At 38.1% G+C, this 72,089-nt stretch overlaps 1 protein-coding gene across 1 annotated transcript; it reads right to left on the bottom strand.

Annotated features, from left to right (window-relative positions):
- Positions 1-43,787: 43,787 nt before the first annotated feature.
- LDOC1 (LDOC1 regulator of NFKB signaling) lies at positions 43,788-46,132 on the bottom strand. The gene has a single exon (XM_082681666.1). It carries the CDS (start codon positions 46,008-46,010, stop codon positions 45,570-45,572), a length of 441 nt encoding a protein of 146 aa, XP_082537792.1. The 5' UTR covers positions 46,011-46,132; the 3' UTR covers positions 43,788-45,569.
- Positions 46,133-72,089: the final 25,957 nt, after the last annotated feature.

Raw genomic sequence — 72,089 nt, 5'->3', positions numbered from 1 at the left:
ATCACTGATCACAGATCATCATAACAAATAGTGAAAAAGTTTGAAATGTTACAGTAATTACCAAAATGTGACACAGAGACACAAAGTGAGCAAATGCTGTTGGAAAAATGGCACCAATGGATGTGCTCAATGCAGGGTTGCCACAAACCTTCAATTTGTAAAAAGTGCAATCTCTGCAAAGAAAATAAAATGAGGTATGCCTGTTTAATTGATGAACCTCTAGCCAGACCAATCTAGAGAAAAATAGATATTTGGAGTGATGGAGATTGCATCACTAAAGGTTCTATGGATACCAAACAAATAATAATTGAATGTTATGAACAATATTTTGCCAATAAACTCAGAAACTTAAATGAAATGATAAATACCTGCAAAACAGAAGCTATGAAAGCTCACGCAAAAATAACCAACCTGAATAGCACTATATCTATAAAAAGAAATGGGAGTGTTAGATAAAACCTTCATACAAAGAAAATTCCTGCAAAAGTCTTCTCATGGGAATTCTAACAAGTAGCAAAAAAGTAAATTATACAAATTTTACACAAACTCATCCAGAAAATTTACAGGGAAAAAATGTTTCCTCATCATATAAGTCCAACATTGCCTTGATACAAAAACCAGACAACAGCATTACAATAAAAGAAAACTGCAGACCAATGTCCCTCACAAACATAAATTCAAAGTCTTAACCAATTTTCAAATAAATTATACAATATACAAAATACATAATATACCATGACCAGGTGAATTTTATGTAGTGTTGGATGAACGTTAGAAAAATAATCAATGTTATTCACCAATTAATATACTATAAAAGATATGATCATTTCCATAGATGCAGAAAAAGCACTTGAAAAAACCCAACATCCACTCCTGATATTAGAACTAGAAAAGGACTTCCCCCATCTGATAAAAGACATCTATAAAAAAACTGAAACTAACATGAAAATGAGGAAATGCTTTCCCTCTAAAACAGGGAAAAGATAAAGATACTAATGCTGACCACTTCTTTTCTACATTGTATCAGAGGTTCTAGTCAATGTAATAAGGGAAGAAAAATAAATAAAAGGCATCCATAATGAAAAGGAAGGAGCAACACTGTTTTTTAACAGGCAGCAGTATCACCTAAGTAGAAAACATTTTAAAATCTACAAAAAAACTTCTAGAATGAGTAAGTGAGCTTGGCAATGTTGTGGAATATAAGATCAATATACAATAATCAATGGTAGGGCTTCCCTGGTTGCGCAGTGGTTAAGAATCCGCCTGCCAATGCAGGGGACACGGGTTCGAGCCCTGGTCCAGGAAGATCCCACATGCCGTGGAGCAACTAAGCCCATGCACCACAACCACTGAGCCTGCGCCCTAGAGCCCGCGAGCCACAACTACTGAAGCCCGCGTACCTACAGCCTGTGCTCCGCAACAATAAAAGCCACCACAATGAGAAGCCCACACACCACAACGAAGAGTAGCCCCCGCTCACCACAACTAGAGAAAGCCCACACACAGCAATGAAGACCCAACACAGCCAAAAAAATAAATAAAATAAAATTAATTAATTTAAAAAAATCAATGGTATTTCTATGTGTTAATAGTGAAAATTAGAAACCAATAACACTAACATAAAAATATGAAATACATAGGAATAAACTTAAAAGATATACAAGAACTGTGTACAGTAGAAACAAAATATTGTGGAGAGAAATTAAAGAAAACTTAAATAAATTGAGATGCATATCATATGCATGGGTTGGAAGACTCAATATCGTTATGATTTCATTCCTCCCCAAAATTATCTACAGAGTCAGTGCAATCTCAATCAAAATCTCAGCAGTCTTTTTCAAAACAAACGAGCAAGCTAATTCTAAAAGTTATATGAAAATTCAAAAGACCTAGAATATTCATTAAAACTTTTAAAAAGAAGACCAAAATTGGACAACTAACACTATCTGATTTACAGAGTTATTGTAAAGCTATGGTAACCAAGATGGTTTGATACTGACATTAAGATATACACATACATCAGTGCGACAGAATATAGAGTCCAGAAATTGACCCACACAAAATGGTCAGTTGATTTTGACAAAGTCCCAAAGATAATCCAGTGGAGAAAGGATAGTCTTTTTAACAAATAACACTAGAAAAACTAGATATCCATATGCAAAACAATAATAATAGTATATAATAAAGAACTGTAATCTGTACCTTGCACCATATACAAACATTTACTCAAAGTGGATCACAGAGCTACATGTAAAACATCCAACATAAAATTTCTGGAAGAAAGTGTAGGGGAACATCTTTGTGAATCTATTTTTGGCAAAGATTTCTTAAATATAACACAAAAGGCCTGAAATATAAAAGAAAAAATCAATAACTTGCACTTCATGGCAAAAAAATTTTTCTTCCAACATCACTGTTAAGAGAACAAAAAGGCAAGTAGCAGACTTGAGAAACTATTTGCAAAGATCCCAGAGAGTTCCCTCACTCCTTTGCCATGTGAAGACATATCAAAAAGGCACCAGCTATGAACCAGGAAGTGGGCCCTCACCAGCCACAACACCAGATCTGCTGGTGTCATGATCTTGAACTTCTCAGACTTCAAATCAGTCAGAAAAAAATTTCTGTTGTTTATAAGCTACTCAGTCTATGGCATTTTGTGGGGTTTCTCTATCATTTTTTTGTTTTAAAGTTATTGATTTTTCAGAAAAAATGTCAGCACTTCGGCTAATACCATCATTTAATGACTACTTTTATAACTTTGCTATATAGCATATTTTCAAAATGCTTTTAAATTTTGTTATAGCAGCCTCAACAGACCACAACTCTGTAAATGTATTTTGTAGACATTATTAAACACCATAATCAGTTGGCTTCAAGTAAGGGAGATTATTTTAGATTATCTGGGTGGGAATGATTCAGCCAATTGCAAAGCCTTAATAGCAGAACTGATGCTTTCTTAAAGAAGGAAATTTGGGACTTCCCTGGTGGCACAGTGGTTGAGAGTCCGCTTGCCGATGCAGGGGACATGGGTTCGTGCCCCGGTCTGGGAAGATCCCACATGCCGCTGAGCGGCTGGGCCCGTGAGCCATGGCCGCTGAGCCTGCGCGTCCAGAGCCTGTGCTCTGCAACGGGAGAGGCCACAACACTGAAAGGCCCACGTACCATGAAAAAAAAAAAAAGAAGAAGGAAATTTGCCTAAATAGTACCATCAACTCAACCCTGAGAGCTGCAGACTGACCTCCCTGATGGCTTGCCTTATGGATTTCGGATGTGCCTAGCAAGCCCCCAAAATCAAGCAAGCCAATTTCTTCTAATAAATTTCTTAGACTGATAGATTATAGATACATAGATAGATGACAGATACATAAATACATAGATACATAGACATATAGATGAATATAGATATATCCTATCCTACTAGTTCTGATTTTCTGGTTGAAACCTGATTTGTGCATTCAAAAGTAGGGTAGAGAAATAAAGAAATAGAAACTTAAAAAGAACTAAATAAAAATTTTGAAGATGAAAAGAACAATAACTGAAAATTTTTTAAATTACCAGAGGGGCTTAAAACAGATTTGAATTATTTACACTGGTTAAATATAAAAAGAAAATGTGAATAGAGCTATAAAAAAGGAAAGAGATTGAATTAGTAATCAAAACCTTTCCACAAAGAAAAGCTCAAATACAGATGACTTCACTGATGAATTCTACCAAACTTTTAAGAAGAATTAACATCATTCTTAACAAACTTTTCCCAAAAATATGAGGATGAATTACATCCCAACTCATTCAGTAGGGCCATTATTATCCTAAATCCAAAATCAGACAAAGCTATCACAAGAAAATAAAACCACAGACCACTAACTCTCATGGATATACAAGCAAAAGTTCTTAACAAAATATTTTCAAACTAATACAGCAACATTTGAAAATGATTATACAACATGACCAACTCAGATTTAACCAAGGAATGCAAGGTTGGTTTTCACATGTGAAAATTAATCAATGTAATATGCTATATTAACAGAATAAAGTCCCCAAACCACATCTCAATAGATACAGAAAAGGCATTTTGCAATCCAGTACCCCTTCATGATAAAAATACTCAAAAACTAAGATATTTTTCCAAAGAGGAAATGCAGATGACTAACAGGCACATGAAAAGATGCTCAACACTGCTAACTGTCAGAGAAATGCAAATCAAAACCGCAATGAGATATCCCCTCACATCTGTCAGAATGGTTATCATCCAAAAGAACACAAACAACAAATGTTAGTGATCATTCGGAGAAGACGGAACACTCGTACACTGTTGTGGGAATGTAGATTGGTGCAGCCACTGTGGAAACAGTATGAAGTTTCCACAAAAAACTAAAAATAGAACTACCATATGACCCAGCAATTCCACTCCTGGGTATATATCCAAAAAAAACCAAAACACTAATTTGAAAAGATACACGCACCCCAATATTCATAGCAGCATTATTTACAATTGCCAAGATATGGAAACAACCTAAGTGTTCATCAACAGATGAATGGATAAAGAAGATGAGTTTTATATATATATATATATATATATATACACACACACATATATATGTATACACACACAATGGAATACTACTCAGCCATAAAAAAGAATAAAGTTTTGCCATTTGCAGCAACATAGATGGACCTGGAAGGCATTATGCTAAGTGAAATAAGTCAAACAGAGAAAGACAAATACTGTATGATATCACTTATATGTAGACTCTAAAAAATACAACAAACTAATTAATATAACAAAAAAGAAGCAGACTCACAGATATAGAGAACAAACTAGTGGTTACCAGTGGGGAGAAGGAAGTGCAGAGGGGCAATATAGCAGTAGGGGGTTAAGAGGTATAAACTATTATGTATAAAATAAGCTACAAGGATATACTGCACAACATGGGGAATATAGCCAATATTTTATAATAACTATAAATGGAGTATAACCTTTAAAAATTATGAATCACTATATTTTACACCTGTAACTTATATAATATTGTACATCAACTATACTTCTATTTAAAAAAATGAGTCTTTTGCATCCAGTATCTCATGGCTAGAAGGTTGTGTGAATATTTCCCTTAAGAAAGAATGGGGAGTGGGAAAGTGATGCAATAATTAAATATGTCCCATATATACAGTTATTATATATAATTATTGTTATGTTTTAATTTACTCTTTGATAAGCCTAAGATTCCACTCACTCCCCATCGGTTTACTTCTGAGTTACCAGTATACTGGATATTTGAATAGTTCTGATCTGTTTATTTAATATTAATCACTTCATTTAATGCAATATACTATATATATTCCTGCTGAATTTATGTCCAATTTTAACAATAATTTGTTCACTTCTTTATCAAGTAATCAATATTTTGAGAAAAACAGAATTAAGATATTTAAGTCAACTACTGGGACTAAGTATTCTAAGTATTTTAAGTGGATACTTTCATTCTCTCCAAAAAGAGTTTGTTCCAGAAATCACAACAACAAATAAACACAATTTTTTTTCATTTCTTCAATGTTGTACATTGCTGGCATTTATTTGATTCTCTTACAGAGAAATCATTGAGGGAAACTACCATACAGTATTAAGTTATGTATATTTTTAACAGATAAATGTACCTATAGACTACATGGAGAGAAACAAACACCAAAAATACTCTAAAACAGTAAAATCTCCCCTCAGTAAAATGCATTCTTAGCATTAAAAAAAACAAAAAAGAGCCAAAAAAAACCCCCAAACAGAATGGATTTTTAAAATCCATGTAAATAAACTGTATCCTCCCTAATATCTTCATTTATACTGTAAGACTATGACAAGTAATTTCAAAATCTACAATACCATATTGTAAAGCAACTATACTCCAATCAAATTTTTTTTAAAAATCTACATTACATTAAAGAAATCAAACAATTCAGCCTGTCTTTTTTATCATCACTGTAAATATACTTACAAATAGATTTGAAGATACTTCCCAGATGTTTTTCATGTGATGCTTTTTTCAGACACAGAAAGCAAATGAGCATTTTCACAGAAAACTTGTTTTTTAATAAGTTGGTGGCTGATTGTGCAGGTGTCTGAATGAATTTCAAGAGGCTCCCAGCATTCCTCAGGGCTTGTCCTCCTTGGGATATATTGTAGGATACAAGCACAGGACGGGGGCCTCTGACTCCCATTTCAATACCAAAAATTGAAAGAGCCTCTCTGATTTTCCTACGGCCAGACACACAAGGACTTAGGCTATAAAAAAAAATCCCAAATGATCCAACTGTGATTGCTATTTTTGTCAGAATCAGCACTCAGTAATGATCAGAATGTTTTGTCCTCCAAATTTTAATAGGCAATGTTTCTCCTAGACAAAGCCTAAGAATACTTTTTATATAAAGCTTGAGTAGAGATTTATAAATTACCCACACAAAGCTGTTTCAATATTTTGGAAGATAATGATGTATTGTAACAATTATATTGAATTCACAGTAATTTCTGAGAGATGGGGGGTCTTATCTCATTCATTCCAGTCACCACATTTTACAGATTTTACATCCCAGAAAAGAAATGACTTCAGGCAATTCATATGGCCAAATAGTGAGAGAACTAATAGTAGAAACCAGGTCTCCTGCCCACATTCCCACTAACCCCATATCCCTTGATCTTTCCACTATATCACTCCATCTACTGTTGAGTTCAAAGTAGAAAAAAATGGCTGAAACGTGCCCAAAATAGTTTCTTAATTTTTGAACTAATTATTCAATTTAAGCCTCGGAAGAGTATAAGAAGGGGCATTTTATTTTATAGCTAATAAACTAAAATATTTTTTCTTCTTAAGTAGAAAGGCAGAAAACAAGTTGACAAGTCGTGCACAGTATCATTTTCAAGCATATCCCTGACTGAAAAAAAAAAATTGAAAGGAACATAACACTGACAGTTACATGAAGCATATGACAAGTTGGTAAATGCTTTTGATCCTACCAGCAGGAAGGAAAAATGGAGTAGATGACCTCCATAAAACTGTAGAATTATTTACCCACACCCCTCCACCCCGGGAACCTGCTTTCTACATGCAAACAGAAAAGGAAATCAAAATAAAGCAAGCAGTTCATCCATGTATAACTAAGCTGAAAATATATGGTATATGGTGCTGTAGATGAGTGTCAAGTGTGAAGTCAATCACCACAACAAGAGAGCCAGCTAACTAAATCAGGGAGAAAAATGGGATGAGGGAAAGGTCTTGAATTGCACTTTGGGCTACCAATTATAATAGACTAAGTGAGGTTATATACAGGTTCACAGAGACAAATATAATCTTCTCCACAGTGGAAAGCAGTGCCTTATCATAGTCCATTCAAATAAGACCTGGGGATTTTAGTTGACAGTTAATATGAATTGATTAGCAATTTAAGAAAAACTAATGTGATCTTAGGCACATACATTGAAATATGATATCCATAATAGGAGAAAGTCTAGTTCCACTCTGTTCAGCACAGTCTTGGGTAAATTCCTTAACTTCCATGTGCCTCGGTATCCTCATTGGCCAAATGAGGAAAAAATGCTTAACTCCTAGTATTGTTGTAAGGATTAAATGAATTAATACATGTAAAATGCTTGGCATAGTACTTGATGCTCAATTAAGGATACCTTCTATTATTATGAGCATCATTATATATTATTATTCAGTACATTCTAAAGTACTGAATTCAGTGACACATTTTTTTTTAAAAAAAGGGCACAGATAAACTAGGAATTGTTCAGTAGAAAGTAGTCAAGAAGGTGGAGCGAAAAAAACCTTACAACCACATCCAATAAGGATCATACGGGAACCAGCACGTTTAACGTGGAGAAAAAATGACTTGGAGTATTGTAGAAACTGTCACCACATATCAGAAAGGCTGGCATGTGGAAGAGGAAGCAAATTTGTTCTCTGAGTCTCAAGACAGTGGGTAGAAACTACAGGGAGACAAGATCTGGTTTAATACCAGAAAGACTGTTCTAATCAACACAACTGTCCACACATGGAGTGGACCACCTCAAGAGGCAGAGTTCAAGCATTAGTTGTATGCTTGTTTGGCTAGGATTTTCAAGACAGAGTTTACACATCAGATGGTTGGGTAGGCCTAAACGACAGCTAAAATTCAGTTTTTTCCAGACAGGAGGTTCTGTTATTCCACGTCAGTTCTCCAGATATACTTTGGTGGACAAGCTAGGCCAGTGATATGCAGCCCAAAAATTCTCTGAGTGAAGAGGATTCCCATTATCATACCACTAGTAACACTCTACAATGCAACACTGAGACCACGGTTAACCAGATGCTTAGAACTGCAGAATGTGATCATCCACATGGGGAAAAAACCATAAATATATGAAAAGCTGCTCAAACTCTCCAAACTCACAAAAATGCATATTTAAAACTGTTATTTAATTGTTAGTGTTATTAAAGTTTAATGATATTAAGGGCTGGCAATGGATATAGAGAAATAGGAACCCTCATGCACTGCTGGTGGGAATATAAATTGGTATTCCTCAGTATCTGTCTTATTAGAACACTCACAAAAAGCAAATATAGACAGGGTTGTGCGTAGCACCCTTGTTTGTCATAATGAAAAACTATAAGATATCCAGATATCCATCAAAATGTTATGGATTAATAAAATATGGTACACTGATACCATGGACAAGTTTAAAAGAAGGAAGTAGATCTATACGCACTAACTTGGAAAATCTACAAGACTCACAGTTAAATGATAAAAGTAAGCTGCACAACAATGCATACAATATGAGACAATTTAAGTTCAAAATACCCAAAAAGCAAATAAAATATTTCTACAGAAACATCCATATTTATGTAAATGCATAGAAAATTTCCTAAAGGATATACATTAAACTGATGGGAAAGGAAAAGGCATTAACTCAGTGGTCAAAGGTACTTTAGTTTAATATGCAATGCTTGGAATTTTTACAATGAGAATTTTTCATGGTTTGCTTATTTAATTAAAAATAAATATTTAAGTTGGAAAATAAGAGAAAACTAGGGCTGGTAACGACATTAGAACTCATTGATCTAGCTAATTCATTTTACAAATGAAGAAAATTGAGGCTTAGAGTTGCTAATCAATTTGTTCAAAGCCTTACAGGTATTTAATGGTAGAGTCAGAACTACAGAACATTCCTGTAATAAAAACACATAGGCTTTGAGTCAAGAAGTCTGGATCTGGGTCCTAACTCTACAGATTAGGTATATGACCATGGGAAGCACACTTAATATGATTCTTAGTTTCCTCTGCTGTACACTGAGGGCTGTTTATTCAGGATTCATTCATTCAGGAACAGAAGCCCAACTTAAAACTAATGGAGACACAAGGGAAATAAGTCATCTTAAAAAGAGAAGAGTGGGGCAGACCTCAGGCATCACTGCATTCAGGCATGCAAATAATGTCCTCAAGACCATTTGTATCCTTCTCCAGTCATTGCTATTCATGCGTTCGTTTGTTCCCTCCCACTGCAGAGCCATGTCGTTCAGGTGGGATTGCCAATCGCAGTACCTTGCATCCCTCTGTGTATTAGGGAGGCGATATTTCCCCAAAGGAAAAGAGTTGCTATAATGAAAAAAATGGGGAAGAAATTTGAATGGGTATAAACAAAAAAGATCAATTGCTTAATCACCTTATGGTATTGATGAAAGGAGCAAAAAAGAAAATTTAAGAGATGGTATTGCATACACTGCATAGTGCTAATGCAAACAAGGAAAATTATTGAACCATGTGTCTACACTCCTAGCAGCCTATAATTTCCACCCTTCCATGTTGTATCTTTGTTTTAGAACTCTGGTGAAGTATCATTACTGATATGCTCACTATGGTCCTCTTTCTCCCCAGTGTTTCTGTCATATGTTCCGTACTTGGTCAACATTCCATAATAGCCATTGTATTTCTATTAAAGTAGTTAGAAAATGTTCACTATAAAAATGTTCTTACTTCCAACTTTGGAAGTAGAGGAGCAAAGACTGCAAATTTTGTAGATATTAGCAACAACATTGAGAGAAGTTACCAGACTGGAGCTTTAGTTCTAAAATAACGACACTGAGGAAAATATTCTTAAAGCTGTACCTTCTCCTGTCTTTGCTGCTCCTGTGATTAGAGAGGCCATACTGTTTATAGTCCCACTCCAGTATCACTATAGCTTCCACTATCTGGAGGAAATGTCACGAACAATTATCAGCATACACAATAAACATAAATGTCTTCAAACTTCTCCAAGAAGAAAGCCCATAAAAACCTAGGAGTCTTTTTTTTCTTCTTTCCATGTGTGCCCTGAACACTAGCAAAGTTTTTAGGCATTCATGTATATTTTCCAAGTCATTCCCATCTTACCTGATGTTCCTCAGCTCCCTACATTTTGCGGGAACACAAGGAAGGAGATAGAGCCCTAAAACTAAAGTCTCTTTATAACCTTGACAGCTCTTAAACGTTTCCAACACTGTCACTTTCTCCAGGCACATTCTAGCATTTTAAACTGTTAGTGCCAGTATCAGGATAGCATGTTGAAAATACGACAAGAAATTGATGATAACTCAAAAGAAAGCAACCAGAATGATAGAAAGTTCAAAGCTAACATGGTAACTTTAATTTCTTAACCTCAGCCTCATTTCCCATTTTCTGATACTTCTTCCCCTCCCAATTTAAAAATAATTTTCTAGTGCTTACCTGGTCAGTCAACAATGGCTATAACAGGAATGAGAAAAAATTGTAGTCCTGCACCCTACAAAGCACTTATACCCCAACAGCTCACTGATTTTCATAGTAAGATTCAATGACTTAGTGAGGCAGGGAATATTGTTCCTATTTTGAGATGAGGAAGTTGAGGCTCATATAGATGAAGTGACTTGTGCAAAGTCACAGGGGTAGTAAATGCAAGGGCCATACCTTGGCTCCCAATCTAATACTATTCCTATGACATCACCATGCCATTCAACAAACATCTGAGCACCCACTATGCACAAAACATTGTGAAGAATAAATGGTATAGAATATATGACGAATTTCCATATATTCTTTAGCACCTAAGCAGACAGAGTTTAAATAATGGAATGTTCTGAAAAATTAGCAAAGGAAACCTTGGTTTATCTTATTCACCACAGCACGTCCAGCATCTACAATATGCCTGACATACAGCAGGTGCTCAATAAATATTTACAAAGTATATGAATAAATTAATGAACAAGAAATCATATAAAGGTCAAAGTAACAATAAATATAAACTATTACAGTGTCAAGCATATAAGTGCTTGGGAGACTGTCATTCTTCAAAATCTTCCTTAAAATAGACTATGCAGTATAACACTTAAAAAGATTAGACATGAGGTTCTAGAGAATGCCACTTAAGATCTGTGGGACCTTGGGAAAGTTATTTAATCTCCTGAACAATTCATACCTTAATTCAGCAGATATTTATTGAGTCTATTATGTGACACACTGTCAGAGATTAATAATAATAGGCTCAAAGAGTTGTTATGCTGATAAAATGAAAGAAGGCATAAAGTAACCAGCACATAGTAAGAACTAGATATATGGTAGATTTTACTTTTATTATCATATCTTCCAATATTCACTTTTGGGAAATACCTTAGACAATTAAATGCTGAGGTGACAAAATGAGAATACTGTGTTTTCCCAATTGCAGTGCAAAATAAACAAAAATCCATGATCAAAAAGCCAACATAGATTTGCACTTGGATCTAACAAACCAGCTCTACTGGTATAGGCTGGGGGTTATCTGGCCTGGCAATGGCCACCAGTATTGGAGGAGACGGAATTATTACAACAGAATGTTGTAGGTAAAAGGAATCAATCATTTCTAGGAGGAAAAGTTTGGCAGGAATTGGAGATATTTAGGTTGAAGAAGAGAAGACTGGAGTGTGGAAGTGGGGAGACAGTAGAGACCACAGAACAGATGGCATGTGAGCTGTTTCCAAGGGCATTAAGGGGGAAAGGACCTAAAGTTGTTCGTGATTACCCCCAAGGAGGGCAGATCTAGGTGGCAGCTTCATGGAGGGAAAGTTGGATTCATAAAATATGAAGTGACTGACTTTTAAGCAGACATATTAGGGAAAAGGCAGGCCAGAAGGGAGATCAGAGTGGCCCACCAAGACAATATAAAAAAGTCAGATGTCCTTTGAATACTACTATTGGTATTAGAGTGCAGGTGCCTTAGGCTGAAATCAGTGTTTGGGAGCTGGCCTGGGTCACAGTTAGTTGTAACACACACACTAATAGGAACACGTGACTGATATAAACCTATTTTATTTTATTTTATTTTGGCCATACTGCACGGCTTGTGGGATTTTAGTTCTCCGATCAGGGATCGAACCCGTGCCCCCTGCAGTGGAAGGGAAGAGTCTTAACCACTGGACCTCCAGGGAAGTCCCTGACATAAACCAATTTTAGGAACTGAAGTTGGGTGCTGCTTGAAGAAAAATTATAAAAACACAAACCATGGAATTCAAAACCTATTGTCTGTCTTGTCTTAATTTGGAGTCAGTGGCTTGAGGTGGGGAGGAGGTGTGGAAAGTCCCTTGAAAGCAGCTTGAGTAGGAAATAGCTTAATGATGACCATCATGATGCCTCACACACTCCGCAGTACACAGTTTTCTGCATATTTACATATATCTTCTCATTCAGCCTGTAGCAAAATAGTTACAGTGTAAATATTGTTTAACATTAAACGTAATTGCTGCACAAATCTGCTTTTATAAGCAGCCCATAACAACAATTCAGTTATTCTCTTTCACTAGTCCATTAATCCTTCACTTCCCCACCAGGAGAGCAGACAGGTAAAAGCTTTTTCTACGCATTGCTAAATCTTATCTGAGCATCTCTTTCCTTGGGACTAGGTGCATCAAAAAAGCACCTGTAGAAAATTAACAGCTTTAGAAAACTGTAGGGGAAATAAAATTTGAAGGAGAGATAAGATAAAGTCTCCTAATAATGAGGAGCATGTCATAAACAAGCTAAATCAATAATCTTCATTAATTAATGAGAAAGGGCAAATGCCAGTTTACAACACAGCAGGAAAACTTGCTTTTAAAATGGCTTTCAAGCGTATTTTACTTCAAAAGATGTTCATGATATCAAAAGAGCCATGGGCTATATAAGACACTCAATGAGAAGCTAAGTACAATTTATTGAAAAGGTATTTTGGTGAAAAGAAAAATCTCAGATAACTCACATTCTAAAGGCATCTTTCCCAAAACTCTTTGATTCTATTGATATATAAAGAATTGACCTTGATAATAGTAACATTACATGTTAAATCCAAATAAGTCCTCAAGATTCCAACTTGGAATCTTATGCTAGAAATCACCATATCAAATGCATACATTATTCTTGAGTGTATTCTTTATAGGCAAAAATAAGACTGAAAAAAATAAGACTGAATATGAAAACTTCCTGGCGTCAATAAAATGTCTTAAGATTATGAGATACTAAGGAAGTGGCCTTGTGCGTAGTACCACACATCATATAAAGATGAAGAATTCATGTGTACCTCCCTTGAGGAGTGCTAGTGTAATGTGAAACTGACATATATTGACAACTGGTATACTACGGTGAGTTTCATAATAGAAGTACAGTGAACTTATATCTGTCAAATGCTACGTGAAGGTAAAGTCAAATTATGAACCAGTAATTGCAAAGATAAGTTGATGAAGATGTTGACAAGATACATTGTGCAAAGAAATATGGAATATCACATTAGCAAAGAAAAACCATATGCAGAGGTTAAAGTCAAGCATGAACACTTTTACATTTTAGCATTGACATCCCACTTACTTAAGGGAAATCAAGTGACTAACTTTCTTAAAACTTCTATCAACCATACAGTTGTTAGATTTGGAATATTTAAGAAGACAAATGTCACACAGTTGCTGGAATCTCTATTAAACACATTTCAAAAATATAAAATAGAATCCTCTTTGCTTTCAGTCATGGATCATTTGTCTAATGAGGATCATCATTAAAGATGGCTGGTTGTCACATTACATGAACTACCAAGAGAACCAAAAGAACGCTTGAACAGTCCGAGAACAGATTCTGAACCAGAAACCTAAGATATAGTTACTGGCAGTTATTCAAAAGAATATCTTGTCATTTAAGCCTTATTTGATTTTTCTGGATGTCACTTTATTACTCTCAGTAACCATTATACCCATTTCACTTGAACCACGAGCGACTGTTGATGCGTAGTGCTTATGAGAATTGGCTTTGGAATCAACAATCTTAGGCTCCAATCCAGACTCAGATATCTATCACCTATGTGACCTTTGGAAAAAACACTAGTTCTCAGAGCTGCATCTCCTCATATTTGTTTCCTGGATGTTTTATAGTTTGTTTGTTCCTTAATTCCTCTCTTGCTGCCTTAGCTTGTGAATTGAATATTTTCCATAGTGGTATGCTTGGATTCCCTTCTAGTTATCTTCTGTGACTCTACTGTTGGTTTTTGCTTTGTGGTTACCATGTGGCTTAACCATAATTTCTCAAAGAGTAATGCAAGGAATGACTATGAACATCAGAATCTAAGCTGAGGGATGAGAATGGGGTGGCAAGGAAACTGGGGGGGGGTGTTACCTTAGGTAAAGTGATGAATTGCTAGATGTAAAACCGAAAGTACAACCCATAAAAGAAGAAAATTGATAGGTTGAATTTTATTAAAACTTAAAAGTTCTGCTTATGAAAGACACCTTAAGGGCATAAAAAGATAAACCACAAACTGGAAGAAAATATTTACAAAACGCCTACCTGATAATACATATTTGATAAAACACTTTTATCCAAAATGTATAGTGAACTCTTAAAACTCAAGGATAAGAAAACAAATAAGCTAATTAAATAATGAACTAAATATCACAATGGATACCGCATTAAAAAAATAAGCATATGAAAAGATATTGAACACAATTTTTCATTAGGAAAATGCAAATTACAATAATGAAGTCCCACTACACACCTACTAGAATGGATAAAATCTAAACACTTACATTACCAGTTGCTGGAGAGGATATGGAGCAACAGGAACCGTCATACCTTGCTGATGTGAATGCAAAATGGTACTGTCACCTTGGAAGACAGTTTGGCAGTCGCTTACAAAGCTAAACATAATTTTACCATATGATCCAGTAATTGTGGTCCTAGATATTTACTCAATTGATTTGAAAACCTATGTTCACACAAAAACTTGAATGTGAATGTTCACAGCAGCTGTATTCATACTCACCCAAAACTGAAAACAAACATGATGTCCTTTAATCGGTAAATGGATAGAAAAAAAATACTATGGCATATTGATGCAATAAAATGCTATTCTGTAATAAAAAGAAATGAGCTACCAAGTCGTGAAAAGATACAGAAGAACCTTGAAAGCATACTGCTAAATGAAAGAAGCCAGTCAGAAAGGCTACATACTGTACGATTCAAATTATATGACATTCTGGGAAAGGCAAAATTATAGGGAAAGTAAAAAAATCTGTGGTTGCCAGAAGTTTGTGGGGGGCAAAAGGGAAGAAGGTTTAATGGCTGAAGCACAGGTTTTTTTAAGGGTGGTGAATCTATTCTGTATGATACTGTATTTATGAACACATGACACTATGCATTTGTGAAAACCCATGTAACTTTACAGCACAAAGAGTGTACATTAATGTATGCAAATTTTAAAAAATCATTTATGAAACTGAGGGCTCCTAGGATGGAATGATGCAGACAGTGACAAAAAATCATCTAATTGTATGACAAGAGTATGAAACAACTTCACTGAAGGGGATGGGAGAAAAGATACTGACCTAAGTAACTTTGGAAATGAGTGGATACCGTATGACTAAAGGCAAAAAAAAACTGTACATAAAAGTGCTGTACTTTAGTTGGTAAAGTCATTTCCCGTGGGGGTACAGGTCAATAATGTGAAACCACCAAACATGTATACTGGAAATGAACAATTTTAGTAAATGTAATGTGGGGTCCAGGATGGGCTCCTGGAAAAGAAAAAGGACACTAAGTAACAAACAAAAAATCTGAATAAAGTATGGACTTTAGTTAGTAATAATGTATCAATATTGGCTCATTAATTGTAAAATCTGTACCATACTGTGGACAAAAAATGTCACCTGCCATTTCAGTAAACAAAGGATGTTGCCTGCCATTCCAGTAAACAACAGATATTGCCAGCCATCAAGCCATCAAGCCATCAGCTAGAGTGGGCCCCATCCATGGTACTCCCTGAGGGGAAATCAGGATGGAGAAAAACAGGATAGTTAAGGTGCATATCAAAGGAATGATTTCAATAAGCCCAGACTCTTGAGATGTCTGTTTTTGTGATTAGCAGTAATCTTTTGATGTTCAACTACAGGGTTTTTTTTTTTAGCTCCTATATATCCTGGCTCCTCCCTTACCTCTTTAGAACAGTCCCTCAGAGCTATCTGAGAGGCTGTATCCTGGGCTTAAGTCCTCCATAAGTCCACCAAATAAAACATAATTCTCAACTTTTAGGTCATGCATTTTTTTCACTCGACAATACTAATCTCAAATGTTAATAAAAGGAAATGAAACTGGTTATGTGGAATATAAGAACTTGGTTATGTTGTCAGAGGTTTTCTGTTTATCTAAAATAATCCTAAAATTAAATATTTATATGAAAAAGATATCTGAGGTCTAGCCCAGACAACCTAATCAGAGTTTTCAGAGTGGGAATCTCCATGTTAACAGTCGCTCCTAGGTGAGTCTTATGCATACTGAAATTTGAGAACCACTACTCAAAATTTATACATAACTCCCAAGGATGATGGCGAACAATTGTAAATGAAAATACTACATTTTTGTGGAGGAATTACTTGCACTAAGAGAAAAAGGAGAGAGCTGGCTTGGTTGTCATTCCTTCAGGCAAGGGTCTGGGAACTTCACATGCCAAAAAGTCAGAAGTTTAAGCCAAAACCGTGGTACGGGACAAGAAGTCCGGAAGTGTGATGTTCATGAGCAGAAAGTACAGTGCACTGTGTTCAGTGTGCGCTAGAGCAAAGAGAGTCTAGAACACTTCATTCTTGTGGACCTGTGGCACAAGCCCAGACAGTTGGCTTTCTGTTTTGTAATGCAAATGCTTGACTTAAGCTTTGATCGCTGAGGCATCCCTCCACTTCAAAGAGGCATCTCTTTCAAAGATACCTATCTCAAATAAACACATTGCCCATGGCCACCCACATGACTAGATGAAGAGCCAGGCTGCCCTCATCCCCCAACACCCCTGTTCCCTCAGCACACCACCCAACCTCCACAAGGCTCCTTTGTTTTAGAGATCTTGGTTGATTTAGATTAACTGACGATTTGGGTCTCTTGTTTTTCCTCTTCCGCTTTAAGTTCCCACTCTTATGTTTAAAACTCACCAATAAAGAGTGAGCCCAAGAAACTGCAGGCCCTCATCCTCAACCCCAATAAAAGCAGCACCCTAGGTTCACACTTTTTCTCTCTCCACTCCTGACCTCGCTGTGTGGCCCCAGGTGTGCCATGTAATTTCCAGGACCTGTAAGTTATAAGCCTTTTTTTTTTTTCCAGTTTCCTGATGGTTACTGTTGAAGGCATCTTGCAATGATAATAAGAACTTCAAGGGCTGGTCCAGCAATGACAGTGGCTATCCATAGGCTGACACCAGCACACAACAGGGCCACATCTTTAGGGCAGGGCTATCACAGCCTAAACCAGAAGTTCTTAATCTGCAATTGTTACCAAACACAAGTTCATGTGCCCCACACACAGTGAGGCCAAAGAAACCAAAACGTCAGAGTTTGGAGCAGAGAAAGGTTTACTTCAGGGCCAAGCAAGGAGAATGGGTGGCTCACACTCAATAACCCCAAACTCCCTGATGGTTTTGGGGAAGAAGTTTTATAGGCAAAATTTGGGGTGAGGGCTGTAGGGCATGTGACTTTCTTCTTGGTGGTGAGGTAACAGGGCGGTGCTCCAGTAATCTTGTGCTCAGCCTGAAGTTAACCACCCTCCATCTGGGTGGGGCCTTAGTTCCTACAGAAGACCTCAAAGCTATTGTTGTGTATATCCCTTGAGCAGGAACCAGGATCCTGCCTCAAGGGTTGCACTATTGTTTCTTGATTGCTCCTCTTTTGATTCTGCATTCCCTTACTTCCCTGATTAATAACTGTTTAAATCTGCCCTTTGGTACTCTGGGAAGGTCCAGGAGGCTGAAGCCTTTATCCTGAAAATAATAAATGGGGGACCCGGAAAAGCTTTTGTACCCAGGAGGGCTCCACGGGATCCTGCTCTGTTCTAGAACCTACAAATATACTTCAGGAGGATCATCAATAACTTGAAAATTTCTGCAAATTTAACGTTTATGTCCATACATTGATTTTACGTAAGGACTTTGTCCTTACATTTCATCAGATCCTCAAAAAACCCCATTACTCTCACGATAGTTAAGAACCACTGGTCTATTGTGTGTCCTGAGTAGTGCAGTTAAGACAACATGAAGATCTTTAGTCAACAACAGGATGCATCCTCCTGCTATGTGCATTCTACCTTTGTGGAAACTCTAGGTAATATCTGAGACCATCAAATCTATACCAGACATTCCTCTGCCATTACAGATATTTACTATGCATATAACAGAAATAAAAATAAATCAGACAGGAAAAAGTATCTGTCAAAAATGTTCACTAAAAATGCAATACATTCTTTGGTTATGAAAAACCATTTAACGTTTCATTAATTTCCTTGGTCCTTCTAAGCATAATGATCCTCACCTTCCCAGAAAGTTAATATAAATGATTATGAGGTTCTGGGCTTTGTTTTGCACTTTCAGAGCTAGACAATGGATACCACAGATGCTGGGGGGAATGTAAATCAACAAACCCTTTAAAAAACAATTTGACAGTATGTGTCAAGAACCTGAAAAAAAAATGGTTTTCTCTGCTGGGCATCTATCCTAAGGGCTGGTTATGTTTATCACCAAATTATTGCTACTATTTTTTAAAAAACAGAAAAAATAAAAGAAATAACTTCACTTAATAACAGAATATTTACAAAAACTGATAGATCCACTTGATGGAAACATGCAGTCATTAAAATGTTTAAAAAGCATTTACAAGCATTAAGAAAAGAAAAAGGCAGATACAAATTTATATATAATACATCATTATAATTACGTAAGAATTATACATAATAAAAAGACTGGAAGGATATATACCAAGAATATTTATGAGTTGTCTTTTTAGTTTTTTGTACTTTCCAAAATGTTCTAGAGTCAGCATGTGATTATGGCTAAAGTTTAAATAGATTGACTGATTAACTGCCTTCCCTCAGGGCCACCACCACAATAATGGAGAGCCTAAGAGCTTACCAGGAGACTTGACTGAGGAAGTATTTTAGTGATACTGCTGATTGCATAAGACTTTTACAGACAAACCACCACTGAACCCCTTTTGTATCATGGGAACAACGTTGAGAACAATATTGGTTTGATTGTCTAGTTGCACTTTACTCTTATTGTTCCTGAATGTTAACTGGTTTAGCATTTTGTCAAGCAGGCTAACAGACTCTGCTGGTAAGGGACAATGGGCCCAGACAGATTGACAGAGTTTGTAATTTACCCAGACGGCAAAAGTAAGACCAACATGGTACCAGCTTCATGCATCACTTGACTTACACGACAACACCAAATCAAAGACAACCACGTGAAAGACAACGTAACCAGTAGGTTGCTCGGTTGCTGAGGAGCCCATCCAGACTTCAGCTAAGCAGTCTTGTAGTCTGCAGCTGTGATTTAAGAAGAAGGGCATGAGGTGGAAAGTCCCATGCCTGCCAGCAGCCTCTCACAAGACAGGGAGTCAAATGAGAAATGCCAAGGCATTTCACCGAGACCTAGGCCAGTCTGTGTTTGAGTCTTGCCTATGTGGGCTATATGGAGCCATTCAAGGTTGTCAGAATGCCAGCATGGAACTACTGCCCTACATATTTGTCCGACCCTCTTTCACTCTTAAAAGTGCCCCTGGTTTAGACAATCACCATACAATTATACAGTCACCATACATACCTAAAGAGGATAACCATCTACCTCTTTTCCACAAAACACAAAATACTGCACACATAAATATGCTTACTTATAGGTAGGGAGTAAGAAAAAATGGAGGAGTGAAAGCCCACCTCTAATTTATTTGCTAATGTGGTTTTTAGAACTTAACAAAAATGATTCTGAGGTTTACACACAATAATAGATGGACAAAGTTAGCTAAGCAAAGCAAAAAATGGGACTCATATTAATATGTATTATAGAGACACAGTAATCAAACAGTTTAACACTGATAAAGGATCAGGTAGATAAACAATTGGAACAGAATGGAGAAGTCAAGAGACAGAGCGACATTTCTATGTTTACACACAGGAGTATATATGAAACTGCACAACAAGTAAGTGCAGAATGATGGATTCCTTAGGTAAATGGTATTGAAACAATTGGCTAAGTGTTTGAAAAGAGAGAGATTAGGTCCCTGCCTCACACCAAATAGCAAAATAAATTTCAAGAAGATTAAAGAGATAAATGTAAAAAGAAAAATGATAAAAGAAGTATAAAAGATAAGTTGGGTAAGTACTTTCTTATCTGATCAGGCATGGTCCTGCAACCCATGAAATAAAGGCAACATCATAAAGGAAAAAAACCCTGAAAGGTGTGGCTATGTAAATATGAAAAAAAGTATGTCAGAATAATACTAATGCCCACTTCACAGCATTATTATTCCCATTTGTCAGATGAGAGAACTGAGACTCAGAAAGGTTAAATTACTACAACCCTAGTAGCATGGCACCAATTTGAGGTATAGCAATATGTCTCCAAGTAAACAGCATGTCCTAATTTGTCCGTGAGTGCAGAGATCATATCTTCTCCAGGGGTGCCCAGGTATCTGAATTCATGCTTCCCCTACAACTCTATAAGAGAGCTTAGTTAATGACCTTAGGTGACTGAGGTCTTAATTAAAATTCCGGAAAGGTTTGCTACAGCCAAGATGTATCCCACAGAGAATCTGTGGGAAAAAGAAGCAATAAACATATGCAGTTTTTGCTGTTGGCCTAAAGATGGGTTATGACCTAAACTCAAAGCAAAAGCTTTATTTCTAGTCTTGATCTTATGTTGCTGATCTCACTCATGTAGGTTAATGCTACTCATGTCATTACAAATTACAAGGAAAAAATTTAGCAGCAAAGAAATTACCCAGGACATTCTGGGAGGAAAGTTTACTTTTGTCAAGTTTAAGTGCATCATCTGATATTACTCCTTTGCAAAGACAAACAATTGAATCTCAAAGCAAAAGATTATGGCCTCAAAGAAATGACTAGGCTAACTTAAGGTGTATTCAGAAAACACTTTCTTCTAAGCAGTGAAACCTGAGCAACTTGGAGATAAATACATAGAATATTATAATATTTTCTAACAAGAAAAACAAATTTGCAAGTGCAGGCTGTCTTTTTCATAAACTACAATGTCAAACTGCTTTTGAAAACTCTTAGGCGTCAGGGTCCTTCTCAATGAAATGGCTCTGGCTTCAAGACACTTAGAAACATGAAGAATACAAGCTAGAAAGGCCTTTAAAGACCAGCTGATACAACTTTATTTTGCAAACAGAGATACTAAGGTCAAGATTTTGAAAACCAGTAAGAAAAAGATGAATACATCATTACAACATCATCAAAGAACATGAATAAGAAATTCCTCCAAAAATAAATAGTAATGAAAAATAAACAAGGTCTACAAACTCCCTATTTTCTAAGTAATCCAAGCGAAAATAATAGACAATATTTAACATTTATTGAGCACTTTCTATCTGCTAGGCACTAATTGCTTATTTAAGCCTCACAGTGACATATGAAATAGGTACTATTTTCATCCACATGTATACATGATCCTTGAGGTTGGCCTACTTGGCCTATGGGGAGACATATAAGGTTGTCAGGGTCCAGTGTGGAGCTGTTTCATCACACAGTTGTTGTGCCTCTGTTCACTCTCCAAAATATCCTGGTTTGGAAACTCACCACCCTTCTTATTCCAACCTCTAAGTGTAGGAGTGTCCTATGGTTTTAAATATCTTCATGTCTCAAATGTTACCCCCCAGAGAGAACTTTCCTGAATACCCAATATAAAGCAGGTCATCCTGTTATTGTTTATCAAAGTACCATACCTATTCTTTCATAGCATTAACCACATCCTACAATTAGTCATTTGTTTAATCATTTGTTATCTGTGCCCTGCTCCTCGTTGTGTGGTGAACTCTTTCACAGGATAGAAAACATCTCAGTTACCTATCATATCGTATGTGGTGATATGACATACCTGTCACCACACACAGTGTGACAAACAATAGCAGCTTAAAATAACTTTTCTCAGATTTCAGTGCCTCCATGCTATTCAGTATGTCATGGATGGACAACAGGAGTTTGTATTTAAAAAAAAAAAAAAAAAGGATCCCAGTGACTCTGATGCAGGTGCTTTGCAAATTACCCTTTGAGAAACACAGGTATAAGAGATTGAATTTATTTAAATTAATACCTCTTTATTCATTCTAAATTTATTGAGGGTCTACAGTGTGCCAGACATTATGGTAGGTACTAAGCCAAAGAATCATTTGATAAGCCCTCATGAAGGCTGGAAAAGGAAATAAATCTCACTAATACAAAGGAAGAAAACACCATAAATCACATAAAGCAGAAAAGACAATGGGATAAAGAGCCCAGAAGGACACAGAAAAGTTTTTTAAGACTTTGGTTTTACTGGTAACATAATGTCTAGTCAAAAAGTGAGAAACCGCTTTAATATTTATATTTCACAGCAGGTTTCATGGACTTTCCTAAGTAATGATTATGTCTTGGGAGGCTTTATTTGGACACTGGGCAATTATAATACCATGTGTACTTCAAAATAAATGCTTTCAAACCCTACAGGATGCAGAAAAATCATGTTGATAAAAAGCAGCTTTTAAAATGTCCTATTTCAGTGGGTGATACCTTAGTGTCTTATCCTTTAGAATACCCCCTCTTATTTCCTCACTCATTGGAGACTGCAATTTTCCACACACGTGGTGTTCAATGTCTTTTTTTAGGTAAGGAAAACTCAAGAAACTATAAAATTTACACCCAAATTAAAGCCATTAAAACAAGTGGATTTGTAACATAAAAACTGTAAGGCATCAGTCAGAAATAAGCAATTATAGGACTTGACTTTTATCCATGGTTCCCAACATGTTTTTCCTTTGAATTCTAAATAATCTTGAGAGGTTTTTTTTTTTTTTGCGTTATGTGGGCCTCTCACTGTCGTGGCCTCTCTCGTTGCGGAGCACAGGCTCCGGACATGCTGGCTCAGCGGCCATGGCTTATGGGCCTAGCCGCTCTGCGGCATGTGGGATCTTCCTGGACCAGGGCACGAACCCGTGTCCCCTGCATCGGCAGGTGGACTCTCAACCACTGCGCCACCAGGGAAGCCCGAGAGGTTTTTTTAAAATTATTATTTCTCATAACTTCCTCCTCTATGCAGTGCTATTTAGAGAAAAATGATAAAATTTTGAGCTATTAATATAATTTGGTCATTCATTCACTTATTCAACAAATACTCATGGAACCCCAAATATGCCCTGTCTTAGGAGCTAGGCATACAATAACAAACAAAACAGACAGAAATCCACACCCTCATGGAGTTTCCATTCAAGTGTATGGTAAGTAGGTACAGTAAGTAAAGCACAATTTGAGTGCTATGGAGAAAAGCAGGGAATGTGAGCAGTATTGCAGGTAGTAGCATTCAAATTATAAAAAGGATGGTCAGGGAAGACATAACTGAGAGGTGACATTTGAGAAGATTCTTGAAAGAGGTTAGGGAGAGAGACATGCAGATGTCTGGGCAAGGGCCATTCCAGGCAAAATGAAGCAAATGCAAATACATCCTGGTGGGAGCATGTTTGGCAAATTCAAGGAAAAGCAAGGAGATCAATGTAAGTGTAGTAGTGGGCCAAGGGGAGAGTCATAGGAGAAGTTGGGGAGGTGGGCAGGAGTAGATCATGAGGACCTTATGGTAAAGCTTTTACCCTGGTGGAGAAAGGAATCACTAGTTTTGAATAGGGAAATAGCATACTCCTTTAGAAATATCACTGTGGCTGCTGTGTGGAGAGCAGAGTGTAGACAATCAAATGTGGAAGCAGGGAGTCAAGTTAGAAGATCTTGCTATAATCCAGGCTAGAAATTGTATCTTGGACCAGAGTGGTAGTAATGGGAGTGATGAATAATGAATGCATACGGAGTCTAAGGACTGATCCCTAGAGTCGTTCAAAGTTCAGAATTGGGAAAGTGGAGGAGGGGTTCATCAAAGGACACTGAGAAGGAGAAACCAGTAAGCTATGAGGAAAATCAAGAGATTACAATATCCTTGAAACAAAGTGAAGATATTGTATCAAGGAGGAGGAGGTGATTAACTATATCAAATACTGCTTGTAAGTCAAGTTACATGAAGACTGAGAATGGGCTTTAAGATTTAGCAACATGGATGAGACTGGTAACTGTACTAGGCTGCTAGTGCCGCCATAACAAAATACCACCGACTGGGTGGCTTAAACAACAGAGATTTATTTGCTCACAGTTCTGGAGGCTACAGTCCATGATCAAGGTGCTGGCAGGTTTGGTTTCTTCTGAGGTCTCTCTCCTTGGCTTGCAGACTCTTGCTGTGTCCTCACATGGCCTTTCCTCTGTGAGCACGTGACTCTGGTGTCTCTCTCTGTGTTCTAATCTCCTTTTCTTATAAGGACACCAGTCCTATTGGATCAGGGCCCACCCTAATGAACTCATTTTAATTTAATTACCTCTGTAAAGCCCCTATCTCCAAATAAGGTCACATTCTGAGGTGTTGGGGTTTATTCAACATATGAATTTGGGGAGACAATTCAGTCCACAACAGCAACCTTTATAAAAGCAATTGTGTACAGAGTGGTAGGATTGAAATCCTTAAGAACAAGTGGAGAAGAATAGAGGACAGCAAGTGTAGAAGTGGGGCAACAGCCAGAGAGGGAAATGAAATCAAGAGAGGTATTTTGTTTTGTTCTATTAGAATGGGAGAAACATTAGTAGGTTATGTTTATGAGAAAGATCCAGGGAAAAAACAACGATATGGGAAAGGAAGAAGAGAACTGCAAGAGGGATATCCTGGAGTTGGTGAGCAGGGGTGGGATTAAGTGCAATGGCTTTAGCTGTTCATCCACAGGAACAGGAATGAAGGCTGAGCGTATGGGTACAGAAGCTGGTTGATGGGAAAATGTGGTGACAGTAGCTTGAGGAAAATTTCTTTTGATTATCTTATCTCTATTTTCTCAGTTAAACAGGAAGCAAGTGGAGGGAGTGGACATTTCATTTTTGTAAAGGGAGAAGGCACAAAATAGTCATCTAGAGTGTTAATGGAACTGGCAAATATAGCATAATTGCCAGGCAGCTTTAAGGATCCACTTGATGGTGATCTTGAGTTTAAACTGAGACCACTCAGCAAGATTGCATGAGTTTCTCCAACCATGTTTGATTTAACCAGGCTTGGGATTTTATCAAATGAGTATGATTAACAAGAGAGAGGCAACATAGTTGAAGGTAATAATGGACTGTGGACACTAAGACACTAAGCCCAATGTGGATGGAAGTGAGAATATGTTCATGGCAGCAGTGGGGTGGGAGGTCCCAGTGGGATAAGATAGTTGTTGTTATCAGGATATCAGAGGGAACGAGTTGGTGGTCAAGTCGGATGCTTGTCACTGACGTTATGGAGGGGTTGCAGTTATTGATAATAACAAGATAAGATATGGCCATGGGAACAAGTACCAAAGTTGGTAAAGAAAATAAAACTGAAGAACAGGTCATGAAACTGAGAGGCCAGGTTGTGCGAAAGGTCACATACATGAATATTGAAATCACCAAGGATTTAAACAATTGACAAGGGTGATAGTGTGCGATGAGGTAAAATGTCTTTAATGACTGAGAGGAGTAAACTGGAAGTCAGCAGATGACTATAATATAGAGGAGTGTATTAGCCAGGGTTCTCCAGAGAAATAGAACCAGGAGGATTTAAAGAGATTTATTATAAAGAATTGGATCACAAGATTATGAGGTTAACAAGTACCAAGGCTTGGAGTCAGCAAGCTAGGGGCCCAGGAGAGCCAATGGTGTAGTTTCAGTCTCAGTTTGGAGGCCTGAGAACCAGAAGATCTGATGATATGATTTTCAGTTCAAGTCCAAAGGCAGGGGGAAAAACGAACAAACAAAAAAACAATGTGCCAGCTCAAAGGCAGTTAGGCAGGAGGAATTGCCTCTTATTTGAGGAAAGTCAGCTTTTTGTTCTATTCAGGCCTTCAACTGATTGAATGAGACCCACCCAGATTAGGGAGAGCAATCTGCTTTACTCAGTCTATCAATTTTAATGTTAAACTCATCTAAAAGCACCTTCACAGACATAGCCAGAATAATGTTTGAACAAATATCTGGGCATCCTGTGACCCAGTCAAATTAACACATAAAATTAACCATCACAAGGTGTAACAGGAGATATCTAAAACAATGACATAAAATTCATAAGCTGGGAGAAGGAGGAAGAGAGAATATCAGCAAGGAGAAGCAATAAAAATACCTATCCTAACTCCAGGATCAATAGTAATTGGGGTGTGTTAGAGAAAAAAAAAACTACCGTTTAAAAAGGCTACAGTGAGAGTCATTAGGGTAGAGCCAGATTTCATTTAGAAAAAGGAGGTAAAGGAAATATTAAGAGAAGTTACTGAAAATAAATAGGACTTTGCTGAACACTGACTCTGATTTCTAGAGTGAAAAGTAGATGTTTTTCAAGAGTTGAGAAATAGGTTTAAAAAAAAAGATGTACATGGCAAATATGGAGATAGGGAGACCTGGGATACCTGTGGACCTGACATCAAAAGATAAAAGGACAAGCAGAGATTAGTCCTAATGGCTCCAATTGAAAATAGTGGAGGGACTCTGACCACTGCTGGCCAGAGAGGACGGGTGGTGGTTTTGTCTGAGAGCAGGGCTGTTCGGTTTTATTCTGCTCTTCATATTTTTCCCCCAGTATGGGGATTTCATCCCCCAATATTTATTTTTTTGCTATGGATTTTTATGAAAAAAATCCAGCATCTGATAAACTGTTATAATAGGCTCTTGCTTTACTCAATAAACTGTCATGCTGCTTAGAACATAATTTCTTTGAGGACAGAGTCTACACGGTGAACATTCACTTTAAAACTAGTTTATCCTATAGAATCTCTTAACTTTTCTATCAATGATTTTATGTTGGCTGGTTTGTGCCAATGGGGATAACCTGTTACACTGCTTCAATGTACCCCTTGTCTATTCAACTTATCATTAGACCTATCTGTCTCTTCAGGCCTTTGAGAGAGCTCCAACAATTCCAGCTCCTCCAGGAAGCCACAACTGGGAAAAGGAAGGCAAATACCCTGGTCCAACTCAGTCTGACCACAGAAGTCCATTACCCACAGGCTGAATGGTACCCCCCTCAAATTCATGCCTATATTCTAATTCCTGGAAACTGTGAACATTACTTTATTTGTGAAAGAGGTATTTGCAGATGTAATCAAGTTAAGGGTCTTAAGATGAGGAGATCATTCTGGCTTATGGGAGCTATCCCTAAATCCAATGACAAGTGTCCTTATAAGAGTGAGGCTGAGGGAGATTTGACAGACAGAAGAGGAGGAGGCAGAATGACTATAGAGGCAGCGATTAGAGTGATACAAGCCACTATAAGCTGGAAAAGAGAAAAACAACAGACTCTTTCCTTGAGCCTCTGATGAGAGTGCAGCCCTGCATATACCTTAATTTCAGACATCTGGACTCAAAAACTGTGAGGGAACAAATTTATGCTATTTTAAGTAACCAAGTTTGTAGTAATTTGTTTCAATAGCCACAAGAAACTTAGACACTCACCCTTCAAATGTCACCCCTCTCTTAAATATACTCACTCCTCTATTATATGTTTATTTGATGCATATGATTATTCAAACAGAATCATAGTGTGGTGGTGCCTTTGGGATCACGTAGAGCTGAGTTTGAATCCTGGCTCATAAAATCTGGGCAAGATTTTATATCTCACTGAACCTCAATTTCCTGTTAAATAAGAATAAAATTATTTTGAAAAATCATGATAAAGGTTAGAGATCATATGTTATGCATAATGTACACATTCAGAAATGTTATTATATTCAGTACTCCATGGGACCACATTAGTGATGTCTAACACTAAAATGTCCAAGGGATTGATAACCATATCTATATAAGCAAGTCCACCCAAGACCCAGGACACATCCCTCCTTCTTGCCAACTACTTCCATCTACACTCTCCTTTACCAATATTTCTTAACAAGAGCAAGAACCCAGGGATTCTAAATTCTAATCTTAATTTTGAGGCATGCTTGTGAGGGTAATCCTGGGAACTTCCAATGGTCTTTATCTTCCTCAATTTCAGTATCTCCAAAAAGACTTACTATGCCTCCTGAGATACACGAAGATCTATAAACAAATAAAAGACCGTAAACATTTTCATCCTTGATGTGAACTGTGTCATCATAGGGCCATTAACAGCATTGACACTGGACCTCATTCAGTTACTTTTTGCAAAAATGAATCATGTATCCAGGGATTTAAAAGCTACTTCAGCAGCAGTCAAATCATTGTGTCAGCAAAACCAAGGCCATATATTTTATGTCTTCTTTCCAGAGGTATCTCTGCAAGAGAAATTCTCCCATAGTGTATAGCCCGATGTACAGCCAGAAACAAAATGGGTTTCAGTATATTGTTATCTTTTTCAAGTACATCTGTACATATTTTTAAAGTATCGAACTCATAATTGACAATGGCCTACCAGTCAATGATTTGGAGGAGTTTACTTACATCCTATGAGCATTTTTCAAATTCTGTCTAGCAATGCCTTGATAAAAGAAGATATCAAGATATTATTCTGAGATGACTACCATGGAGGGAATTTTCCAGCTTTATGTTAGCTTCAGAACTACATGTCCGTGAAACTGTCTTTCTCAGAGTCAGGGCTCTGGTATTGCTATTATTAGAGAAAGGGCAAAGTAAAGCTCAATAAATAGATACTCTCTTCCCTCTTCTCTCTTTAACTCCTAAAATTGTGTTGACTGCCCTGCTACTGATCAAAACATTTCCCTCAGGTTTTCTAGAATAATCCAATTTAAGTGCTAAAGGAGTATAAGGGAAGGGCAAGATTGAGTCTGTTGTGTGTATGTATGTGTTCAAGGGAAGTAGGCTGAGACCTACTTCATTGAGGAAGTAAACATTTGAACCAAAGGACCAACTGCCATAGAGCAAAATGTCATGCAAATGCTAGATATTGAATAAATATTTCTATCACAATTTCCGATTGGAAATTTTAAAATTACTACCAACGATGTTTATGTTTTCCATGTGCAATTCTGCTAAAAGAAAGTTTGGAAATGACCAAAAATTAATATACAATGCTTAAAAGACAAGAACACTTAAAGTAGTCTCTCAAATTCCATTGAGTCATTTGTATGTATGAGGGTAGCTACCGTCCCAGAGGCAGTTATACCAAGCTCACCACAGAGTGGAATGTTGCATCCAGAATTCTTTTCATTGCACCTTTAGTAATTTTTGACCTAAATATGTATAGGCTGAGTGTACTCACACAAACCACTTTAACTGCTCCATGGCTGACTGAAAAGGGGGGAAGTATACAAAAAAAGAAAAGGACTTGGAAATAGGAGGTATATAAGAAGAAAAGCAACTTCACAATAGTCAACTACTGCATGTAGATAAACATGGCTCCTCTGTTGATATTTTTAAAAACCCTTATCTTTTTTCTCCAAAAGTGTCCTTTAACCTCAAACTTAAATCAGTGACATTTCCTGATTTCCCCAGGGTGGCAACGTGAATCCAGTGTTTTCAATGATAATGAATTCTTTTTTCAAATACACTTATATCTCCAACAGAGCATAAGACTTTAATGCTACCATTGACAATAAAGTGATATGGAACGCAGAAGCTGTATACATCATTAGTAAACCTCAGAAACTTTTCTACTCCCAGTTGTCCTTGCTTACTACTTTTCTTCGGTAAATTAAATAAGGAGATAACAATGGCTCATAAAGTGCTGAAACCACTTTACAACAAGAGCTCCATGTCATCTTTCTTTCGCAGAAAGGCTTACTTTGCTTAGGGCATGCTCAGTGCAGTCTCCCTCTTTGTTGTATTAATTAAAGTAACGATGCCTGAATTTTCTGATTTCCCTCAGCCTCTGATTATCTCATGCACCAACCTCTTTCACAGTGCTTGTTTAAAGTCGCTCATTCATTCACTCGTCCATTTATACAACAAATATTTGCTAGTGCATACTAGGTGCTCAAGACTGTTCTAGGTACTAATGATGCAGTGGAGAATGAGACAAGCAAGAACCATGCATGACCTCACAGAGCTTTCATTCTAAGAGGAGACGATAAAAAAATTACATAAGTGATTCTTTTACAAATGCTCCAAGGGAAAAGTACAGCATAGTGAGAGTTTATAACAGAGTAAACTGGTGTTGTTCAGGAAGGGGAGGCATTAGCCAGATAAGGCCACTCTGGGAAAATTACATTTAAGGTAAGATCAGAAGATTGTTGGAGTTAGCTAGATAAAGAGACGTGGGAAAAATTGTCCAAGGAAGAGAAACAGCACGTGGATGTCCTTCTGGAAGGAAAAATTTTGGCAGTCCTGAAATTAAAGAAAGTCATTCAAGCTGGAGCTCAGAGTGAAGAATAGAAAGGGAAAGATGAATTAAGAGAGGAGAGGTGGGGGGGAGTGCAGGCAGATTGTACGCAGCCATGGCAAAGAGTTTGGATTTGACACAATAGTCAAGGCACCCCTTGAATTAGATAAAATAAAGACAGTTGGGCTAACTAACTTGCTAGAACTCTTTGTACCCATTGATCTGAAGATAAATCAAAATGAAAATGCTTCCTATTGCCAAACTGTGTATGTTTATGTCGATATACTATTGAGTTTATTGATTATAACATATTGCATTATATTATTTTACACTTATATTTTCCCATTCCTAGCTACTTTAGTACAAGTACTCAAGTTTAAGGTCCAAGAGATGATGCACCATGCTCATCCCTGGAATTTCGATACATTGTAGAAAGTATCTGACATCACATTAAATCTGTTCTTACAGATATTTGGAATTTTTGTTTGCTTTAGTTTTTCTTTTTAATAGGCCTATCTTCAAAATGGCTGATAACTTAAAGCCAATCTAATCTCTACATTAGGTAGATACGTAAATGGAGGATATACTATAAATGAAAGCATGTTCCACAAATCATAGTTACTCTGTATGCCAAAAGCCTATTTGAATTTTATGAATCAATGGTTAAGGTAGTCTTATCCCATGATGTCCTCTAAAGGATATGTGTGTCAGGGTGAGAGAGAGAGAGATGTGTGTCAGGGTGTGAGAGAGAGAGAGAGAGAGAGAGCGCAGGTGATTATCTAAATGGACATACACATATTACTGCCTTCCATCACCAAAGATTCTACTTGTAGTGAGACCCGGTAGTGTCACAGTATGACAAAAATAGATTCAAAACCAAATTTTTTTTCCCTACTGAAGGTACATGTAAATTAATTGTGAGTTAAAATATTTGGCCAACTATTGACATAAAGACAGTGAACTACATTTCAGGGAAGCACTATGGAATGAACAGAGTATATTATGAAAACAGTAGATCTAGTTTAAGTTATTCTATTGCTCCTCACTAAATGTGTGGATTGGGCGAGCCACTTAATCCTTCTGTGCCTCAGTTTTCTAATCCATAAAATGAATATAACATATTCAGAAATTTGAAGTGAAGGTCAAACTATATAATATAAAAGTACTTATTAAATATTTTATTAAACTATTAACTATTATCAAATATTAACTATAATTAACTATTAAACTTATAATAAACTATTTATTAAACAGAGTACTTTCAAATATCACCTATTTTTTGCCACTGGAGAATCCTGATGCACTAACTTTGCAGTGACTAATTCGTTCAAATAGTTTTTTTTTTTTTTTTTTGCGGTACGCGGGCCTCTCACTGTTGTGGCCTCTCCCGTTGCGGAGCACAGGCTCTGGACGCGCAGGCCCAGCGGCCATGGCTCACGGGCCCAGCCGCTCCGCGGCACGTGGGATCCCCCCGGACTGGGGCACGAACCCGTGTCCCCTGCATCGGCAGGCGGACTCTCAACCACTGCGCCACCAGGGAAGCCCTCAAATAGATTTTTAATTGAAACTGTATATGAAAATCTTACTGTTACTTAAATTGTTCCAGAGTGTAGTAAAAGGAAAACTTTCATTTTGTTAATGAAGGAAGTATAATATTGATACATAAACCTGATAAAAACACAAATAGGAAAACTACAGACCAATCTCATGAATATCAATGAAAGATTTTGAATTATATTAGCAAGCAGATTCCAACTACACATTAAAAAATAAAGAGATATGGGAATTTCCTGGCGGTCCAGTGGTTTGGACTTGGCGCTTACATTGCCAGGGGCCCAGGTTCAATCCCTGGTCAGGGAACTAAGATCCCACAAGCAGCATGGTGCAGCCAAAACTTTAAAAATAAAAATAAAGAGATATTATGACGAAATGGGATTTGTTCCAGAAATGCAGGGATGGTTTTATATTAAAAAATTCATTATCTACCATTTTAATAAATCTAAGTAAACAAAACAAGATATTCTCCATAGATACTGAAAACAGGCTGTACAAAATTCAGCACTGTTATGTAACATCTCTCTCTCTCTCCCACTCTCTCTCACACATACACACACACACACACAATACAAATATATATGTTTTTATATATATGTGGATACGGAAACATTTAGGAACATTGTCACTAAGGAGAAGAACAAGGGAAGGATTTCCACTACCTTCAGGACAATTTCATGACAAGAGAAAATGATTGGAGGTATGAGAATTGGAAAAGAAGTTTTGCACATAATATAATATCTGGAAAACACAAAGAAAATCCACAGATAGACACAAGGTCACATGGAAATGTAGTATATGATAATCATATCACATAACTGAGAATAAGAGCCATTTGCAAGAAAAAATTAAATTGGATACATCAGACACCATAATAAACACCAAATACAACAGAAATGTAAACGTTCAAAAATTGAATCCACAGAACTATTAAAAGAAAACATTGAGGGAGATTCCTGTATAACTGGATATGGGGAAAGAAAGTCTTCTAAATATAACTCAAAATCTAGAAGCAATAAAAGACTAATGATTCTGTCTACATAAGAATGCGAAATTTTGGAATAAAAATAAATAAATATCATAAAATGGTAAAAGACAAATGAAAAACTGGAATAAAATCCATGCGACTTATAAACAAAGGGCTATTCCCCAAGTACATAAAGAGCTTTTAAATAATGAGAGAAGGGGCTTCCCTGGTGGCGCAGTGGTTGAGAGTCCGCCTGCTGATGCAGGGGACGTGGGTTCGTGCCCCGGTCCGGGAGGATCCCACATGCCGAGGAGCGGCTGGGCCCATGAGCCATGGCCGCTGGGCCTGTGCGTCCTGAGCCTGTGCTCTGCAACGGGAGAGGCTGCAACAGTGAGAGGCCCGTGTACCGGAAAAAAAAAGAAAAAAAAAATGAGAGAAAAAGGAGAAAAACAAGATAGAAAAAAATGGTCAAAATATATGAACAGATAATCTATAGAAAAGAGAAATTAAAACAGTCCTCAACATATAAAAAAATACATCACTCACAATCAGAGATGTACAAATTAAAACTACACTGAGATACCATTAAAAATATCTATCAGATAGTCAAAAATTCAAAATAGCCCTTATCCTGATAATGCTACAGGACAAGAGGCAGTCTCATCCATTTCTGGTGGGTGTGTAAAATGCCAAAAACATTTTGGGAGGGAATTTAGGAACATCTAACAGACTACATATGTTCTTACCCTTTGATCTAGCAATCCTTTTCCTAGGCACCTACTGTAAAGGTATATCTCCACAAATATAAAACAAAACATGCACATTGTTATTAATGGCGAATCTTAATTTTGTAATAACAAAATATTTCCCGTACATAGGACCATACATAGGAGAATTCTGAATAACTACAGCAAATCCACAGAGTTAATTATGCTGCTGCACAAAAATGAGGAAGCTAACTGAGTTGACAGAGTTACTTCTGAATTTACAATTAAGTGAAAAAAGCAAGTGCAAAGCAATGGATGCAGAAAACTTCCTTACTTATTTTATGAGGCCTAACTTAGAAAACTTCCCAACTTATTCTTAAACCAAAACCAGAAAAAGAGGTCACAAGAAAAAAATTACATGTCATTATTCCTGATGAATATAGACAAAAATCCTCAACAAAATACTAGCAAACCAAACCTAGCAACATGTAAAAAGGATTATATTACATGACCAAATGTGATTTTTTCCAGGAAAGCAAGGTTGACTCAATATATAAAAATCAGTCAATATTAATAGAATAAAAGAAAAAAACAGAAACCACATGATCATCTCAATAAACACAGAAAGAGCACTTGACAAAATCCAACATCCTATCAAGATAAAAAAACACTCAACAAACTAGGAGTAGAAGGCAATTTTCTCAACTTGATAAAGGGCATCTATGAAAAGCCCACAGCTAACCTCATACTTAATAGTGAAAGAATGAAAGCACTCCCTCTAAGATCAAGAAAAGGATGTCTGCTCATGACACTTCTATTCAGTATTGTACTAGAGGCTCTAGCCAGAGAAATAAAGCAAAAATGAATGAATGAAGGATAAAAAGAAAGAAAGACAAGAAATAAAATGCGTCCAGATTGGAAAGGAAGAAGTAAAACTATCTATTTCCAGATGACATGATCTAGGATATAGGGAATCCTAAGCAATCCACAAAGCAAAATATTAGAGCTAATAAACAAGTACACCAAGGTTGTATTTGTATGATATCAATAAACAAAAATCAAGTGTACAATTGATCCTTGAACAATGCAAGGGTTGGGGGGGGTCAACCCCTAAGCAGTCGAAAATCCATTTATAACTTTATAGTTGGGCCTCTGTATGCATGGTTCCACACCCACAGACTCAACCAAGTTCAGATATTGTAGTACTGTAGTACATATTTACTGAAAACAATCCATGTATAAGTGGACCCATGCAGTTCAAACCCATGTTGTTCAAGGGTCAACTGTATTTCTATACACTAACAAAAAGCAACCTGAAAAAAAATTTTTTTAATTCAATTTAGAATAATAGCAAAAAGAATAAGAAACTAAGAAATAAACTTAACAAAGTAAGTGGAAGACATATAATAAAAACAATAAAACATCACTGTAACATATTAAAGAAGACCTAAATAAATGGAAAGATATCCCATGTTCATTGAGTAGAAGACTTATTATTAAGATGACAATATACCCCAAATTAATACAGATTCAGTACAATCCCTATCAAACGCCAATTGTCTTTTTTGAAGAAATGCACGATCTGAGCCTAAGGTTCATACTAAAATGCAAGGGGCCCAGGATAGCCAAAAACTGTTGAAAGAAAAAAGTTGGAGAACTCATGCTCTTCAATTTCAAAATTTACTACAAAACTACTGTAATCAAGACAGTTTGATACTGGCACAAGTATAGATACATAGCTCAACAGAAAAGAATTGAGACTGCAGAAATAAATCTATACATCTATGGACAACTGATTTTTGATAAGGGTGCCCAGACAATTCAATGGGGTTAAAATAATATTCCTTTCAACAAATGGTGCTGGGACACTGGAAAGCCACATGCAAAAGAATTAATTTAAACCACTACCTCACACCATATATAAACATTAACTCAAAATGGACCAAAGACCAAAATGAAACATCTAAAACTTAAAACTCTGAGAATGATGAAAACATAGAGGTAAAACATAAAAACTATGAAAACGTAGGTGTTAATTGTTGTGACTCTGGGTTAGGAAATGGTTTCTTATATACAACACCAAAAGCACAACTAACCAAAGAGAAAATATATAAATTGGACTTAATCAAAATTAAACACATTTGTTCATCAAAGGATACTATCCAAAAAGTGAAAAGGCAACCCATCAAATGGGAGAAAATATTTGCAAATCATACATCCAATAATAATTAGGTCTAGTATCTAGAATACATAAGGAACTCATAGCTCAACAATAAAAAGACAGCCCAATCATAACTCAATAAAATGATAATTTTTAAAAAGAGTAATCCAGACATAAATGTTATGTTACGGAATTTAAGTACTTTCTGAAGATATGGGGATCACAGAAGGATTTTGAATAGAAAAAAGTGGTAAGGTTTATGTTTCAAGAAAGCAACACTAACAGCAATGAAAAGAGCAGATTAGAAGGAAGAGAGCCCATAAGAAGAAAAGTCATCTAGGAGTCCATTCAAATAAACCTGGCAAGCAACGAGGGTTTTACTAAGGAAATTACTGCCAAAAAGAAAGGGACACAATGAATAGGTATTATAGGAATGACCTATTTCTAACTGCACTGACCAGACTTACTACTGAAATAATAGTTTGAGTATAGGTTGTTTTCATTGATAAAACAGAGTTTTATCATCAATTGTTTAGAAGAATTGAAGTAACATAACAGATTCATAAAACCAATTATGTTTATTTGATAACAAACTGTGAATAAGTTTATGGTTCCTACAACATGAATTACTGTTTCCAAAAGAGAACTATTTTATAATGGTACCAACAGTTGCTTTTCATTTTCACCAAAACCTATCCAGAATAAGTACTAATTCTATGTTTTAAATTACATTAGTACTCATTGTAATAAATCTGCGCAATACAGAGTAAAAGAGCAAAACTTTTCTTTCATGCTACTCCCCTGTCTAGGGTAAACATTGTTAAAATTTTGTCATTTATCTTTCTGTTCTTTTTGCCTTTTGTACATATATGTCGACACATACACACATGCATACACATATAGGTTTTAAAATATTTGTAAATATCATCATACTCTACATGTATTTATGAATTACTTTTATGCCTAACAATTCCTATTGGAACTTCCCCTCAAAAATACAAAGAAAATATTATTTTTACCTCTGAAGTAGCTCATATCAGGATGTACTTTATCATTGTTTAAGTCTATCTCCTTTGATGGACATTTAGGTTTTGGGGGGATTTTGGGGGGAGGTTGCTTTAAAAAAATGAGCAATCCCAGAATCTTTCTCAAATCTCGTACTGTTTCCTGTAAGTACTCCAGCGTTTGTGCAAAATGGAGATAAAATTATAGAGGTTCATAGTTGGAGTGGACAGTGACAGTTGCTCATTTTAAGGGCTATTTTGTTATTAAATGAGAGAAGAACCTGCAGAGTGGCCCACTAATGAAAATACTTCAGATTATAAACGAGGAAACAAAGGTCCATGGGAGATAGGCAACCTGAACAAGGCATTACTTCCAAAAGGCAGCATGAAACTGTAAAAAGAGCACTGGACTTGGGGTGAGAATTCTGGCCCAGATTCTGACATTTTTACCATGGACAAGTCCTGGAGCATCTCAGAGACTTAATATCCCAATTTGTAAAATGTAAATAAAAATATCTCTTCACTGAGTTGGCGTGAGTCCCAAATAAGAAAGTGAATATGAAAGTGACTTTTAAAGTGTCAAATGCTGTTCACATGTCAATTAATTCTTAATATCCAACACTTTAATGTGTTGACCACACTTCCTCCTGACACTCCAAATCCCCCAATATCAGTGTCTTTCTACCAAAACCCACAAGACTACCATAACAGCCAATCTTACATTCTTAGTTTACTAAATAATATCTATTGAAGAAAAGAAGAATGATGTTAACATTTATTGACTACCAGATAAGATACTAGGCAGTTTTTTCTTATACTAGTCCTAAGATATAATTATTCCCATGATATAGGTATAGAAGTTTAGAATCACAGAAGTCAAGTAAGCTGTCTGGGCTTCGCAGAGCAAATCTAAGGCAAAGCCGCAACAGGGACCACCAGCCTTTCTGATCCCCAACACATTCTCACTGAACTCAAACTTTGTGCAAGGAACAATCCATTCTCAACTCACAACAAGCCGAACTTTCCATATGTGCTTTTCTATCTCTTCTAAGGCCCATTTTCTGATACTAATTTCACCCTCCTTACTTTTTATTCCAATGAACAACAGACTTTTTTCTTTTTTCCCATATACATATTGATGGGATCTCCTACATATGTGGCACCTCTTCTCCACAGATGACTAAAACCATTCCATTTTTCTTCTTGTTACACAGGGGGATAAAAAGTTGTTCCAAAACTTGAGAATAAAATTGATCTTATTTTTTGAAACACACACACAGCTGTAGTGAGAAAGTATTCTAAGTCATTAATATTTCATTTTTTACTTTTCAGGTTCTTCCACCCCCAGAGTTGAACCTTATTCAATCCCTCTCAAAGGTTAGCTCAACGCTTCTCAAGGATACAGATTATCCCAGGCGATTAAGACATCAGAACTACTGAGCAGCAGGGGCGAATACAGAAAGTACAGAACGTTGACTCTGAAAATAATGTCGGAAATCATCTAGGTACATTCAGGTACAGTGAAAACATGAGAGTGCTATTGAAATGTTTACAAAAGGGAGTGGGGAGTCAGATCTGTCTCGTTTCAGGAAATTGGGAAGTATGCAATGTACAAGTCATTAACACTGAGTTATTTCTGCCAGAGAAAATGCTGTTGGGACTGGACTGAAAGAGACAAGAAAGGCTGACTTGTAACTTCTTTATGGAGGAAGAGCAGCATTACTAGGAAGGAGGCAAGATACTGAAAGGTTCCTAGAAGCACTCCCATAGGAGGGAAGGAACAGGAAAGAAAATGGCAAATAACACTCTCTAGCAAAATACTGCCAAGAAGAGATGTGACTTATATCACCATCATATCATAACATAGCACACATATCACCATCATATCATAACATAGCACACTGCCATCAACAACAACAACAAAAAAGGATCTATAGCTGCACAACAAGAGAACAAATAAGAAATACGTGATTCAGGAATATGCACGAGTCAATAGAAGCTAAAGCATGAGCTGGCAGCACTTGGCAAAGAAGTGGGAAACAACAAATCTGTCACCAAAATGAAGCCAAACTAGAAACAACACGAAGAATGACAGATACTTCTGAAATCATTGTAAAGGACAGAGAGAACAGGATTGATAAAAGTAAAGAGAATAAAGTGGAAATGAAGAAAACATTAAGAAAAGTCTGAGAAAATTTAAAATACAGAGGCCAGGTAAAGGAGAGTCAACATAAATAAATATCAGTATATATTATACATATTTAAATAAATAATTATGAAAACTTTGAAGAAGGGAATCAGGTGTCAAATCTACATGTTAAATGGTCACACCAGGTTCCACAAAAAAATGACAAAAAATGAATAACAATTAGATATATTCTGTTGAAATATAAAGAAAAAAATTCTCTGAGAAATCAACAAAAGTATCAAATCAGTTATGGATGAAAAATATTAGGATGGCCTCAGACTTCTACAAAATAACATTCAATGCTAAAAAGATAGTGGAGCAATGAAAGAAAAGAACCTCTACCCATAACAAAACTGTTATTCACCATCAAAACCTCAGACGATATATTTCCCAGGAGTTTTACGGGGATTTTTTTCCTTTTGAAGAAACAACTAAAAATGGAAAAAGAAACTAGCTAACAAAAAAACACTAAATGAAAATTGGACAAGGTAGTTATTATTAAATTCATTTGTCTGATATATTAAAATTGAAACACATGCAGGGATTATGTTCAGGGGGAAAAACATGTAACTGTTACAAACACTGACAACACAGAAACAATGTAACTTACAAAGCTGATAGGGAAATAGTATTAGTGTATATGTTGAGTTCCTCATCTTTCATGGCTGAGAGTCAAAATAGATCACTCGTATCTGAAAAATAATAGAGGTATATACACGATTTAAAGGTATAAACACTAAGAGAAAGAATATAACCAAATAAATTGGGGAGCACAGAAATAGGAGGATACTGGAAAAAATGGAAATATATTAAACATTTTCACAACAGCCTGAAATATCAATACCATAAAGAAAATAAAAAGGCCAATGATAGACTGGGCATAAATATTTGCAACATAAGGGATTTCCCTGGCAGTCCAGTGGTTAGGACTCCATGCCTCCACTGCAGGGGGTGCGGGTTCGTCCCTGGTCTGGGAACTAAGACCCCGCATGCTGTACGGCATGGCCAAAAAATTAAAATAAGTAAATATTTGCAATAAATATCACAGATCCCTAATAAATGAAGAGCCTCTAGGGCTTCCCTGGTGGCGCAGTGGTTGAGGGTCCGCCTGCCGATGCAGGGGACACGGGTTCGTGCCCCGGTCTGGGAAGATCCCACATGCCGCGGAGCGGCTGGGCCCGTGAGCCACGGCCGCTGAGCCTGCGCGTCCGGAGCCTGTGCTCTGCAACGGGAGAGGCCACAACAGCGAGAGGCCCGCGTACCGCAAAAAAAAAAAAAAAAAAAAAAAAAATCCGGAATATAGGAAATTCCATAGGACAAATGACCTGGTTTCCTCAACAAATAATTTGTAGGGGAAAAAGGATGGAGGGCAATTGTTTTTAGTTAAAAGAAGGTTTTAGAGATATATAAACCAAAAGCAGTGTCAACATTTTTGAAACCTAATTCAAACAAATAATTAAAAACACAATTTTAAGACACTGGGGATATTTGAATATGGATTGAGTATTAAATATTAAGGAGTCATCGTATTTTAGTACATACGATGATGATATTATGGTTTTTAAAGCCTTATCTGTTAGAGAAACATACTGAAATATTAAAGCATGAATTAATATGATATCTGGGATTTGATTTTAAATATTCCATAAAAATTATAAGAAAGAAAAGGGATAAGTGAAGCAAAAATGTTGGTAAGTTTTGAATCTGGAGATGGGTCTATGAGGACTCACTATATTATTCTCCCTACTTATGAACATGTTAAAAATTTGTGTACATTCAAATGAGCAGTCCTAAAAGTCCTGTATGGCAGTGCAATTATCTGTGTCTAGAGAACAAATAAATCAGAAATATCCCAATTACTTCAGTTACCACTGAAATATAATTCCCTTTGATTTCTTTTACTGGTATGATTTTTTTTAAGTAACAATTTTAAATGAGGCATATAAACAGTCTTGTGACAGTTTTTTATCTTGAGCTGACTGGTTGACTCTGAACTGACTGGTCATTTGAACTGACTGTATAGGGACTTTGGCTAAAATAGAATTATATTATTGCAATTCTGTGCATGAAATCCTTTGTCATTTTGGGCAGGGGAAGAGAAGATATGAAAATATTGTGGATATAATCATAAGAAAAATTAATGTGTTATTGATCGTAGCTCCGATACCAGGAGGTACACAAATGTTGCAGCATCTCACCACCACTCCCCCACCCAACTAATCCGGGGCAGGGTTTTTGCTCCTCTAACAAATCTTGCTCTGCTGTTAATAAATACTTCAAGCAAGCTATTAGCCATCACAGGCTAACTGCATTTTTTTTTAAAGTCTCTGGACAATAGAATATTTGAAGATAAATGAACAAATCCTAACAGAGGCATTTCAGACAGGAGGGAAAAAAACGCAAGGGGGATGATCAGAAGTAAGAAGTAGGGGGTCACCAGCACTGTCGAAGGACACCAAACATAGTTGATTGTATCTACCTTTAGAACTAAGTGGGCATAAGACTGTAGGGAATATACTTGAACTACTGAGTAATGCAAACTACCAGACACTTTTAATGCTACTTTAGCAAAATTCATATTTCAAAGCAAATAATATATATACTTCATACAATTACCCCACATTGATCATCCATCAAAGAAAACATTCTCAGGACCTTGAATTGATACCCTTTTATTAGCTTTAAGTGCTTTGAGAACTTTAAAAATTGTTTAAATTCATTTGTTAAAAAATAAATATTCCACTAATTTTAACAACACATCTCCCTCTACTTCCAAATTGCTGAGGTTTTCACTATGTTGTAATAGCAGAAAATAACCAAACACAATGTGCATCACGTACCTCTAGCTAATATATCATCCGGCAAAACACAGCAACACAGAATTAATGGATGGCACTACTTACCTATTCAAGTGATTAGAGAAATCCAAACATACACTGGAAGATTTAATAGGATTAAATGATTATGACCTTCAATATGATTCATTTCATTTCATTAATAGCACAATTTCAGTGACCGTTTCAAGTCCAGTGTGATGGGAATTCAGGAGTCTGAAGTTCATATTTGCTATTTCAACATTTTCACCTACTTTTAGTAGTTTTCATTTGAGTGGTGATTTTATCTTCAGATATGCTTATTTACTCCTCCAATTCTCTTCTGCTATGCCTTATGCCACTATCACACTACCATGAATTCCTCCCGTGGTGGTAAAGCCCTTGCCACTATCTGTGCTTTTATTGCAGAATCTGCCAAGGTAGCCAGATTCTTAACACTGTCCTTCTCTGCAGCTCACAGTATAAACCGCTCTTCCATGATACATGAAGGACATTAACACACACACACACACACACACACACACACACACACACACACACACACACACACTGAGTCAGCTCAAGGCACGTGCATACAAGCCCAGGACATGTACGTTTCAGATTCCAGAAGCTCTTGGCCTAGCTGTCATGAGTGCTACTCAGGTGCTGCATTGGCATCTTCACTGACCAGAAACCCCTTCCTTCTGCACAGAGCATGCACACACTTGGTTTGGTGGTGGGGAGTAGATCTCATCTATTCATGCCTTCAACTTTCACCTTGGAAAGGTCACTCTCAAATCTAATCACAGTCTAGATTCTCTTTCTGGACCTTACCTGTAGCAAGGTATCCCAATTCTGGCCCAACGCACCGTAAAAGCAACAAACTGGAATGACCATGAGGGCAAGAACCACTTTTCTTTGACCACCATATCTCTAACTCCTCTAAGTCTACCTGGACCACTGATTATTTTGAATGACTGATATTTGGTCTCAGTGGGTCTCACCTAGCTTTCAGCACTTGCCCACTACTTCCCCAGATCCACCCCCAGTATGGACCTCAACCTCCTTTGCTACATCATATCTACCCCTGTCCCACCCTCCAGAAACAACTTTCCTAGACTGGAAACATGACTCCTGCTCCGGACTTTGCCTGTTCACTTAGTAAACCGGCTTTCTATCTGACTTCATGTCAGATCCCAAAGAGTAAATGAGGTCTTGTCATGCTCTCATTTCCACTCTTCCTGAGCCTGCTCTGCTCCTATTGACTCCTGACATTTTCCTAAGGCCAAGGTCATAGCAAGAGACCTGTTTCTGGAATGATGCTTCAGTTCACAGGCCTGGGAGTAAGAGCCCATGTTTACTGAGTGCTCATCACGCAGCAGGGACAGTTCAAAATACCTCATGGGTGCGATCTCATTGAATCCACACCTCTGAAGTACCCGGTATGATGACCAGTATCTCATTTAACCCACAATGTGAGGTTTACGTCACAATACAAATAAAAGAATACCCAGACTCAAAAGGTCTTAATCAACAAGAAAATTTATTACCTAAATTAATTAGAGGTTCTAAGGTAGAGCTGGCTCCAGACGTGGTACAATAAAGACATGGGGGCAGATAGAGATAAGAATGAGAACTTGGCATCTCCCAAATGCTCCTGACAGCTCCTGGCTGGCAGAGATAGGCCCCACAAATCCCCTAACCGAGCTTCCCTGATTTAACATTTCAGTGACTTAACCTGGGGTAACTGCCTCACAAAGGTATGCAGATTCTTCTCAGCACTCACCCCACTCCCTTAGTGCCTCCGAGCCATCCAGGCCCACAAAGAAATCTCAGCATAGCTCAGATAGCAGTATAAGATCTAGTTCAGGAGATAGCCAGGCATATTGTCAATTTCTACAGGCTGGAATCTGGGGCACATGGATGGGTGGGGATTCTAAGGGTATCTGCCCAAGGAAGATGAAATGTTCAAATCAGGCTCCGTTTATTATGGGTGCATTTACCCAGGATCTAGGATTTAATGTTAGCTCAAGCACCTCAAAGGGGTATTAAAACAATGTGCTACGTTGTTAAATGAAGCCTGAACTCAATAGCACCCCACAGGCACTAAGGGTTAAGGGGCAGAACTTGCCGTGCTGAGGAAGAACCCAAAAGCTCAGGAAGACAGGAATATTGTGTGTCCTGATTTATGCCTGCTGTCCCAGTCTAATAATTAATAGTGTCCCCTTTAAGCTCTCTCAAAAGTGTCCCAGTTTGGGATGGTGTGCCACCTGCTCAGCCACAGCTTACCCATGTCATCTTGGAAGCCCCAGAGGACACCCCCTTCACCAGGGCTGCAAGAAATGCTTTGGTGAGGGGAGTACCAGATTCCCCATAAAGTCCTATGTTAGCTGTCCTCTGTAGCCTACACATGACAGTGGGGAATACTGGGATTGAACTAGGTTCCCTGATATCAATGAGAATATGGGAGTCAGGGTGAGTGGCAGAGGCCAATGACAGCCCTTAACCATTAAAAGAGACTCTTTTTTCGTAGTGCTTGATATTTATTGAAAAGAATGCAAATGCTTTTTCCAGGTAGTACTGAGGAGCTGGGCTGAGTGCCTGCTTTTGTTTGTATTGTTTTGTTTTTAGTATTTTTGTCCAAATGCACACATCTGTGGGATTGCTGCAATTTTGAAATAGAAATGACAGTTGTGCAAAATTGGTGCATAGGAGAAATGTCAACGATTTGGCTGCCAGGCACAACAGGCTCCTGCAGCAATCTGGTGAGGCAGGAGAAGGCCTTGGGCGTTAGCAGGGAACTAACCAGCTTGAAAGATTAGCCCCTTGGGGGAAGTTGGTGAGCAGTCCAAACCAGTGTCCCAGGAGGTGTAGCCAACTAAGGCATCTTCTAGGTTGCTACTTATCTCCAAAGGCCTGGTCTGTCGCTGTAATGTGGTGGAGGGTGCTTACGTGGCAGCGTAGGTCTCTGGGCAAGATGTAGGCCTGACAGTTGGCAGGGCTGTGCGGCACAGCTGTGCGTAGTCCAGTTGGTAACAGGGGCCTGGCCTAGAGTTGGGGCTCAGAACACAGTTCAAGTCAGCAGGAGAAGGTCCTGGGGCTGGCCAGTGGGAGGCAGCGCACTTCAGAGAGAGGCCCCAGCCTCAGCAGCGGGTAACTGGAGTACTATCCCCGGAACAAAGACAAGCACTACGGGGAGGAGGGGGGGAGGAGGAAGACAACCAGAGGCAGGGGTAGGGAAGGGGATCTGAGCGCTAGGGGAGCGCGGCGGCTCCGGGCGGGGCAAGGCGGGGAGGGGGGAGGTGGCGGCGTGCAGGGCCCTCCCCCCTAGGCCCGAGGGTCTCCGGGCCTAGTAATCATCTTCTTCATCTTCGTCGTCGTCTTCTTCGTCGTCATCCCAGCCAAAACACTGTTTCATCTCATCGAGGAAGGCCCGGTAATCACCTAGGATGGGGCTATCCATCTCAATGTAGGGCACCACCCACTCCTCGGCTTCCCCGATGAGCAGGCTGATTAGGAATGCCACCTTCATGGCGTCGTTGCAAAATCGGTTCTCGTTGACAAGCATGTAAGACGCCGTCTGCACGATAAACTCGGGGAGCCGGGAGCTCTCGCCGTCAAAAGTTTCGGGGAAGGGCACCGGACAGCTCGGCGGACGTACCTGGCGCAGTAGGGTGGCCCTCTCGCACACCAGCAGCCGCAGCTGTTCCATGAGCTGGCTGTTCTCGATGCTCAAGGCGCGGTGCCGCATCAGGAGCGCATGCAGCAGCAGCACCAGCTCGTCCACCATGGCGAACAGCTCGCAAGCGCAGGGCAGGGTTCAACTCGACTCGGCTCGCCTAAGGTGCGCGCAGAGGCCTCGCAGGAAGTGCGTGTCCGCGGAGGCGCGCGGTGGCTAGGGGCGAGAGGCGGTGCGCGAGGCGGTGCGCGCAGGGGTCCCGGCGGCCACGCAAGCTCCGCCCACACAGCCGCTCTGACGGCCGGCGCGCCGGCGCCGCCCGGTTAGAGGGGGGCGGGCGCCCGGGAAGGCAGGGGGCGGGGCCGGGGTGGCGCGGGTTGGGTCACGAGCTGCGAGCGTGTAGGTCTCCAGGCCGGTGGATAAGGGCGGTGTGCCGGCAGAGACCCAGTCCTGGATGTGAGCCCGGCCTTAGCCAGGACCGAGCGAGCGCTAAAGACCCATCTCTGAGAGGCTCAACCTGCTCAAGTTTAAAGGATCAACCACCCTTCAACCCAGCCGACTCATACAATCCAGTGTTCTGGGTGGGTCTGTGGCCACCAGATTCCGTTTGCGTGGTTTTAACACATTTTTTGCTTATTTAAGTCTCCCTCACCCAAAGAACTATTAGCAATGCTGGCTGCACCACGGGAGTCACATCCTTCAAGAGTTATGAAAGATCCTCAGGGGTCCTGTCCTTTTTTTTTTCCTTTAACATCTTTATTGGAGTATAAGTGCTTTACAGTGTTAGATTCTGCTTTATAAAAAGTGAATAAGCTGTATGTATACATATATCCCCATATCTCCTCCCTCTTGCATCTCCCTCCCACCCTCCCTATCCCACCCCTCTAGGTGGTCACAAAGCACCGAGCTGATCTCCCTGTGCTATGCGGCTGCTTCCCACTAGCTATCTATTTTACATTTGGTGGTGTATATATGTCCATGCCACTCTCTCACTTCGTCCCAGCTTACCCTTCCCTCTCCCTGTGTCCTCAAGTCCATTCTCTACATCTGCGCCTTTATTCCTGTCCTGCCCCTAGGTTCGTCAGAACCATTTTTTGGGGGGGATTCCATATATATAGGGGTCCTGTCTTTCATGACAAAACAATATTTAAACAGGGATTCTTCTTTAGTTGGAAAATAATATTGTGTACCTCTATCCTTTTGTTTAAAATTATTTTTGTAAATAGCAAAGTGTAAAAAGTTCTGCAAAATTTAGCATTCTATCTTTGACTCTATTTCCTGTCCTAATGTTAGTGTTCCTTGACTACTGGGTATTATTCTTTGCTTAACAATGAACACTTGTGTTTTTAAAATGGTTTTATTTTTCTACTTTGAATGTTATTATTCAAATAGTTGACAAATGAGTCGGAATGAGGACCTTAGGGCCAACACATTCTGTTGGCTCTCCTTTTAAAATATATCCCGGGCTTCCCTGGTGGCGCAGTGGTTGAGAGTCCGCCTGCCAATGCAGGGGACGTGGGTTCGTGCCCCGGTCTGGGAAGATCCCACATGCCGCGGAGCGTCTGGGCCCGTGAGCCGTGGCCGCTGAGCCTGCGCGTCCGGAGCCTGTGCTCCGCAACGGGAGAGGCCACAACAGTGAGAGGCCTGCGTACCGCACAAAAAAATAAAAATAATATAAAATAAAATATATCCCAGATTGAATCACTTCTTGTTACTTCTACCACTACCACCCTGCTCCCAGCCTTCCTTTCTGACAGACTGTTGCAACTAATCACTTGGCTTCCTCTCTTCTCTTCCTATAGTGTATATATTCCCCAGAGTAGGCGCAGGAATCCTTTAAAACAAAAGTTAGATCACTTCACTCCCCTACTCAAAACCCTCCAATAGTTTTCCCCTCTCACTCAAAATAAAAACCAAAGTCTTGGTAATGGCCTAGTAGGCCCTGCCTCATCTCCTATGCCTCCTCCCAGTTTCTGCTCTGCTCTAATCGCATTGTCCTCCTTGCTGATTCTCACACACATCAAGTAGCTCTGTCCTCAGGATCTTTGTACTTTCTATCCTTTCTGCCTTGCAAGGCTCTCTCCTCATTTAACTTCCTGGCTCCTTCTCCCACTGTTTTCCAAGAGGACTTTCCTAACGACCTCATCTATCAGAGCCCCCCACTCTCTGCCAGTAATCTCTAACCCCTTACCTTGCTTCATTCCTCTACATAGCATTTATCATACCAGCAGCCATCATATCATACAGCACTTTGTTTATTGGTCTGCCTCCACTTTAGAATGTAAGTCTATGTGGACAGAGACTTTGCTTTGTTGGTTGCTCTATCCCTAATGCAAGAAAAGTGCCTGGCCCATGGTAGAAGCTCCATAAATATTTGGTGGATGAAAGACTCTCACAGGGTACAGATGTTAAGGTAAAAATTAGAAGTGGTGGCTGCACAAAGTGTTCAGAAATACTCTTCAAATTGTCCAGTATGTTCTATCTCCGATCATGAATAGTTTCCATTGTAATAAATGGCAAAATAAATTTTTTAAACCCTACTCAGTTCTTTTACAATAGAATTGAATGGGCATCCATGGAAGTGAGAAGCTGAGAAAGAGGAGAGAAACAAGGCCAAGGTCCAAGTAGGGAGAGGAGGGGGATCGCAGTGCTGGAGGGTAAGCAGGGCAAAGAACAGGTAGGAGGGAATATGAACCCTTGGACTATCCTGGGATATGAGCTCCCCCACTGGTTGAGAAGGCCCTAGAGGCCAAGCAGGGACCCTCTCTCATTCATCCTTTCATCTTCTACATCTGAAAGCACTTACTAGGTGCTCCATAAATGTTCAGTGGCTGGAATGAAGAAGGGACAGGAAATGTCAGAGGTAGGCTTCTGGCCATCCTGCTCATTCACAGCTCAGGGTAGAAGGTGGACTTGCCTGGGGCAGTGGTGCAAGTATCCATCTCTACTTACCAGGTCTAGACCCTAATCCAGGAGGAGATGTCCAGAGTTCTACTCCGAGGAGCACACATTCTATGGCAGGCACTAGATCTGGCGATTGACATGGGCTGCCTCATTGACCCTTGCACAAGGACCATATATGGGGATGGGCACTCTGGGAGCCTGAGACCCAGGAGTTAAAGGCTAGCCTAAACCCAGGAGAGCAGTATGTTGGTGATACGTTAGATACCACAGTCTCAGCTTCTCTGACTCTGATGCCCATGCGTTTCCACTGAAAATTATTATGCACTGTACTTCTGTGAATCAAGGTCTGATGGGGACCCAGAGATGATTAGGCCCGTGCTGCCCTAGTCCTCTTCATACAACCCCATGACAGAGGGAGTCAGGGAGGAAACCACAGGAAGCAACCACTAGTATTATCTCTGAGGGACCTCTGAGTTCCTAGACAATAAGAAATGCCCAGGCCAGAACTGGCCACAGAGCTGAGCAGCGATTTTGTGAGGTGTGAGGTGCTTCCCAACTTGGAGGGAGGGAAAAGAGACAGGCAGTTCATCAGTGACTCACAAGGGAAGCAGTCAGGAAGAGGTGAGCAGTATCACTATATAAATTATATAGAATTGCAAAGTTCATGTTAACCAGCTTTGCAGTGCCCAGGAGGCTCTCCCACCAAGGTCTAGGCCTGCCAGCCCTTCCTTGCCCATTCACCCTGCTTATGACTGTATGTTGCCTTCCTTATTCCCCTTTCTCCTCTAAAGTGACCCTTGAATGTTCCTTTACAGCTGTGTGAAGATGCTGGCGGCAGAGATAAGTACACCATGTGACTTATCTCAGACTCAGAAACTTTATCAGAATAGCTCTGGCCCAGAACGTCCCGAGGGGGGCTTCAAACCCCACTCTTTGGCATGAGCACGGGCCCAAGGCCAAGGGAGTGATCCCTGGTGCCTATCACTTCTACCACCTTCCAAGCTCCAAATCCTGCCCTGGTATACACCTAGCAGCAAGACTGTAAGATTCCCTTGAAATAAACATGAAAACGTCCCTAGATTTTTCATCTTCCAGAGGAATGTGTACAGATTGCGAAAACCATCCTGACACTTGAATATGCAGCCAGGAGCAGAAAACAGCTTTGAAGGGGATGTTTGTGAGAGGGTCAGATGGATGTCACTACGATCTGGGCCTCTGCCCTAGACCCCGCCCCCTCCTTCTTCTTAAGCAGGTGCACCTGGGGCTATGTTTGACAGTAACCACATCTAGAGGGCTATGGAGACCTCTAGCCTGAAGAGAGAAATAAGAAGGTACAGCTTTCTTCCTCGTATATTCATCCTCTCCAGCTTACCAAAGTGCCCTGAAACATTTTTACATGTTTATTTAAGTACTGAAAAAAATATATTCTTATGTTAAAAGAAATTAAATAATACTGGCATGTTGAAATAAAAAGGAAACATCCCCAATAGCTTTCGTTCTCCCTACAGATCTCACCTAACAGGATTGTTGAAAATCCAAACTTTGGTTTGCCTCCTTCCATTGTATGTGTGTGTATGCATGTGTGTGTGGATATGTGTGTGTATATATATATGTGTGTGTGTGTGTGTGTATACGTATACACACACATGCACGCACACATAGTTTACAGAATCCTAACACACACACAGTGTTTACAGAATCCTAATACACATAGTTCTGCTAACAAATATATGTCAAACCCCCTTACAAGTCAGGAGACAGAGATAGGATGCACAGAGCTATGTCTTCTTAATAATTGCATAATAAATACTCCACCTAAATTTCCCAGGTACGCTCCTGCCTCAGAACTAAAGAGGCCCAACTTAGCTCAGTTTCTCAGATGATGCAGGATGAAGGATGGCACCAAATATACTCACAGTCCCTCAGTTGTAGAACTGGAAAATCAGATTTCTATAACTGAATTATGAGTTCTGTGAGTTAATGTCTTATTATTAAGTAGTTGGTATTCTTCATGTATGTTTTTATATTGCTGTAATACAGAATTTATTGCCCACAGTATATTGCACTAGATTTTTGTTCTCATGTTTTCTCATTCCTAGTTATTTTAATATAATTAGTCACCTTGAACATACAAGAGCTTATACAGTTGCTTTGTTTCTGGCATTTTCATACATTTTAGAAAGTATCTGGCATTATTATAAATTTTTTTGTTATAAATATTGAGTGTGGCCTGACATAATTTCTGTTTACTGTTTTAAATGTAGTTTAGACTTCTCTTTCAAATTGGCTAGTTACTTTGATTTAGACTAAATTTTTCTTGAAGCAGAATGGGTGTGGTGAATTGAAGATGACCATAAATTCTTTGCCACTTAACCTTTCAAAAGGTAGAAACAATCTCCTCTGCCCCTTTAATCTGGGCTGGCATTGTGACTTGATTTGACAAATAAATTGTGATAGTAGTAATTTATAACTTATGAGGCAAAGCCTTAAAGGTCTGAAGTTTCTGTCTGCCGCTTGGAATGCTTCCTACTGGGACCCAGCCACCATATAAGAGGTCTAACTACCCTGAGACCATCATGCTTTGAGGAAGCTCAAGCTAGCCACATGGAGAAAAAGAGGTCATTTGGAAGAGCAGTAAGGCAGCCAACAAACATGACAATGAAGGTCCCCCTTCAACATCCAGCCCAACAGAGCCACCACCTGAATGCAGCTATGTGAATGACTCCAGCTGACTATAAAGAGAGCCAGAAAAACATCATGAATTCCAAAACTACATGAACTCCAAGGCGACAGAATCATGAGCAAATAAAAAGGCAGCTGCTCTAAACCACAAAGTTTTGGGATGGTTTGTTTCATGGCAGTAGAGAACTGAAACATGGAGAAACTCAGGATATGCTGCAGATAAAAGCATGAACCCCATATCTAAGAACTGATACTATGCTATGAATCTACAGTCCTGTCCTATTTTCTTAATGCTGTATTTGTCTATTTGGTATTCATTAATTGCAGGGTCAAACTAACAGCCAAAGTTGTTTACGTCTCCCCTGAAGTCCAGACCTCATACTCTGAAACCATCCCCTTGATCTAACTCTCGCACACCAAATCAGTATTTCCCCTGACTTAAATCAACTTAGGGCCAGGTACCAGACAACTAGGGACAGTCCCTATTCCCCACAGCTCACTGGAATTGTTTAAACTAGCTAATCCTAAACTGTTTACCTAGCCTTGCCTAGCCTTTCCCATGAAAACCCCAATAAAGTGTCTGGCCTAAGTCTTCGCCCTCACTCCTTTCTGCCTTTTGACTAAAATCTGGTGCTTCCCCATGTGTCCCTGCTTGACATGGCATGCCCCCTCTTCTCAATGGCATTGACCTCTCCATGTCCTCCTTCAGTCACCTCCATAAATTAAAATTCTGTGGTCACAACTGAGACAAGTCCAAAATAATCGTCTCCTGTAGGGAACTCCTAAGGAGAGTGCATGTGCATGTGCACATCTGTGTCATTGTGTGAGTGTCTGTATCCAAGTACACATACACAAATTGCTGCCCTCTACCACCCATGATGCTACTTGTAGCGAGAACTGGCAGTGTCACAGTATGACAAAGACAGAATCAAAACTGACCATGTTTTCTCCAAGGAACATGTATGCCTATGTAAAAGAAGTGAAGCACAGTTCAGGGAAGCATTAGGAAAAGAAAAGAAATTTTGAAATTTGGGTTCAAGTCCTCATATTCTTGCTTACTAACTGTGCGGCTTCAGCAAGTCACTTAATTTTTCTTTCTCAGACTCCTTTTCAATAAATATGCATAATAATAGGATCTAAATCACAACGCTGCAGTGAAGATCAAATGATAAAATACAAAAGTATTTGTCAAAATACAAAGTGCTATACACAGATTACATACTATTTTTCACTGGAGAATTGCAATTTACTAGTCTTGAGGTGACTCTACTACCTGCATTTTAAATTTAATGTATTCACCTCTCTTAATTTAAATTTAATTTAAATTGAATAGTTCACCTCTCTTATTTTATCCTGGTGTCTATAAATTTAACTGTGATGTTTAAATTTTAAAAAATGCTTACTCTTGAATAAGAAGTAGTTGGAAGAATAAAATTAGGTTTCATTTTGGTCTTGCTTTCTGTCAATTCAAAACATGCTGCTCTCATAATGATGAGACATAAGGTTTTAGTTTTTGTTTTTAGGGAAAACCAGTGTCCATTCTAACATTCTTAAAGCCAACCTGTACCATTTTCTATTTCCTCTCTCAATCTTGGGAGAACCTGTGCTACATCTGTGATGTGGATACATGATGCTCTCTCAGAGTAAAGAGGAAATTGTACTTCCAGAAACTTTCTTTCATCACTGTGCCACCATGGTGGTCACCCTGGGAGAGGCCAGCAGCCCCAGCGGCATCTGAGAGACAGGAAACAAGGTTTCTCTCAGCCCTTGGAGCATCTCTGGTCATCCTTCAGCTGAGTCCCAGCATCCTCTCCTCCCAGGTTCCCTAGGGATTCCTGCTAGCCTCCTTCAGGTCCCTTGTCTCCTCTTTATCCACTCAGTGACTATTTCTCTCAGTACAGAAAAATGGGTTCTTTGAGTAAAAAGTCCTCCCTAGGGAAGAGGAGGCACGTGATGTATAAGAGTAATCCCTGAATCTTTCTCAAATCCCATACTGCTTCCTGCAAGTACACCAGCTGTTATGCAAAATGGCAGTGGAAATCATCACAGAAGTTCAGAGTTGGAGGGGACAGTGCCAATTTCTCAGTCTAAGGGCTCCAATGTTGTTAAGTGAGAGAAGAACCTAATAAAAATAAAAATACTAATAAAAATACTTCAGATTTCAAATGAGGAAATGAAGGTCCATGGGAGAGGAGTAACACGCACAAGGCAAACATAAGATATTATCTTTAAAGGCAGTGTGGAATTGTACAAAGAAGACTAGACTAGGGGTGAGAATCCCTGGCTCAGCTTCTACATCTGACATGTTCTTTCAGACAAGCCCTTGAGCATCTCTAAAACCCAATTTCCTTATTTATAAGAAGTGGATACAAAATGCCCCCTCACAGAACAGGTGTGAGTCTCAAATGAGAAAATGAATATGAAAATAAGTTTTAAAGGGTAAAGTGTTTTTCACACATTAATTCTGAATATTCATTCTTTTTAAACTTGTTTTGAAATAATTTCAAACATACAAGAAACTTGTACGATTTTTACAAATCCCTACATATCCTTCCCCCAGGTGAAACAACTGTTAACATTTTACCATATTTGGCTTATCTTTTTCTCATAGTCGGTATGTGTGTGTATATGTGTGTGTTTGTATTATCCTTTTTCCTAAACCGCTTGAGAGTTGCAAGCATGAAGCCTCATTTCCACGTATTATTGCAGCATGTATTTGCTATAAACAAGCATACTGTCCTACAAAACCTCAGCCTAACTATCAAAATTAAGGATATAATGCTATTATTTAATCCACTGATCATATATATTAAGATTTTCTCCAATTGTCCCCAAAATGAAATGTTTAGGTCCAGGATCCAATCCAGAATCATGTGCTACATTTAGTTGTCATGTCTCTTCAGTCTCCTTCTGTCTGAAACAGTTCTCCAGTCTCTCCTTGACATGACCTTAGTTTTCGAGACTGCAGGCTTTCTAGTAACTTTGCAAAGTGTTCCTCAGTTCCTGATATTTCTCCATTATTAGACTCATAGTATGCCTTTGGGGCAGGAATACCGTGGAAGTGTCACTGTGTTTTTCTCAATGCATCATATCAGAAAGCACACAGTATCCTTTTGTGGTGGTAACTTTTAGCAATTGGTTAAGATGGTTTCTGCCAGGTTTCCCCACTCCAAAGTTAAGACAATTATCTTGTACTTATTAAGAAATATTTAATATTAGCTTACATTCTACTTTAAAGGAGATTTTTCCATCCTCTTTTATTCATGTTTATTTTATTGGATTCCTATTTTATTCCATAGATTATGACCCATTACTATCTTTATTCATGTCGACGCTCAAATTTCCAAGATTTGTCCAGTAGGAACAGTTTTAAGCTGGCTCCTATGCCCGTTTGACATGCTTACCTTATTCTTTGAGAACTTTCTTTCTTTCTTGGACGATAAGATATTCCAGGCTCATCTTGTACTTTTCTGGCCCCAGCTCTGGAAATAGCCATTTCTCCAAGGGACCCTCATTCCCTACAACAGAGAATATTTTCATAAATAAAGATGTCAGGGTTAGAAATGAAAATTGTTATTTGTATTACAGATTTTTCGCTTCTGGAACAACTATATAGCCATATGGGAAAAAGATGAACCTCACGCCCTACTTCATTCCATAATTAAACATTAACCTAAGATAGATTATAGACCCAAAGTAAAAGTTAAAACTGTGAAGCCTCTTTCCAGGAAAGAAAAACATTATAAATTGGACTTCATAAAAATGAAAAATATATTGTTTACCAAAAGACGCTGTTACAAACATGAAGAGACAAGCCACTGAACATATATACACACATATACACACCAAGAACTAATATACAAAATAGGTAAATAAATTGTAGAATATTTAAATAGAACATGTGTATCAAGAATATATAAATCACTCCTAAAAAACAACAATAAAAAGACAAACAACTCTTAGAAAACCGTTTTTCAGTTTCTTACGAAGATGAACATACATAAAATCCAGCAATTGCATTGCTTGGTATTTACTGAAATGAGTTGAAAATTTATGTCCAAACAAAAGTCTGCACATGAATATTTATAGCAGCTTTATTGCCAAAACTTAGAAGCAGCCAAGATGTCCTTCAACAGGTGAGTGGATAAACTGTGGTATATCCAGACAATAGAATATTACTGAGCAATAAAAAAAATGAGCTATCAAACCAAAAAAAGACACGGCAGACTTTAAATGCATATTGCTAAGCGAAAGAAACAATCTAAAAAGGCTGCATACTGTATAATTCCAACTATATGACATTCTGGCAAAAGTAAGACTCTGGAGGCAGTAAAAAGTTTAGTGGTTGCCAGGGGTAGGGTGAAGGGTAGGAATGAATAGGCATAGTACAGAATATCTGTAGGGAGTGAAACTATTCTGTATAATAATATAATGATAGATACATGTCATTATACATTTCTCAATAGCCATAGAATGTACAAAGAGCGAACTCTAATGTTAGCCACAGACTTTAATTAATAATAAGGTATCACTAGTGGTTCATCAATTGTGACAAATACACCACACTAATGCAAGATGTTAATAATAGGAGGAACTTGTGGGCGAGAAGCAGGGGGAATTTGGGAACTCTGTACTTTCTGATCAATTTTTCTGTACACCTAAAACTGCTCTAAAAATAAAGCTTATTCATTAAAAACAAAAGGCAAAATCTCGGTTTTTTTAATGGGCAAAAGTCTTGAATAAACTAATCTGCAAAAGGAGACATAGGAATGGCCGATAGGTATATGAAAAGGTGATTAACATCACTAGTATAAGGGAAATACAGTAAGATACTATTTTATACTAATGTAGAATGGCTAAAATTTTTTTAAAAACTGATAATTCCAAATGATGTTGAGAATGTGAAATGGCTGTAATACTCATACACTGCTGGTAGGAATGTAAAATGCTACAGCCACTCTAGAGAACTGATTGGTAATTTCTTGCAGTTAAACATATATCAACACTATGACCCAGGGATTCTGTTCCTAGAATAAAAACATATGTTCACAAAAGTTTTCTACTAGAATGCTCATAAAGCATTGGAAACAACCCAAATGTCTATCAACAGAAGAATGAACAGAACAAATTGTGACACATCCCTATAATCAATACCACTCAGCAAATTACTAATACACACAACACAAAGATGAATCCCAAAAGCATTATTCTCAGTGAAAGAAGCCAGCCATACCTGCATGGTTCAATTTATATGGAATCCTAAAACAGGCACAACTACTCTTTGGCAATAGAAATCAGAACAAAGGTTGCCTGAGTCTGGATGTTCAAGGCGGACTGATTACAAAGAGACACAAGGGAAATTTTGAGGGTGATGAAAGGGTTCTATATCTTAACTGTGGTGGTGGTTACATGGTTCTGTACAATTGTTAAAACTCATCCAACTGTTTCTAGATTTTTTGATGATGGCCATTCTGACCGGTATGAGATGATATCTCATTGTAGTTTTGATTTACATTTCTCTAATGGTTAACGATGTTGAGCACCCTTTCATGTGTTTGTTGGCAAACTGTATATCTTCTTTGGAGAAACGTCTATTTAGGTCTTCTGCCCATTTTTGGATTGGGTTGTTTGTTTTTTTGATATCGAGCTGCATGAGCTGCTTGTAAATTCTGGAGAGGGTGTGGAGAAAAGGGAACCCTCTTGCACTGTTGGTGAGAATGTAAATTGATACAGCCACTATGGAGAACAGTATGGAGGTTCCTTAAAAAACTAAAAATAGAACTACCATACGACCCAGCAATCCCCCTACTGGGCATATATACCCTGAGAAAACCATAATTCAAAAAGAGTCATGTACCAAAATGTTCATTGCAGCTCTATTTTCAATAGCCAGGACGTGGAAGCAACTTAAGTGTCCATCAACAGATGAATGGATAAAGAAGACGTGGCACATACATACAATGGAATATTATTCAGCCATAAAAAGAAATGAAATTGAGTTATTTGTAGTGACGTTGGTGGACCTAGAGTCTGTCATACAGAGTGAAGTAAGTCAGAAAGAGAAAAACAAATACCGTATGCTAACACATATATATGGAATCTAAGAGAAAAAAAAGGTCATGAAGAACATAGGGGTAAGACGGGAATGAAGACACAGACCTACTAGAGCATGGACTTGAGGATATGGGGAGGGGGAAGGGTAAGCTGTGACAAAGTGAGAGAGTGGCATGGACATATATACACTACCAAACGTAAAATAGATAGCTCGTGGGAAGCAGCCGCATAGCACAGGGAGATCAGCTCGGTGCTCTGTGACCACCTAGAGGGGTGGGATAGGGTGGGTGGGAGGGACGGAGATGTGAGAGGGAAAAGATATGGGAACATATGTATATGTATAACTGATTCACTTTGTTATAAAGCAGAAACTAACACACCATTGTAAAGCAATTATACTCCAATAAAGATGTTAAAAAAAAAACTCATCCAACTGAACACTTAAGATCTATGCCTTCTAATTTATATAAATATACTTAATTTTTTTTAAAAAAAGGGCTCTGCAGTATTATCTTCAAAGACCTTAACAAAAGAAAAGCTGACACAAAATTCTAAACATAACAAATCTGACATTCAATAATAAAGACAAAGAGTGTTTTTAGCACTTGGGAAGAAGTAATGAAGCATAACTCTCATGAGTCGTTTTGGAAGATACTGCTAAAGCTCACATTTTAGCTCTATCTCTCAGGGTCCATTCAGGTAAACAGAAGACACTCTCTTTTTGTAAAATTTGTATTTGTACAAATCTCAGTTACCATGTGTTGTCGCCTGAATTGTGTCCTCACCCCAAAATTCATTTGAAGTTCTAACCCCCAATATGTCAGAATGTGACCTTACACAGAGATAGGGAATTTACTGAGGTCATTAAGTTAAAATGAGTTCATTAGGGTGGGCCTTAATCCAATATGACTAGTGTCCTTTCACAAAGAGGAAATTTGGTCACAGACGTATACAGATGGAAGATGATGTAAAGACGCATGGAAGAGGCAGCCATCTACAAGTCAAGGAGATAGGCCTGGAACACATCTTCTCCTCATGGCTCTCAGGAGGACCAACCCTACAGATACTTTGATCTTGGACTTCCAGCCTCCAGCAGAACTATGAGAAAATAAATTTCTGTTATTTAAGCTATAAATTTGTGGTACTTTGTTGTGGCAGCCCTAGCAAACTAATACACTATGGTTAACCTTATTAACACCACTGCCCAAAAATATGGTTCAAATTTCAGTTACCACAGTATATCAGTTGAACAACTGCATAAAGTACAGATTTTGCTGCTAAACTCTTACGTCCACATATCACTACCTAAATAACAAATACACATCATGATAAATGACCAGTCACATCACTTCTCACACAATCTGTCAGTGATTGGTCACTAAGCATCTGATACCCAGTTCAGACACAGACAGCAGAGCATGCATGTTAAATGTGTTACATACTTTCCTGCCAGTGATAAAGCCATGTGACATTTTACAAAAATGGATAATAGAAAAATGGAATTGGCCAACAAGTGAAGGTGTAGCCAGGAAACAAAAAATAAATAAAACCAAACATGAAACGGGAAAGTGGTTGTAATGGAAAGGAAGAAAATGTCACAGAAGAAATGACATGTTCAAAAAGACTCACATTAAAGGAACCCAGAAAAATTTCACAGTATTGAAAATGCAAAGGAGCTGATCCATACTTAGAAAGAAATATGATAATTTGTCAAGGTATAGAAATGATGCTTGTTTCCTATCATATGTTACTTATATGCTGGGAAGCTGTTGTGATTTTCAAGGATCTCGAGGAAGCTCCCAACGTCTATCCCTGTCTGCCACTACAAAGCAGACGTCTCTCAAGAGCTCACTAGGAATCTCCTGAGAATCTCACATCTGCCTCTGCATCTGGCTGCAACTGCTGCCAGAGTATAATAGACTGCTCCACCCTCTAAATCTCATGCAAGTGCCTCTCATTGGCAAACTTTAATCCAGAACAATTTAGGAGAGGGGATTCTGGGAAACTATTGTCTGGCTTCTCTTCTGTGATGCAAAAATAAAACAAAACAGCAACAAAAAAACCCTTAAAATATTTTGACAGTTGTAGTAGGAAGAATAATGGCCACCCAAAGATGTCCAATCCCTGGAATCTGTGGATGTTAACTTACAAGTGAAAAGGAACTTTGTGGATAAAACTGTACACTTTTTTTTTTCTTTCTTTTTTTTGTGGTACGCAGGCCTCTCACCGCTGTGGCCTCTCCCGTTGCGGAGCACAGGCTCCGGACGCGCAGGCTCAGCGGTCACGGCTCACAGACCCAGCCGCTCCGAGGCATGTGGGATCTTCCCGGACCGGGGCACGAATCCGTGTCCCCTGCATCGGCAGGCGGACTGTCAACCACTGCGCCACCAGGGAAGCACCAAACTGTACACTTTTAAAGGGTGAATTGTAAGTATGAAAATCATCTCAATAAATTATATATATATATATATATATATATATGAAGCAGCACTCACAGTTACACACTAAGAAGCTTAGTGTAGGGTTACACAGTATTGTAGTCCATGCACATTGTCACTGAGAATCAGGCTTGTAGCCCCACCTTGGCTCCTGCTGGACCTTCACCTTCAGTTTCTCTAACTTCTGGATGAGATGTGTTCAGCTTCCTAATGAAAGACATTGGCTTCTCTTGCAGTGCATCTGCATCATCAAAGAGGTGGCGGGGCTTCCCTGGTGGCGCAGGGGTTGAGAGTCTGCCTGCCGATGCAGGGGACACAGGTTGGTGCCCCGGTCCAGGAAGATCCCACATGCCGCGGAGCGGCTGGGCCCGTGAGCCAAGGCCGCTGAGCCTGCGCGTCCGGAGCCTGTGCTCCGCAACGGGAGAGGCCACAACAGTGAGACGCCTGCATACCGCAAAAAAAAAAAAAAAAAAAAAAAGAGGTGGCGCAGGAGACTGATGTGGGTATTAGCTTATTCTTGTAGATTCCTGTTTGTCCATTCTCCCCTCCATCTTACACACACTTTACTTCTCCACGTTGCCAAACTACATGGAAATTCTTCCAGCTTTTATCTTATGACAATAGTCTCTCAAAGTAACAGATCGTGCCTTAGCTGCTCTCTTAAAACCACATTTTGCCACTTCCGGTCTCCACCACAAGCAAGTGATATGAAAATAATACTTATTATTTTATTGAATTAATGTGCATTATTGGGGATCATTTTTTGTATGCTAGTTATTCTCTGCTCTGTCTTATAAGTTCTCCCAATCTATGAACTTTTTCATTTGAAATGAGAATTTTTTATACCAATTGATTTTCATTAAAAGGCACTAGACTATGTTCTGAGTCAGAGTAGAGGTGGGGGAATATTAGTGTCCACACTTATAGATTTTCACACCAGTGGAAACCTGATATTTCTCTGCTAGTTTTGGATAGATTTATTTTGGCAGCCTTGTAGTGAAACTTAGAAATAATCAACACAAGCCTTAGACATGGAAGAAAGTAGAGATAATGCCCTGGGGTTTAAGCTAATATCCTGTGAGATATGCTTTCTCTTTTCATTTAAGATCTGCTATTTTCCTTGGTCTCAAAGACAAAAGAAAAATCATACGTTGGAGGAAGAAATGACCAAAATAAGGCCAAAGGCACTTAGTTCCTCTGTATTAAAAAGCCTGGTCTTACTCCAAAAAGAATGGCCCATAAACCTTTGAGATAGTTGGCCCCATTTTGTGAGCAAAGTAAAACAAAACTGCAATGTTGAGAATTTAGCGCTACTTGTTCATATAACAAATTGAATGAGATATGCACATTATTTCAGTGAAGAACAGCCTTAAGCGATTCTTCAGGGGAGATGTTCATTATAACCAAAGAGATAAAATATGAAAGTAGTAGAAACTGATAATGATTTTTCAAAGTAACACTAACTCTTATCAGACTTTCAGAAGAAACCACTGCAGTAAATCATAACTTTGCATTAACTTGTAATTAATCAACTCTATACATACCTCTGAAAACATAATAGCACTCTCTGGAAGCCCATTTTTGATGGACAGTTTCAAGACAAAACCTCTATGTTACTTCTGTTGTGATGAGACCTGTTATCTCATTATAGCAGCTCACTGGCAAAAGGAGCTTTGTGAATGATCTAGAACATTAGTAAGAACTGAGGACAAAGGAATTTAAGGTAGCACTGTGTTTCACAAGGGTTCTAATGAAAAAGTGCTCTCAGGCATTCGAATGGTTTGGAAATGTATTGCCTCATTATCTCATGGAAGTCTATAGTTTTTTTTAAAATATATTTGACACACTGTATAAATTTAAGGTATACAACATGTTAATTTGATATATTTATATATTGTAATATGCTTGCTATTATAGTGATCGTTAGCCCCTCTATGGCATCACATAATTATCATTTTTTTGTAGTGGGAATAATTAACATCTAGACTCTTAGCAAGTTGGATGATTATAATATAGTATTGTCTATATTCATTGTACAGTGCTCCGGGACTTATTTGTCAGCTAGTTGCACGTTTGTATCCTTAAACAAGATCTCTCCTATTCCCCTACCCCTCAGACCCTGGTGAGTTTGGCTTATTTAGATTCCACGTATAAGTGATATCATACAATCTAAGTGCCCATAAATGGATGAATGGATAAAAAATATGTGAATATTTTCAACCATGAGAAAGAAGGAAATCCTGCCATTTGAGACAACACAAATGGATCTCGGAGATATTATTTTAAATAAAATATTATAAATCAAACAGAGAAAGACAAATACTGAGAATCTATATTTTTAGATCTGGAAGGGACCTTGGAGGTCACTGAGTCCAAGGTCTAGAGTTTGTAGACTTGTTCCATTAACAAATGTAGAGGGTGAAAATTACTAACAGAGTAAGGAGCTGTGAGGAGATAACCACAGGACCAAGTGAAGGTGACTGGAAGATGGCTTTGAATTTCAGTCTGAATTTCAGGTCAGTCTTTCTGACCTTGCTGCCATATACCAGGAAAAGTATAGGGTTGCTTTATGCACCTGGAGCTAGGCCATAAACATTATGACCACCCCTGTTCCAATCTGCTCAAGACCTATGTGAAAAGAACTTCAGAATGAAATGGGGGACTTTTCTGTGCAAGGTTCTTATTTTATATGTGGGCCTTCTCACCCTATCCTTATCTATTCAAATCAGAAAACTACTTGAGATATGATTTTTTTTCTGACCCTTTCTTTTAGTTTGTTTTTATTTTTCTTTCCCTTTAGTTTTAGTAAAATTATTAATTTTGAAAATCCCAGTTTGTCATACCTTGGTGAAAAGGAACAAAAAGGAAAGATAGTTCAAAAAATTTGTTGTTGTTTATTCTTTAGCTAGAAAGAAAGCGGGTATAGATTTCTCTTGACATGAGGTTTAATAAGAAAAGTTGGAAGAGAGAAATGCCAAGGAGAAGACACAAACTCAGAGTAAAGCGGGGGGGGCCCTGCCCAACCTCTCCCATGGGCTTGGAGAAATTGTTTCAGGAGCAGCTCAGGTGGCAACAACAGAGTAATGGTAAGAACACTGGGAATAATAATGAACAGACTTAAGAGCGCAGACTATGTCATGTGATTTTAGGTAAGTCACCTGACATCTCTACTATAGCTTCCCCTACAGAAAAATGTACTGCCAAATTTTAAAAATTATCATGTATATTAAATCAGATAATGGATAGTAGTAGTTCATAGATAATAGGCATTCAATGGATGTTTATTTTTATTGTCTCTATTTGAGTGTGAGTTAAATAGAGTGTTTTTCCAAACATGTTATGTAGTTTCTTAAGCAGATCACTCTTGACAGAAATGTTTGGGTGTTTGGGGGCTTCATATTCTTTTTTTTTTTTCTTCATATTCTTTTAAATATCAGTTTTGGACATTGGCCTTCCATCTGAATTTTGTCATAATGGAAGTCCCCTTCCAACAGAAATTGTAATGCTCTGTGTTCATTATAATTTGTGGCTATTCTAGAAATATTCACGGTGTAAATGATATGTTTATTACCCAAGAGAAATACAATCTGAACTACCCAGTTGAGCTGGAGCTAAATCAACTTTTCCAAGAATGAATCATAACGCTCACGAATACACTTTGACTGCTGTTCATTATGCATGTAATTGTGGCTGATACATTTATTGAGATAGTCCCATCTAACTGGACTCTCTGAACCAGCTAGCATATGATAGATACCCCCTGTCTATCAAATCTTTTGATATTGAGCAAGAGTAAGGAACTAAATGCCAAGAAAGTTCTAGGCTATGTAACCCATGTTTTTTTGGTGTGTGTAAACCGTGAGAGAAAATTCTCTCATAAGAGGAAAAAGGATATTGTCCATAATTTTTGAAAGTTAATAGACTTTATATTTTAGAGAAGTTTTAGGTTTACAGAAAAACTGAGCAGACTACTTCTCTCTTTTTTCTATGTTGTGAAAACTTGATGTTGAGCCATTTCAGGTGAGCAGTTTATTGTCTGCTCCTTTCACTCCTGAAGAATTTAATTTTAATATCAAATCTGCTCCAAAATGAAATGGCATTCAATAAGCACGTATTACTTCCCATTATGAGCTCATCAAAAGTGTAACTTTCTGGGCTTCCCTGGTGGTGAAGTGGTTGAGAGTCCGCCTGCCGATGCAGGGGACACGGGTTCGTGCCCCGGTCCGGGAAGATCCCACGTGCCGCGGAGCGGCTGGGCCCGTGAGCCATGGCCGCTGAGCCTGCACGTCCAGAGCCTGCGCTCCGCAACGGGAGAGGCCACAACAGTGAGAGGCCCGCGTACTGCAAAAAAAAAAAAAAAAAGTGTAACTTTCTGCTACTGATAACCATTTGCAAAGAAGAAAAGGAATGAAAAATGTAGGATTTGCAGTTCTGAATAAGAAAAATATCCAAGAAAGATTTTCATGCAATCTTCCTGTGCCAATGAAAACACCAACCTCAGTTCAGGAAACATAACTGGCTCTGTGAGCTCAAAGAGTCACTTTACTTGGCTAAGTCTCTCTTTCCTTAGCTGCAGAATGAAGAAGTGGAACCAGCTCAGTGGTTCTCAACCTTGGCTGCTGCATATTGTAACCTTCTGAGATGTTTTTCAATCTCCCTGAGGCTGGGCCTCAAGAACAGTTTGTATAATACAGGGATGATCTCTTCCTTAAAGGTTTGGCAGAACTTGACTGTAAAACTGCCTGGGTGGGATGTGTGCATATGGGTTTACGTGTGGGTGTTGTTGTAGTTTACACAGGCAGATTTTAATCTACTGATTAAATTTCTTTAGTGGTTATATGTTTATTCAGATTTTCAATGTTCTTGTGAAACACTTTTGAGAATTTTTTTTCTTCTAGGAAATTATCCATTTCATACATATTTAAACAATATTGGCAAAAAGTCATTCACAGTACTCCCTTATGCTTTTAAATCTTCTCCTCTAGCGGCAGTTATGTTCATATTTTCACACTTAATATTCTTTATTTGACCCTTTTGTTTTTCTTTTTGATCCATATTTCCAGTTCTATCTATTATATTTTACTTACAAAAAGACAACTTTTTGTTTCTCTTCTTTGCTTCCTCTGTTTTCTTTTTCCTTTATTTCTGCTTTTAAACTTATTTCCTTCTTTTTTATTTTCTTTGTGTTTTATTCTGCTGTTTTTTTTCTAGTTTCTTGTGTTGCACATTTTGATCACGAATTTTAAGCCCTTCCTCTTTTCTTATATATGTGTTTGAGCCTACAAATTTCTCTCTCATTACTGCTCTGGCTACATCTCACAACTTTTGATATGAAGTGCTTTCATTGTAATTCGGTTCAAAATATTATTTGATTCTATTATAGCTTTGTATTTGCTCCAAGCATTATTAGAAATATATTTTAATATTTCTAAATATATTGGAAGTTAGTTATCTTTTAGTTATTTCTGCCATATCATTCCATATTAAACAAAAATACTGTCTGGTCTGTATGATATTGTCTGATATTGTTAACATTTACTTTCTAGGCTAAACCACGGTTCATGATTTTTCTTGACAGAATCTCATTAATTAATTAATTTATTTATTTATTTATTTATTTATTTATTTTGCGGTACGCGGGCGTCTCACTGTTGTGGCCTCTCCCGTTGCAGAGCACAGGCTCCGGACGTGCAGGCTCGGCGGCCATGGCTCATGGGCCCAGCCGCTCCGCAGCATGTGGGATCTTCCCGGACCGGGGCACGAACCCGTGTCCCCTGCATCAGCAGGCGGACTCTCAACCACTGCGCCACCAGGGAAGCCCTCATTAATTTATTTTTACACAATATGGTTTTTACCATTTTTATTGAGGTATAAATTGACAAATAAACATTGTATATATTTAAGGTATACGATGCGATGATTTGATATATATATATACATTGTGAAATAATTGCAAGAGTCAGGCCAATTAACATATCCACAACCTCACAAAGTTACCGTGTATTTTTTTTAACATGGATGAGCTAATGTATAGCATGGTGATTATAGTTAATAATACTGTATTATATACTTGAAATTCATTAACAGAATAGATTTTAAGTGTTATCACAAAATATGTATCTACTTTTTATAATGGTCCATTTGTACTCTGAAAAAAATAATTTACTCTGTAATAACTGAGTGTGAAATTCTCTATATGTCCATTAGAATAGGCTTGCTAATTTTGCCATACAAATATCCTATAGTCTTAATACTTTTACTGCTTGATCCATTAGTTTCTGAGAGATAAGTATGAAAATATTCTACCATGATCATGGATTTATGATTTTTCTTTGTACAAGTTCTGATATTTTTGGTGTTATGTGTTTTGATTCTATGTGTTAGGTGATTATAAATCATCCATAATATATCTTTAATGTAACTTTTAGCATTATCTTATCCCTAATAATCCTTTTATTGCCTTAACATCTATTTCATTTGACACTGATATATCCATGGCATATTAATCCTGATGTATTCTCTTTCATTACTTTATCTTTAGCATCACTAGGTCTTTGCATTTCAGGCATATCTTATAAACAACATATGGCTAAATGTGTTTTATGTGCAATGTAAGAACCTTGCTTTTAAATGACAATTATAGACATTTATATTCATTGTGATTACAGATATATTTGGATTTACTTGTATTATTCTATTTTGCTTTTTTTCTTTTCTATATCCATTCTTTGATTTAGCTTACTTTTCCTCCTCTCCTGAATTCTATTAGTATCCACTCTTCTTTGTTTACCTTTTTCCTTCCTATTGGTATAAAAAATATGCATTTTATTTCTATTGTTACAGTTGTCCTTAAGATTTTAAATAACTGACTTAAAATCGAAATTTTAGCAGTATCTCTACCCTCCTTTGGAATAATTCAAAACTTCAGAAAACTTTTATAGAGATCATTTTCTTTCATTCTTAAATGTCTAGCATTTTAATTCCATTTTTTTAAAAAATTTTTATTTTATTTATTTTTTTATACAGCAGGTTCTTATTAGTCATCAATTTTATACACATCAGTGTATACATGTCAATCCGAATCTCCCAATTCATCACACCACCACCACCCACACCCCTGCTTTTCCCCCCTTGGTGTCCATAGGTTTGTTCTCTACGTCTGTGTCTCAATTTCTGCTCTGAAAACTGGTTCATCTGTACCATTTTTCTAGGTTCCACATATATGCGTTAATATACGATATTTGTTTTCCTCTTTCTGTTGTACTTCACACTGTATGACAGTCTCTAGGTCCATACACATCTCTACAAAGGACCCAATTTCATTCCTTTTTATGGTTGAGTAATATTCTATTGTATATATGTACGACATCTTCTTTATCCATTCGTCTGTTGATGGACATTTAGGTTGCTTCCATGACCTGGCTATTCTAAATAGTGCTGCAATGAACATTGGGGTGCATGTGTCTTTTTGAATTATGGTTTTCTCTGGGTATATGCCCAGTAGTGGGATTGCTGGATCATATGGTAATCCTATTTTTAGTTTTTTAAGGAACCTCCATACTGTTCTCCATAGTGGCTGTATCAATTTACATTCCCACCAACAGAGCAAGAGGGTCCCCTTTTCTCCACACCTGCTCCAGCATTTGTTGTTTGTAGATTTTCTGATGATGCCCATTCTAGCTGGTGTGAGGTGATGCCTCATTGTAGTTTTGATTTGCATTTCTCTAATAATTAGTGATGTTGAGCAGCTTTTCATGTACTTCTTGGCCATCTGTATGCCTTCTTTGGAAAAATGTCTATTTAGGTTTTCTGCCCATTTTTGTATTGGGTTGTTTTCTTAATATTGAGCTGCATGAGCTCTTTATATATTTTGGAGATTAATCCTTTGTCCGTTGATTCATTTGCAAATATTTTTCCCATTCTGAGGGTTGTCTTTTCGTCTTATTTATGGTTTCCTTTGCTGGGCAAAAGTTTTAAGTTCCATTAGGTCCCATTTGTTTATTTTTGTTTTTATTTCCATTACTCTAGGAGGTGGGTCAAAAAAGACATTGCGGTGATTTATTTCATAGAGTGTTCTGCCTATGTTTTCCTCTAAGAGTTTTATAGTGTCTGGTCTTACATTTAGGTCTCTAATCCATTTTGAGTTTATACTTGTGTATGGTGTTAGGGAGTGCTCTAATTTCATTCTTTTACATTAGCTGGCCAGTTTTCCCAGCACCACTTATTGAAGAGACTGTCTTTTCTCCATTGTATATCCTTGCCTCCTTTGTCATAGATTAGGTGACCATAGGTGCGTGGGTTTATCTCTGGGCTTTCTATCTTGTTCCATTGATCTGTATTTCTGTTTTTGTGCCAGTACCATATTGTCTTGATTACTGTAGCTTTTTAATATAGTCTGAAGTCAGGGAGTCTGATTCCTCCAGCTCCGTTTTTTTTTTTTTTTTTTTTGCGGTATGCGGGCCTCTCGCTGTTGTGGCTGCTCCCGTTGCGGAGCACAGGCTCCGGACGCGCAGGCTCAGCGGCCATGGCTCACAGGCCCAGCCGCTCCGCGGCACGTGGGATCCTCCCAGACCGGGGCACGAACCCGCGTCCCCTGCAGCAGCAGGCAGACTCTCAACCACTGCGCCACCAGGGAAGCCACTCCAGCTCCGTTTTTTGCCTCAAGACTGCTTTGGCTATTCGGGGTCTTTTGTGTCTCCATACTAATTCTAAGATTTTTTGTTCTAGTTCTGTAAAAAATGACATTGGTAATTTGATAGGGATTACATTGAATCTGCAGATTGCTTTGGGTAGTATATTCATGTTCACAATATTGATTGTTCTAATCCAAGAGCATGATCTATCTCTCAATCTGTTGGTATCATCTTTAATTTCTTTCATCAGAGTCTTATAGTTTTCTGTGTACAGGTCTTTTGTCTCCCTAGGTAGGTTTATTCCTAGGTATTTTATTCTTTTTGTTGCAATGGTAAATGGGAGTGTTTCCTTAATTTCTCTTTCAGATATTTCATCATTAGTGTATAAGAATGCAAGAGATTTCTGTGAAATAATTTTGTATCCTGCAACTTTACCAAATTCATTGATTAGCTCTAGTAGTTTTCTGGTGGCATCTTTAGGATCCTCTATGTATAGTATCATGTCATGTGCACACAGTGACAGCTTTACTTCTTTCTTTTCCAATTTGTATTCCTTTTTCTTCTTTGATTGCCGTGGCTAGGACTTCCAAAACTATGTTGAATAATAGGGGTGAGAGTGGACATCCTTGTCTTGTTCCTGATCTTAGAGGAAATGCTTTGAGTTTTTCACTATTGAGAATGATGTTTGCTGTGGGTTTGTCATATATGGCCTCTATTACGTTGAGATAGGTTCCCTCTATCCTCACTTTCTGGAGAGTTTTTATCATAAATGCGTATTGAATTTTGTCAGAAGCTTCTTCTGCATCTATTGAGATGATCATATGGTTTTTATTCTTCAATTTGTTAATATGATGCATCATATTGATTGATTTTCATATATTGAAGAATTCCTGTATCCATGGGACAAATCCCACTTGATCATGGTGCATGATCCTCCTAATGTGTTGTTGGATTCTGTTTGCTAGTATTTTGTTGAGGATTTTTGCATCTATATTCATCAGTGATATTGGTCTGTAATTTTCTGTTTTTGTAGTATCTTTGTCTGGTTTTGGTATCAGGGTGATGGTGGCCTGATAGAATGAGTTTGGCAGTGTTCCTTCCTCCGCAAAGTTTTGGAAGAGTTTGAGAAGGATGGCTGTTAGCTCTTCTCTAAATGTTTGATAGAATTCACCTCTGAAGCCATCTGGTCTTGGACTTTTGTTTGTTGGAAGATTTTTAATCACAGTTTCAATTTCATTACTTGTGATTGGTCTGTTCATATTTTCTATTTCTTCCTGGTTCAGTCTTGGAAGGTTATACCTTTCTAAGAATTTGTCCACTTCTTCCAGTGTGTCCATTTTATTGGCATACAATTGCTTGTAGTAGTCTCTTAGGATGCTTTGTATTTCTGCAAAGTGTGTCTGTTGTAACTTCTCCTTTTTCATTTCTAATTTTATTGATTTGAGTCCTCTCCCTCTTTTTCTTGATGAGTCTGGCTAATGGTTTATCAATTTTGTTTATCTTCTCAAAGAACCAGCTTTTAGTTTTATTGATCTTTGCTATTGTTTTCTTTGTTTCTGTTTCATTTATTTCTGCTCTGATCTTTATGATTTCTGTCCTTCTGCTGACTTTGGGATTTGTTTGTTCTTCTTTCTCTAGTTCCTTTAGGTGTAAGGTTAGATTGTTTATTTGAGATTTTTCTTGTTTCTTGAGGTAGGCTTGCATAGCTATAAAATTCCCTCTTAGAACTGCTTTTGCTGCATCCCATAGTTTTGGATCGTCGTGTTTTCATTGTCATTTGTCTCTAGGTGTTTTTTGATTTCTTCAGTGATCTGTTGGTTATTTAGTAACGTATTGTTTAGCCTCCATGTGTTGGTGTCTTACATTTTTTCCCCTGTAATTCATTTCTAATCTCATAGCATTGTGGTCACAAAAGATGCTTGGTATGATTTCAATTTTCTTAAATTTGCCAAGGCTTGATTTGTGACCCATGATGTGATCTATCCTGGAGAATGTTCCATGCGCACTTGAGAAGAAAGTGTAATCTGCTGTTTTTGGATGGAATGTCCTATTAATATCAATTAAATCTATCTGGTCTATTGTGTCATTTAAAGCTTGTGTTTCCTTATTAATTTTCTGTCTGGATGATCTGTCCATCGGTGTAAGTGAGGTGTTAAAGTCCCCCACTATTATTGTGTTACTGTCGATTTCCTCTTTTATACCTGTTAGCAGTTGCCTTATGTATTGAGGTGCTCCGATGTTGGGTGCATATATATTTATAATTGTTATATCTTCTTCTTGGATTGATCCCTTGATCATTATGCAGTGTCCTTCCTTGTCTCTTGTAACATCCTTTATTTTAAAGTCTATTTCATCTGATATGAGTATTGCTACTCCAGCTTTCTTTTGATTTCCGTTTGCATGGAATATCTCTTTCCATCCCCTCACTTTCAGTCTGTATGTGTCCCTAGGTCTGAAATGGGTCTCTTGTAGACAGCATATATATGGGTCTTGTTTTTGTATCCATTCAGCAAGCCTGTGTCTTCTGCTTGGAGCATGTAATCCATTGACGTTTAAGGTAATTATCAATATGTATGTTCCTATGACCACTTTCTTAACTGTTTTGGGTTTGTTTTTGTAGGTCCTTTTTTCTCTTGTGTTTCCCAGTTAGAGAAGTTCCTCTAGCATTTGTTGTAGAGCTGGTTCGGTGGTGCTGAATTCTCTTTGCTTTTGCTTGCCTGTAATGCTTTTGATTTCTCCATCGAATCTGAATGAGATCCTTGCCAGGTAGAGTAATCTTGGTTGTAGGTTCTTCCCTTTCATCACTTTAAGGATATCATGCCACTCCCTTCTGGCTTGTAGAGTTTCTGCTGAGAAATCAGCTGTTAACCTTATGGGAGTTCCCTTGTATGTTATTTGTCGTTTTTCCCTTGCTGCTTTCAATAATTTTTCTTTGTCTTTAATTTATGCCAATTTGATTACTGTGTGTCTCAGCGTGTTTCTCCTTGGGTTTATCCTATGTGGGACTCGCTGTACTTCCTGGACTTGGGTGGCTTTTTCCTTTCCCATGTTAGGGAAATTTTCGACTATAATCTCTTCAAGTATTTTCTTGGGTCCTTTCTCTCTCTCTTCTCCTTCTGGAACCCCTATAATGTGAATATTGTTGCATTTAATGTTGTCCCAGAGGTCTCTTAGGCTGTCTTCATTTCTTTTCATTCTTTTTTCTTTATTCTGTTCCACAGCAGTGAATTGCACCATTCTGTCTTCCAGGTCACTTATCCGTTCTTCTGCCTCAGTTATTCTGCTATTGATTCCTTCTAGTGTAGTTTTCATTTCAGTTATTGTATTGTTCATCTCTGTTTGTTCTTTAATTCTTCTAGGTCTTTGTTAAATGTTTCTTGCATCTCCTCGATTTTTGCCTCCATTCTTTTTTTTTTTTTTTTTGCGGTACGCGGGCCTCTCACTGTGTGGCCTCTCCTGTTGCTGAGCACAGGCTGCAG

Source organism: Grampus griseus (genome assembly GCF_964374135.1).
Source record: "Grampus griseus genome assembly, chromosome: X".
Lineage (NCBI taxonomy): Eukaryota > Metazoa > Chordata > Mammalia > Artiodactyla > Delphinidae > Grampus > Grampus griseus.
The sequence above is the reverse complement of the archived record's forward strand: the minus strand, read 5'-3'. Positions and strand labels throughout refer to the sequence as shown.

Excerpts from the sequence above, each read along its gene's own strand:
- LDOC1 (XM_082681666.1), bottom strand. The coding sequence starts at position 46,010 with ATGGTGGACGAGCTGGTGCTGCTGCTGCATGCGCTCCTGATGCGGCAC.